Source organism: Malurus melanocephalus, unplaced genomic scaffold (assembly GCF_030028575.1).
Source record: "Malurus melanocephalus ecotype Western Australia unplaced genomic scaffold, MMel_1.1 scaffold_24, whole genome shotgun sequence".
NCBI lineage: Eukaryota > Metazoa > Chordata > Aves > Passeriformes > Maluridae > Malurus > Malurus melanocephalus.
Window position 1 is genome coordinate 3,892 of NW_026623256.1, and position 68,235 is coordinate 72,126.

General features: G+C 49.1%; 3 protein-coding genes across 6 annotated transcripts in view; all 3 read left to right on the forward strand.

The window, feature by feature from the left end:
- Positions 1 to 10,855, forward strand: part of LOC130589076 (monoacylglycerol lipase ABHD6-like) — a 12,714-nt gene extending 1,859 nt beyond the window's left edge. For both annotated transcript variants that reach the window (XM_057390220.1, XM_057390221.1), the window contains exons 3-10: positions 1,162 to 1,309; positions 4,619 to 4,775; positions 5,183 to 5,296; positions 5,532 to 5,664; positions 6,913 to 7,070; positions 7,856 to 7,910; positions 8,328 to 8,428; positions 9,044 to 10,855. In XM_057390220.1, the coding sequence (XP_057246203.1) occupies positions 1,191 to 1,309; positions 4,619 to 4,775; positions 5,183 to 5,296; positions 5,532 to 5,664; positions 6,913 to 7,070; positions 7,856 to 7,910; positions 8,328 to 8,428; positions 9,044 to 9,220 (1,014 nt within the window). In that variant the 5' untranslated portion in view covers positions 1,162 to 1,190 and the 3' untranslated portion in view covers positions 9,221 to 10,855. The remainder of the gene's footprint in view (positions 1 to 1,161; positions 1,310 to 4,618; positions 4,776 to 5,182; positions 5,297 to 5,531; positions 5,665 to 6,912; positions 7,071 to 7,855; positions 7,911 to 8,327; positions 8,429 to 9,043) is intronic.
- A 27,465-nt stretch (positions 10,856 to 38,320) lies between these two features.
- IP6K2 (inositol hexakisphosphate kinase 2) lies at positions 38,321 to 60,065 on the forward strand. Of its 3 annotated transcripts, XM_057390223.1 has the most exons (7): positions 38,321 to 38,401; positions 43,360 to 43,483; positions 52,817 to 53,113; positions 55,237 to 55,459; positions 56,284 to 56,459; positions 57,695 to 57,870; positions 59,281 to 60,065. In XM_057390223.1, the coding sequence occupies exons 3-7, from the start codon at positions 52,912 to 52,914 to the stop codon at positions 59,776 to 59,778; spliced, it is 1,275 nt and encodes a 424-aa protein (XP_057246206.1). In that variant the 5' UTR covers positions 38,321 to 38,401; positions 43,360 to 43,483; positions 52,817 to 52,911; the 3' UTR covers positions 59,779 to 60,065. The 3 variants fall into 3 exon arrangements, with proteins under 3 accessions (XP_057246206.1, XP_057246205.1, XP_057246207.1); XM_057390222.1 differs by lacking the exon at positions 43,360 to 43,483; XM_057390224.1 differs by lacking the exons at positions 38,321 to 38,401; positions 43,360 to 43,483 and adding an exon at positions 38,444 to 38,491.
- Positions 60,066 to 65,503: 5,438 nt separating this feature from the next.
- NCKIPSD (NCK interacting protein with SH3 domain) overlaps positions 65,504 to 68,235 on the forward strand; it is a 54,850-nt gene continuing 52,118 nt past the window's right edge. The window contains exon 1 of the mRNA XM_057390226.1: positions 65,504 to 65,665. Within this exon, the coding sequence (XP_057246209.1) occupies positions 65,519 to 65,665 (147 nt within the window). The 5' untranslated portion in view covers positions 65,504 to 65,518. The remainder of the gene's footprint in view (positions 65,666 to 68,235) is intronic.

The window sequence follows — 68,235 nt, forward strand, 5'->3', positions numbered from 1 at the left end:
TCTCGTGTTTGTGTGTAAGGTGGGGGTCCAGTGTGACAATGTGTTGTGTGTCTGGGGGCGGGAGGCTGTGATTGTGGTGATTGTATTCCTGTTTCATGGCATCACATATCACACACACACACACCACAGGAAGCTGAAAAAAACTGACTGTCCTGGCACAGCGAAATGTGGAGGTGGTGATCGGGGGTGAGTGGCTGGTGGGAGAGCAGGCATTGAGGATGTTTCGTTTTACAAATGTGGGACAAAAAGTGCTAGCGCTGAGGAAAGGGGAGTCATGAGTTCGTTAGCAGGGGTAATTAGAGGAGATGTGTGTGTGGCAGCGTTTAATCTCTTAATGAGAAAAATATATCCCAGCTGCCTGCGGTGGGGAGAGTTCAGGGACAAACACAACATTGTGTGAGAGCCTGTCCTTGCCTCCATGTCCTCCACCTGCTGCCCATGACATTTGTCCAAAGGGTGCTGGGGAGCAGGGACGGGAACCTGTGATCCACAGCAAGTGCAAAATGTGGGGCAGAAGCGAGGATGTGGGGGTGGGGATAAATTTGTCTCAGATAAGGGCTGGACACCAAAGAGTGCCCTGCCAAGTTGTTTCCTTCTGCTCCCGAGCTCATTAATAAGCTCTGCTTCCTTGATTAGTTGGTGCCTGTGCAGAGCGGTAATGAGAGCTGGGCTCAACCCATCAATTCTAGGTCAGTTGTTGTGTGCTGGGGATTTGGGATCAGGCAGGGGGAGGGAAAGGAGACAGAGCTGGACGCCTGCCTCCGAAAAGAAACGTGGAGCCTGCCTGAAGCCAGCCCTGCCTGCACCCATCGAAGGGAAAGGCTGCCTGCAGCCCTCAGGGGCTGTGCTCCCTGTGTCTGCAGTGTCCCAAGGGCCATGGTGTGCCCGGTCACCCCAGACATGTTCCGTGCCTGTTAGCAGCTCATTGCCCGTTTGAGATGTGCTCTCCTGAGAGCATAACATTGCAATAATTAGATCCATTAAGGAACCAGAAGAAATAATTGGGTTTTGAAACTGAAGGAGAGTTTGCTGTGCTCCTGAGTGGTATCCTTTGCCTCTTGCAGAGCTGCTTTCCTCCCCACCTCTGGCAGCAGAGTCTTCATTTAGCAATGACTTGCTGTAATTTCTGATGGTTAACCTCAGAACCTTCCCTAACCGCAGGCAGGTGAGGCTGAGTAGTGAAGAGCAGCATGGACCTGGACGTGCTGAACATGTTTGTCATCGCCGGTGGCACCCTGGCTATCCCCATCCTGGCCTTCGTGGCCTCCTTCCTGCTCTGGCCCTCGGCGCTGATCCGCATCTACTACTGGTGAGTTCAGAGCCCGCTGCTCTCAGCGTGGCACGGGGTGAACCTGTGCCCAGCAGGACCCTACACACACACAGGTCACTGTGGTGTGACCAGAGCTGGCTGTTCCTGCCTGGGATGGTGACAGCAGCAGGTGACCGAGACCCTCCAGGGCTGTGCCGGGTGTGTGCAGCTTTGAGCATGTCTGGGAGAAGAAAATGGCATTTTCTTACTGCATTTTTGCTGCTGAGGCTTATGTCTGTCAGGCTCCTTGCTGTCCCAGGGGTTTGGCTGTGCCAAGGGGCTGTTGGCCAGGCTGCCACTGCAGTGCCAACTTGCAAGGTCTCTCCAAATCTTTCTGGGTTGCTTCCCCCAAGGACAGGACTGTGACTGGGAAAAGCACTGCCATTGCAGCCTGTCCACCAGCCTGGCCACCCTGGCATTCTGGTGACCTCCCACCTCATCAATGTGGCTGTGGCGTGGGTGTCCCTGGGCTCACATGCTCCCTCCCAGCTGGCAGCCTGCTGAGCAGGCAGGGACTTTTCCCTCACTAGTAGTCATGGATGAAGCTTTTGTTATCCTTTCTTTTTCTTCTGGAATGGAGCATCAAGAGGAGATGGAGCAACACTTTTTTTTTTTTTAAATCCCCTTGAATCTTGTCCTTTCTGGGGGCAGGAGGCAAGCACTACATCTTGCATTCCTCCTTTGTCTCTGGAAATCAGTGATAAGCCCGCTGGCAGTTTTCCTCTCTGGGTTTGTGCAAGGAAAGGCTGTATTAATTCCCTTCAGAAGTCGGGGCAGAGTCTCATTTCCCAGCATGGGGCAGGCAGCAGCAGGCAGTGTGGGCAGAGCAGACACACAGCATGGGCAGAGCAGACAGCGTGTCAGGCTGCCCTCACATGCTGCTGGCAGATGGTGGCTCCTGCAGTTCAGCTCATGGGGTGTTTCCAAATCCAAGGGACCTCCTGTGAGAGGAAGATGTTTGCCCACAGCAGCACTTGGGTGCAGCAATGAGTTGAAGCCAGTTTCTGAAGGCACTTTAATTAGCAGCCTTTTATTCACAGCATGTGAGAGAGGAGGGGGCATGGGATGAAAGTGCCAGTGATGGGATCATCACTCTGCAAAGGAGAGCAGCAGTGTCACAGCCTTCTGCTGCCCCAAGGATGTCTGGATGGTACTGGGTTTGGCAGTTAAAGTGCTTTTTCTTCTTTGGATGGATAAGCAGCTGGTGGAAGCCAGGGAGGGCCCTGATGGGCTGAGGCTCTGAGGAGGATCACTGGAACACCCTGCTGAGGGAGTGTGGCCAGGGTGAAGCCTTCAGCAGCCACAGGCAGGGGCGGCAGGACAGGGCAGTGGAGGTGCAGGGTGTGATGCTGGGGGGTCAGAGAGCCAGGCTGAGGGGAAGGTAGAGAATGCCCTGCTGCCTTTGTCTTTTGGGATTGCAGATRCAGGGCTGAGTGAAAATGCACTGTRGGCAGGCTGGTCTGTGTTTGGGTGAAGAAGGGAGCATGTGAGCAGGGGTCAGAAGGATTGTCTTCTTTTGAAGGGTGTGTTCCTCCCATTTTTCTCTCTTCCAGCACTTCTGGCAGTGTGGGCTTCTTGCAGGAGCAATTGTGATGCCCTGGGTGTCATGGGCACCTCCTTTGTTAGGGACAGTGGATGAGAAGGGTGGCTTTGCCCTTACTCTTCTATTGGTTTCTTTCTAAGTTGGAGTTTTTTGGGGGCTGAAATTGTTGTGTTTGCCCATCAGCAGAGGCAGAGGAGGTGCAGGCAGCATGCCGTGCTGCCCTTTGCTTTCAGCCCTGCACAACTCCAGCTTTGCAGCACTGCTCCTGGGAGGTCCCAGGGGAAGCTTCTCTCATCTTCCACACCTCTCTGCCCCCTCCTTCTCCTCGCTGCCAGTCTGTGTGTCCTCAGCTGGCGCAGTCAGGGGTCATTCTGGGCCCCCTCACCCATGGCTTCGCTGCTTTCCCTGCCGCTAATGCGCCTCCCTGCCCGGCAGGATATCCAGGGCTGCCCCGCTGACCCTGGCCCTGCAACCGCTCTGCCTGTGCTGCCACAGGGGTTAATCAGTTTAGCTGCTGCCATTAAGTGAGTTAACACCTTGTGAGGGATCAGTTCAGCTTTGCACAGATTATTTTGCCTTCTACTGAATTGATCCATTAGGATCAGTTGCTAAAAATGTTATCATCTTGCCCATCGGCAGTTCACACCAGTGCCTTTGAGGCAAGGACTCTTAAGACACTTATTAGGGAGAAATTCACCTCTCCTTGTAGGACCAGCACAGAGCTGCTGCTTAAGTCCCACTAACTCCCACCGACAAAGAGATTATGCTAAAAGAGGATTTCACTGTGCATAAGCTTTGAGTGGGCAGAGAGGTAGGACAGTCCAGAAGTGTTGGTGACCTTGCTCTTATGTCTTAAATTCCAATACGGCATACAAAAATATTTGCCAGTGTCTTGGCCGCCAAGAGTAGCCCAGTAGTTGTCCTGACAAGGGTTATGTCTGAGCGCAGGGGAAACGCAGAGAAGGCRAKCCTGCTCTCTGCCTTKGGMYRCAYGWWSWSWWCRTGYRKCCMAAGTGTCACCGATAATCTCTGTCCAGGTCCTTCTGGCCAGCAGTTTCACTGTGTCCTCTGAGCAGGCTGCAAGCATATGCTGGCAGGAGCTGTTTGCCTCTGCTTTCCAAGGAACAGCCTTGGGATTAGCTTGGTGTCTTCTGGGGTGCTAAACCCTGTGTAAAGATGGTCCCCTCTGGTCCTTAATGTGTGTACAAATTTTTAAAGGCTTTCTAGTTGGTCCTTGGGAGTTGGGTATCTGTGGTGCCCTGGTTGTTTTGGCTGGGAACTGATGTGCTTGTCCATGGGGTGATGTTCTCCCATTGACACAGGACTGTGTCCAAATAACCCTGTGACAGATCCACCTTACCCACCTGCAAGAACTGTCTCCCTTGGCCTGCCCATTTTGCATGCTGCCCCTCTCCCTTGAGTCTCTGTCCTCGTACCAACCTTTGGGCATTTTCTGTTTTACAATTGTTATTTTGGCCCATTTGCATAGCTAAATGAGTTATTTAGGGTCTTTTTTTAAAAAAAAAAAAAGTTTTTAACAAAGTATCTCCACAAACCAGTGCAGCCAGCCACAGTGCTACACCTGTAAGGGATCACATGTAAGCACAGGGACCAGATGCACAGGGTTAATTCCAGTATTCCCATTATGGCCCCAGTGAGACCCCAACCTGAGTGGCCTCAGTAAGCCTTTGGACTTGTCACCTGGCTCATGTCGTGGCTGGGCCCTGGTGTTGTTTTGCTCACTGGTGTTTTCTCCTTGTTTGCAGGTACTGGCGCCGAGCCTTGGGCATGCAGGTTAGATATGCCAACTACGATGATTATCAGTTTTGTTATTCCTATAGAGGAAGACCTGGCTACCGACCGTCCATTCTGATGTTACATGGCTTCTCAGCCCACAAAGACATGTGGCTCTCCATAGTAAAGGTGGGATTCCGTTTCTGTCACATTGCTCCCTACTGAGAATTGATGGCCTGGGCTTGGGGGCAGTGTGAGGGTGCAATGGTTGCATTCTTGGGATGGGAGGACTGCTGTAATGTGCTAGGAACACTCTCCTTGGTTTTGTTGTCTGTTGGATCACTTCACCCCTGTGACATGCAGGGCTGCAGGGGAAGAGCAGCACATCCCTTCCACTTCCATGGGAGCAGGTCTTGGCTGTGCTTTCCCATCATGTCATCCTTGGTACAGGAGCTGATTACTCTGGTGCATGAGCAACCAGGGCTGTCTGGAGGAGAGTGACCCCCCCCCCGCTCCCACCCGGGCTCCCCACTCAACATTCCTGGGCATCTCAGCCTTTTCCCTGCTCTGTAACCACCCCTGTTTTGTGTCTGCAGTTCCTGCCAAAGAACCTGCACTTGGTGTGCGTGGACATGCCCGGGCACGAGGGCACGACCCGCTCGGACTTGGATGATTACTCCATTACTGGGCAAGCTAAGAGAATACACCAGGTAAGGCCCCAGCACCACATGGTCAGCAGAGGGACGTGAGGGACGTGGGGACGTGAAGGACGTGGGGATGGCGGGGATGCTAAGCCCCGTGAGTCTGCCTTGTGCAGCCTCGCTCCCTCCCTTCCCAGGCAGCCAGAGCCACCAGCCTCAAGCTTCTGAGTTGAATTTCTCTAATGACCTGACCCCATGCTGTTGTTTCCTCTCCCCTAACAACGCTCCTTCTGCTCCCTGCCAGTTCGTGGAGTGCATCAAGCTGAACAGAAGGCCCTTTCATTTAGTTGGCACGTCCATGGGGGGAAATGTTGCTGGCGTCTATGCTGCTCAGTACCCAGAAGATATCTGCAGCCTGACCCTCATCTGTCCTGCAGGTGGGCAAAGCAGGGGGGGAAAGACAGAAGGGAGGACAAGCAGGGGCCACTGCAAAATCCAGGGCAGTGCTGGAGACAGCACAGTAGTGTAGTGCAAAGCATTTAGAAATAATTTGTATTTCCAGTCTGGGAATCTCTGGCAAGACACAGAAGAAAATCACAGCCTTGTGCTGGCCGCTCTTCTCCAGGGCTTTAGCATTTGCCTCACTGTGCTGTGGTTAAGAGTTGGGACTAGGGCAAATGGGACAAGTTCTGCTCTGGAGGAAAATGCCTTTTCTCTTGGGATGGCAGGCATTTTACATGACATGTTTGCAGCCTCTCAATTAACAGGAGGAAACCCAGACTACAACAGGAATAGTCTTCCCATCCTGGCCTCCTGAAAGCCCTGGTGTGCTGAAGGGTTGGGGCTTTGGGAGTCGGAGAGCTCTGACCTCCCACCTTTGGGTACTCTGAGTGGGAGGAGCACTTGAGGGCTGGGCAGAGGTCAGTAGGGTGTCCCTCCGTCCCCTCCATCCCCTCTGTCCCCTCAGTCCCCTCCATCCCCTGGACAGGGCTCGAGGAAGCCTGGCCATGACACGCTGCAGGAGCCATGGCGGGCAGGGAGCTTCTCTGCCAGGGAAGCTTTGCTGCATCCCCGTTGTCATAGCAGCTCCTTCCCCCTCCCACGCAAGGAAAGCGGCTTCCAAATAAGAGCTAAGGAACGAAGCAAAGCGAATGTTACCTAGCTACCAGGCTCTGGGGGCGTCAAGGTTCCCACCCGCTCTGGGAGAGGTGTTGGCCGCCTCTCTTTTCTGGATGTGAAACCTCTGTGTGGGGGCTGCAGAAACATTTGGGATTCAATTGCTGGGGAATTTTTTCTCAGTGCTGCATGCAGATGGGGTTGCTGAAATTTTCTGTCCAACCTTGTGCAGTGGTAGCCTGGGCATTAGTGTTTGCATCTGCTGACCACATAAAAATAAGCACTATAGCTTTTGCTGATGCATGTCTACACCTTGTGCTGTGCCAGCCTGCGGGGTTGGTGGTGCCAAACCCTGAAGCAGGAGGGGACTGGGTATCTCTGGATGCATATTGAAGTGGCTGTATGTAAAGATGTTTTTTTCCCCTCTTTTTAATTTTTTTTTAAAGAGTTAGCAGGCAGGAAGCCAGAGCAGGGATGAGGGAGGTCGGTACAGGGATGTTTTGTTGTTTGGACTGTTGAGGGTATCTCATCTGGGTTTTAGCTTCTCCACCCCGTCTCGTTTCACTCAGGCCTGCCAAGTACCACTGACAGCAAGTTCATTAAGCAGCTCCGGGAGCTGCAGGAGTCCAAACGCATTGACAGGATCCCTTTAATCCCCTCAACGCCCGAGGAGATGGCAGATATGCTGAAGCTTTGTTCCTACGTTCGCTTCAAGGTGCCACAGCAGGTGAGAAACCAGCCCGGGTTGTGGCAGCCAGGAAAGGGGGTCTGGAGGTGGTGAGTGGGTTTGCTTCTCCCTGAGCCCACATGGTGGCAGCTGAGGAAATAGTTGGAGTGGAACTGCAGCTGCCAGCCCTGCCATCACCCAGGCAAGACACACCCAGCCCCACTCCCAGCACCTTTCCAGAACTTTCCCTTCAAACCCTCTTTTTCCAAGTTCCCTCTGTCAGTGCCTGCTGGAATTCCTCTTCCCATGAAATTTTTGGCAGCGGGCTGGGATGTAGAAGGGTTTTTTAGTAAATATGGCTGGCAGGAAGCATTAAATGACTAAGGCAGCTGTTGTCTGATGTGGAGGGGGATTGTTTGCTGCTTTTTAAGTAAAAGTGATAGAATTGTTAATTGCGTCATTGTCAAGTGAGAGGAACTTGGCGAGGGGCTGGCTATTAAACTAGTTTTCCTTAGGAAGTCTGGAGTGAGTAGATTGGAGAGTGAAAAAAAAAAGTAAGGTAATGCCAAGACCTTTTGGGTTTTTGGCAAAAGAGTACAAGAAGGATGAAAAGTCATGACTGAGGTGGCTGCTGGCCTGGGGCAGAAATCGGGTCTGCATCATAAAAGACAATATTACTTCTTGCTGAAATACATGTTGCTTAAGCCCCACATACTTAGGAAGAAACTCATGCTGGGGCCAGACTTGCTGGGGTGGCAAAGGCTGCTCTTGAGAGCTCTTGGGCATGCTCAGCCCTGTGCAGGGCATGAGTCCCCTCCAGCAGCTCTCCTCTGCTCTCCCTGCAGATTCTCCAGGGCCTTGTTGATGTTCGCATCCCACACAATGAATTTTACCGGAAACGTAAGTGCATGGTGGCAGCCTCCTCGCCAGGCTTTCCAGCAGGACTCCCAGGGGTGGGGACCAGCTGTCCCCAACCCCCATGTCCCTTGCTGGGGTGGGAGGGGACAATGTCATTAACAGATTTGGGGACACACCTTGCTCACTGGTAGCAATGCAGAGCCACCCCCACTGCCACCCCCACTGGTGACAGGGTTGCTGCTTCATCCTCACCCCCGTCTGGGTTAATAAGTACTTGTGAAGAGATGGTTTGGCAGAATGTCCCTCTGCAGCTGGGCTTGGTGACAGGGCAAGGACAGCCCATCATCTCTGTTTGGGTTTCCCAGTGACAGGTTACTGGCAGGACCAGCCCACCCGGCCCCATTTGAGAAGGGAAGACAAAACGTCTCCCTGTAGGACTGATTCTCCTCTTGCCCACAGTGTTTTTAGAAATCGTGGATGAAAAGTCCAGGCACTCTCTCCATGAGAACATGAGCAAGATCAAAGCACCGACGCAGGTCATCTGGGGAAAGCAGGACCAGGTAGGCAGCCCCCTGTGCATCTCCTACAGACCTGTCTCCATCTCTGCCTGTGCCCAGCCAGGGGGCACCGAGGGGTTGTGCTGCCCAGCTGTGCACTGCTCTGCGGGGAGCTGGCACCGTGTCCCTGTCCCCAAGGACACAGGGGCTCAGCAGGGTGATGGGCAGGATGCTGACAGACAGCTTTCCAGAGGGAGGAGAGGGCAGTGCCAGGACTGGGGCGAGTGAAGGGGCAGGTGGGGGGTGGGTGCCAGCACCGAAGCAGGCAAGGGCTGGGAAGAAGGAGAATAAAGTCAGCAAAAAGAGTTGTCCTGGCAACTGGGAAGAGACGTGCTGTTTGTGGGCAGGCTTCAAGGCAAAGTATTAGGGTTTGTTTCAGAGACAGGAGTGGGAGGGAAGAAGTGGGAGGAAGCAAGCTGCAGGCATGCAGAGCGCTCTGTCAATGCAAAGATGCAAGCGTTTGCTGAGACTGGCGCCATCAGCCTCCCTGCCCTGTCCCCATCATGAGGACTGCCCCATCCCTGCTCCTCATCTCAGTGAGACCCCGACAGGGTTCCTATGGTGTGCAGTAAACCCCATCCCTGACTGCAGCAGTGACTGTTTTTTCCCTGCCTCCAGGTCCTGGATGTTTCTGGTGCCAGTATTTTAGCAAGTGCTATTCCCAACTGCCACGTGTACATCCTGGAGAACTGTGGGCACTCGGTGGTGGTGGAGCGGCCCCGCAAGACAGCCAACCTCATCCTGGAGTTCCTGGCGCTGCTGCACAGCATAGACAACAACAAGAAGCAGGCGTGAGCGTGGCAGGGAGCCACGTGCCCATGCCGGGTTAAATTGTAAAGTACTGCAGCTTTGATAAGTTCTCAGGGATCTTGTACGAATCGGGGTCAATGTGCCAAAGTCCCTGAGGAAGGCAGAATCACTGATACCTAAACCTATAGCACCACTGGCACAGCGACCTAGGGGTCATTGAGCAACCTCCATAGATACAGGAACAGAAGCAGAGTATCTCCCTTTTCTACTTAGAGGTAAGGTAGAAACAAGCTGAAATCACCCAGTGCTCCTCACACAGCCGCCCATCTTACCTGGGTTACCAGCACGTAGTTGTTCATGACATTTACCTAAACTATATATGAAATGTAGGAAGGAGAAAGCATCCTGGACTGAGACTTACAATATTTCTACTACTTAGAGTCCATCGTGTTGCATGCTGCCGTGCTGTAAGAGAACCCCCAAGTGCTCCAGGCGTCTGCTCGAGTGCTCTTTGTGTAGCTCCTTAACTCATGATTTATGCAGAAAACAACAGAAAACGTCACGTGTGGAAGTCCAATGACTGTAATGTGCAAAAATGTTTACACTCTGAGTGGGTTTTTCTAAATCCCTGAATAGCTCCTGTGTATTTGTAATGCCTTAACATTGCCCAGGGTGCGGTGTCTGTGCACAGCCCACCTTGCCCAGGGTTGGTTCTCCCTGCGGGTGAACACAGCCAGTGACAGCGGGGTGCAGGCAGCAGCTTTGGCACCGCTGTGGGGCCGGAGCAGTGGGAGCCCCCCTGAGCCCGAGTCAGCAATAAGCCCATGGCCAGGGCGTGACTCAGCCACCTCGGGCGAGCTCTCGTCTCAGCTCCTCTATCACATCGTGCTGCTGAACACCTGGATGTAAATAATGATTTTCTTAATGAATTCTGTGAATTCTGCAAAAGCCAATGCCACCGGAACAGGCCTGAGGGGTGGGAGCTGGCTGTGTGTGTGACCAGCAGGGGACAGAGGAGGGGTCAGCTTGCCCACAAGGTGCTGGGCAGCGCTGGGTAAAGGTACAGTGTGCTTCTGCATCCTCGCCATGATTGCAACTCCTGACCAAGCAAAACTATGGGTAGAAACAGGCAACAGAGACAAGCGACACGGTACAGCCTGCAAGGTGATGTCCAGGGATGGACCCTGCACCTCTCAGGGGTGGTCCCAGGGACAGAGCACTGGTCCCGGGCACAGATGGGACCAGTGGGTGCTGGAGGGCTGTGTGGTGCCCTCACAGGCAAAGCAGCAGGTGGCTGTCACCCCTCGGTCACCCCAGCCCTCCTGAGGGGTGACAGTGGGTGCTGCTGGAGTCCCCCCCAGGCTGGGAACACAGGCTTGTGGTGCTGACAGCCATCTGCTCGACGGCTTCCTGAGGTACCCCAATCTGTACATACATCTGAAACTCCCCGTCAGCTTCTCGGCTCTTTTTAAGAGAAGAAACATTGTTCTTTTAGAAAATTAGACATTTGCTGTTAATTGCTTGGTTATTGTTTCTACTACAGGAGTTGGTTTAAAAAACAAAATTGCTGATAGTTTTATGTGGTAAAAGCCAGAAAAACTTGTTGGGTATCTATATGGTTTCTCATGCCACAGATTGCTGTATGGAAAAGATTTATATGGCTATTAAAATCTAGTGATTTAAGGCGTCCATGGTGCAATGGTTTTTTTTTTTCCTTTGAGGAAGAAGGGGGCTGTGGTATGGGATGGTACAGGGGTSTTGCTCTGCTGCTTCTTTCCTCCCCACATTTCTGGGGGGAGATGCAGGTTTTGGTTCGAGGAACATTGGGTAATGGAAAGAGAGATGTCGAAGACCAGGAAGGCTCAAGTCYCATCTCTTCAAGGACAGCAAAAATTTTCTTTTTTTCATTTTATTAAGAGGAGCTGGCACTAAACACTCAAGRAGGAAAATAAAACCTCAAGGGGCAAGGGAATTAGGTTTTAAGCACCAAGATTTTTCTTAAAACTCTTGCAAATGTGTTAAATACCAATTTCATTGATTATTGTAAGTCTTACTGAATTCATACACTGTGCTAGGAATGGCATTATGTTAATTTACAGGCAAAAGTGTTTGCATTTCTCCTTTCCCCAGGAGGCTCTCGAGGCCCAGCAGCTGCACAGTTTGCCAGAGGAGCTGCAGGGAGGGCTGAGCAGCATCTTCTGGCACCTGATCCCCCTGCTTGTGCCCTGCCACTGCTTCACTGCTGCAGCGATGAATGCGTCAAGGTGCCCCTATTAATAACCACAGTAGAGTGGGAGGGGGCTTCTCCCCCACAGGCAGGGGCTGAGGTTGGGGTGGTTCAGGGCATCTGCATCATGTCTTGCAGCCTCTTGTAGCTGAGCAGTCAGAGCCCTCAGGTCGATAGTGGAGGGGGCCCACAGAGGCAGGGATGGAAGCTGCCTGTCCCTGCAAACACTCCTGGCTGTTACCCCTCATTCCCTGCTGCGAGTCAGAAAAGCCCCACACCAAACAAGGCTTGCTCCCTTGGTTTTGGCTGCTGCCCCTTTGGCACTGAGCCTGCASTGAGCCCTGGCTACCCTCCAGATAAGGGTGTGTCTCTGGGCTGTTTATGGGGCACAGGAGGGGATGGACATTTCTGCTCCCCTGGTGGGTTTGTGTGTCTGGAGGGCAGAACTGATGGAAACATAAGGAAACCATTGGATCCCAGTTGTGTGGCAAGCCTGGGAACCTGCACARTCTGAGCATACTGGCACGTCAGGAGGGAGGACGTGTCCTTTCGGTTTGTTGCCACATGTACAAGTATTGCTTTCTCTGTAGCCATGTGGCTAAACGTGGTCTGTGCTGGGGCTGGGCTGGGTCCTGAGGGTCATGGAGGTGAAGGTTCACACAAMAACTGAGTGAGGAGCAGACCCTTGGGTCAGCTAAGGCTGTTTCACTGTTTCACTGTATCCTGAAAAGAGGCTGCAAAACACAATAGGGCCGACTTGAAATAAATCTAATCCTGTGTCTGAGCAAGGTGATTTGCTGCTGAGCATCCAGGCCTGTGGTGGTAGCTGCTCCTGGAGTGTCAGAGGGAACAGGAAGGACAGAGCTGGTGGCAGCCAAGTACCTGGGTACTTGGTGTGTGCCCAGCTGGTGCTGAAAGGGAAAATGGGATGTCCTTGGAACATGGAGCTTCAGGGAAATCTGAGCTGGGGCCTGTTCCACACAGCTGCAGACAGATGCTTGTCTACAGTAGAAGAGCATCTTTCTGCCTTTTTTCCCCAGCAAAGGAGATTAATTTACATTTGCTGGCTCATGGGAGTGTTTCACCAGCACAGGTCTGCACAGAGCATCCTCTGACAGGCAGTGATTCTCAGGGGGACTGGCACTATGGTTTGGGTGCTGTCGTGGCTGCTCCCACCCTGGCAGGCCACCATCTGCCTRAACCTGCCCCTGACACAATGTGTGTCACAATCCTCTTAAACACATTATTTTTTCCATGGAAATCTGGATGAGAGCACCCTGGAACACTGCGGAGGGGGCACTGCAGCCCTCAGCCCGTGTCCCTGCAGTGACAGAGGTTTGTGCTCCCTATGATGCTGTGGCTGCCTTGTGACAGGACGAGTGTTCCCTGCCAGGACCCTCCAGCTGAGACTTGCAGCAAATGAAAGAAAAAACATGCAGGATCTGGCAAGGGGTTAGGGTTTGGTTGTTTTTCCTTCTGGGAGGCCGTTTTCTGAACAGGAGCCTGTTGGGGGCGGTTTGGGATTGTTCATCACTCTGTGATCCGCTGGTACTCAGGGATTTGTCCGTGCCATTCCCTGCCCGACAGCGCTGCCTGTCTGCTGCCTCTGCCCGCAGTTCCAACATGGAAAGCAAACCTGGATCYTCCCTTCTTATGGAGAAACATGGACTTCAGCCGACAGGCTCCTYGGCTATTAGCCTTGCTAAGGGTATTTCACTATATCCTGAAAAGAGGCCACAAAACACAACAGGGCAGGCTTGAGAAAAAAATCTAATAATGCCTCTGAGCAAGCTGTTTCTCTGCAGAGCATCCAGGTCTGTGCTGGGACAGAGCTGGTGACAGCTACTCTTGAGCACTTGGTGTGTGCCTGTTGGCTGAAATAACATTTCACTTGGTGCAAAATTTTATTTTAGCCAACAAGCTGAAGTGGCATCTCAACAGGGTCACTGCCTTTCTTCTTTTTTTCACTTTTTTTGGTGCTCAGTGAATAGTTGTGAGCAGGGTGCTCCCACAAGGGCTCTGGCTGTCACCAGGAGTCAGGCACACAGCAGGTAGTGCCATCTCACCCTTCTCAGAACCTCACTCTTTCCCAGAAAGCTCCGTTTTGCTCTGGAGAGCAGGACCCACACACAGCCCTGGTGCTCTGCTCTATTGATTTTATTTGTTTTCTTGTGTTCTGGGAAAGCTGCACAGGAGCACTGGGTGAGTGGGCAGGTTTCCAGTAACAGCCCTGGGATTTGTGCTTCCCCAGGGGTTTRCAGAGCGTTCCCTTGGCCTCGGCTCTGGATCAGCTCTGTGCAGGTGACCTGCATTTCTGGGTGGGTAAAGCAAAGTCCTCTCAAGGCACAGGCACATTCAGCTGCAGGGGAGGCTTCACTCAGGTCTGCCAAGGCCTCTGCTTTTGCCACCCAAGCTTTGGGAATGCCCAGGAGAGCTCAAGCACCAGCACAGAGTCTGTCTGTGCACTGAAGGAGCAGCCCACACTGCTCCACAGCCATTTCATGGGATAGTAGTAATGTAGGGCCGGGAGGAACCTTGAGAGATCATCCAGACCATCCCTAAATCAATTCCTGCATCAGCCCTGGATGTTCCCATTGGTCTTGGAYACCCCACCAGAGCTCTCCAGGAGCTGACAAGATCAGAAGGCAGCCTAATGAATAGCCTGAAACTGTGCTGAAATTTAAGCTTATTACTTCTCCTACCCCATTAAATGCTGGCAGAGTGTTCATAGCTCCCTGCAGCTCCCTCTTGCATGTTCACAGACTTCCTGTGTTCAGARTAAAATCCGGCAGGCTTTGCCAGCTGCTCTAGTACCTGGAGGGATAGTGCAGGCAGCTGGGCACCAGATCTGGGCTCGTCCTTTGCTGGCTTCACACAGCGGGTATCTTGYGACAGTGTTTTAAGAGCAAATATCCCAGCCAGTTTGGTTTAAAACAAATAAATAGGAACAATAACAACCCCTCCACCACCCCCTGCCCCAAATGAGGCAGCTCAGCCCATGAGTCACTCTTTCCCGCAACCTTGATCCCCAGCCTGCTTTTCCACACTGGTTATTTATACCTGCAAACAGAACTGTGCATAAGTCTTTCCAGAACTACATCCTCCTTTGCCCACCYTTTTTTTTGTCCATTTGCCAAGATCATCTGTATCCTAGCCCAGCCCTCCAGCCCGTCCCCTTGGGGCATTCTCAGCTGTGTATTCATTAGGTACCCTCGTCTCCAGCTCAATTACTGAGCCACTGATGGAACTGCAGCAAATCTCCCACTGCTTCCTTCCACGGGGAACCTTTGGTAACTAATGAGAAGAATTTTGCTGCATGTTTTGCAGCCATTGCTTAGAAAAAAACCCTACCAAAGAAATAAAGTCTTTGCTGCTCTCTCTGCTTCAGGGGCCTGTTGCCCTATTGCAAAAGAAAATTGATTTGAAGTACCATGAATAATTCTTGTTATTGACCACCCTGACCATTTCTAGGTGCTTTGCACTTCCGTTCCCAAGCTGTTCTGGCATGCCACRGGGACCAGATCCAATGCCTGGAACATATTTGCCTTAGCGTAAATAACTCTCCGTGCTGTCCATGAGGTTGGGAAATATTTGGAGTCCTGCCTTTGACCCCGTAGGCAGGTGAGAGGTCACTGCTTTGTTTGCAGATCCAGGTGAAGGCTGGAGGACGTGGGACTGCTTGGGATCACGGRTGTTCAGAATGGGGACCTCACAGGCGTTTTTGTGCCCATGGGGTCCCCATCCTCCACACCTGTGGCATCCCAAATTTCCACAGGTCCCCAGCACTTGTGGCGAGGTGGCACCAGGTGGCAGCAAGGGACCAGCATGGGGAGCTGCTGCAGCACTCTGAGGGAGCAGAGAGAGCCTTCATATTGCACCCCCGCTCCAAACCGCATCCCGATGGGGCTCCGCTCCTTGCTTGGGGCTGATGTCCAGGCAGGGTCTGGTCTCTCTCTGTGGGAGCTGGGTCCTGAATAATTCCCAAACCATGTGTCACCCATCCAAGGGCAAAGCCCAGCATTCCTGTCTCATGCTTGGAGCTGGGCACTTTCAGGGTCAAATTCTCTCCTTCCATAAGATGTCCAGACTTTGAAGTTTARGGGCAAGTCACCCCTGAAAGGAGTTAAATAATTAACCTGTTTTGCAAGATCTTCAGTTTCACCTGCAAGCAAACCCTTYTGTGCTCCCAGGAATGCTGCCACCAGCTCACAAAGGCTGGTTTTGAGTTCTGGCTCACAGAGGAATGATGTGAGGGATGTGAAAGGAGAAAAATAGGTGGTGCTGGGCCAGATCAGCACTGCTGGGAGTARTGTCAGTTCATGCACCCCATTATAGGGTGGCTGGAGGACGTGGGGGTGATATATCCCCCTTTATCCCTGCAGAAATGATAGCAGGCCTCCCATCCTACACAGCTCAGGAGAGCCTGTGAAGCATTTTCCTCTCTGCATCTCCTTTCAGAAYCTGCTCCCCTGCCAGCTGTTCCCATCTGAGCAACCAGAGCACYGTGGCCAGGAGGGCTCCTGCTCCCTGCAGTGCTCCTGCTCTCTGCAGAGCTGGATTGAGTTAGTGGGAGACACAGCTGGCCACAGGCTACCTGGCAGTGTTCTCTGTCAGTGCCCAACTTTGTAGCTGTGTTTGAAGCCGGAGCACGCAGCTCTGGGTGGAGGCCAGTGTGGTGCCGGCACACAGAAATGGGATCAACAGCTTCTTCCTGTTGTGCAACTGCTGCRCAGCCCACGTAGAGAATATTTGGGAGATTTGTCAGGGCTTTTGTGTTTTCAGTTAATATTTATTTGCTTGTTTTGGGTCTTGCTTTCACAAACAAGGAGTTTAAATAGCACAGGCTGAGACGGGGCATGAACCTTGCCTAGCCTGCCCTGAAGTGCTGTGTTTTGATCCAGGAGCACCCTGTGCCCACCCCAGCAGCCCTCACCTTCCAGCTCTGGCTTCCCCTGAGCATGACTCCCCAGTCCCACTGTCTCTGGAGCCGGGAYTGTGGTACCAGCGTTATTTACAGCTTTGCCTGGCAGCCTGCACGTGTTTCTGCTCTTATGTAATAGTTCAGCCCAGGGTATGAGCCCACTCATCCATCCCCTACACRCACGGGGCCCTGGGCTTTGGGTACCAACACCCGTGCTCCAGACCTTGTTCTGGGGGCAAGGGACAGCTGAGCTCATCCCGCTTGTGCAGAGCCCCACATGAGCCATGCCCATGGAGTTATGGGCTCCTGGCCAGGCAGGACTGAGATGTGAGCTCCTTTCTGCTCTGAAACCTGTCAAATGCCACTTCCCTACTCCCCACTTCTGGTTTGGTCCTCTCCTCATCGCTCCTGGGGTGCAGCTGGGGACAGGAGTAAGGCACATCACTATGTACTCTAACCAGCATCTTTCTGTAGACCCATATTTGCTAGATTTCAGGCATTTTGTCTGTGTGTACCCCTGATCTCRCTGCATTTCTGCTTGTAAGCAGGCACAGGCATGCAGGGTGTGAGCACTGAGCTTCCCAAGGTGAAGCTGTTTGTGATGTGTGGRGGGAAAGGCAGGGAAAAGTTGCAAAACCCAGGGGCCAGAGCAAGAGGTGTGTGACTGACATGCTGTCTGTGGTTCAGAGGGCATCAGGACACGGGCAGCGTTTGGAAAAACAACCCCTGGAGAGGCTGCTAATGCTGGCTGGAGCCTGGTGCCCTGGGCATTCAGGGATGAAGCCCACATGCTCATGGTGCTGTTGGCACGTGTGCTGTCCCTGGTTTGGGGTGCTCTGTCACCAGTGGGGTGCAGGGGAGCCCTCTCCCCCTCTCCACGTGCCAGGCACCGAGAGCTGGGGGCATCACCAGCTGCAGAGTGACCCGTGTGTGTCTGGCACTGAGGGGCTGTCAGATGGGGCAGCTGCTCCCCTCTCCTCTCGCTCTTGGTGAGTGCCATGGGGAAGGAGCACTCTCCTCCCACTGCCTCCAGCCCTTCCCACCATGCCAGRGGCCCACCAGTGAAAGGCAGCCGGCTCCTGAGAGGTGTGTGGGGTTGGGTTGGGAATGGTGGACCAGATGAGTGAGTAGCTACCTGCAAAAAGTCCCTCAGCTCTTTYAGGCTGTTATTTAGGTCATCCCCATGATCCCCTGGAGCCAGGTGACCGTGCCCTCGTGCTGGGCATGCCACAAACCAAACACTTGTCACTTGACTTCACCGCAGCCCTGGGACACTGCTCCCTCTGGGTTTGCCTTTAATTGAGTGAGCGAGGTGCCTGCCAAAGATCAGCTCGGGGTCAGTTCCAGATCTCCCGAGTGCAATCCCATGCCGGGCAGGGAAGKGGGGAGCCTGAGATCTTGCCCTGCTGACCGAGGGAGGCTGGCGTGCAAAAGGCCATGAGGGCTGGCAGGCACCACCCTCCTGCCTGCTCAGGGCTGCACAGGCAGGACCGTGTATTTAAAACTGTGTGTGTCAGCATCGGGGCTCTGAGTCGCTCCGACACCTGGGAAGGCTGTTGACAGTGCTGGTGGGTTCAGGTGGAGGTTGCTTCAAGAAATTCAGGGAGCAGTTTCTTGAAAAGGGAAATGGAGCAAACTACTCCCATCAGCCAGCTCTAGGAGGGGAACATCACACTGCTGTGGGGAGCACAAACCCTCAGGGAGATGAGTGTGAGAGGAGCCCTGGCAAGTGCCAGCCTCTCAATGGTGGTGCTGGGAGGGACCCAAAGAGTGGCAGAAACCTTTGCACAGTCCTATCTGTGTTTTCCCCATTACAAAGAGCAGAGCAAGCTTTCTTGATAAGAGCTGCCATAAATGAAAAGCTGAACCACAAGAGGATCTCTCCTGGGATGTGCCCTTGAGTCCTGTACTGCAGGGATGTGACACTGGCGTTCCTCTGCAGCACGTTTGTGGTCAAAGCTTGTTCCCACCATACTCACAGCTCTCCCTGTGCTGAGGACAGCTGGTGTCCTGTTCCCTTCTCTTYGTGGAGGGACAAAGGTTGGTGTGTGGTGAGAGTGGGGCCTCTCTGTTCCCCCCTGTAATATCAGCAGCAGTGAGGTTCTCAGAGTTCTTTTGGAGCAGGAGCAGTTTGTGCAAGATTTAGTCATCGGGGGTGGGGATCRGTCTCCTGGGACCGTTACTGCAGCTGCAGTGACTCCTCCTGCTTTGTCACCAGCAGCAACTGGTTCCCCATTTCCAGGCTCTGCGCCACCTCCTGCCCTTAATGATCCCCATGCTCTTCAGAAGTCTGCCCCTAAGTAATTCCAGGTCCCATRCCAGAGCTGAGGACACCCATGACCTGGTGCCAGACACCCATCCCTCTGCAGCCCTGCCAGCATGCCCTTCAGCATGACCAAATTTTGACCATTAAACCCTCTCCAAGCACTTGCAAAGCAATCCTGATGTCATAGGCTGGGCTGACTGGCACCATGTGATGTTACAATTGACCAGAAAGTGCCTTTTTGAAACTTTATTTGCAATTGTCTGYTGCTTTACCCTGTCTCAGCTGTGGGCCTATGAGACAAGTCACCGCCTGAGGCAGTTGTTGCTGAAATCACTCTAGGTGTGGCCAAACCCAGTCACATCATCACCTCTGCATAATCAGAAAGGAAATATAAAATCTAAAGCAAATATAAGATATTATGGCATCACAGGCACTGGCACCCTGTGGAACGAGTCTGGCCTGACCTGGGGCATCCTCTTGCTTCTCCCAGACCTTGTCCTGCTGGGACCCTGTGCCCCCAGGGTTGGTGCAGGGGGCTGAAACAAAGGGAATATGCAGCCATGGAGAAGCTGTCGGTCTGCCCCCCACCAAAGCTGTGGTTTCACTCGAGCATTTTAGAGGAGAATATGATGGCTCCATGAGTTTTCCCAATAGGAAAAGCCTCCCATGCTGCTCCTTTGGCTTCTGTGGTGGCTGTCTGTTCTAAATGCCACCTTTACAGGGTGAGTTAGCATTTTTTGATATTTTTAGATGCCTCTGAGCCCAGTGTCAGGACTTTGTAATTAAAGGAACTGTTTTGGCAGTTGGATGTTGCCAAGCTGGAGCTCTCGGTTGGAAACCGCCTTCCCACAGAAGAATGTGCGGCACCATTGTCCCATCCCAGTGAGGGCATGGCCATGCTGGGAGGGACAGGATTCCTGTGGGCAATTTCCCAGCCTGTTGAGAGGGATGGAGGGGCTGGAGTAGCACAGACATGGTGGGCTCTGTTTTTTTTAAGATCTAAGATTCTGGAGCCCTGGTGTCCGTGTGTTGCTGTTCCCTCCAGATGGAGGTGGCAGGCAGAGTGGCATGATGGACATCAGTGGGTCAAGGCCTCTCCTACAGCATCTTCTGTGCCCTCAGTGCGTCCAGAGTGTGTCCCTTCTCCAACCCCACCATCAGGGTCACTTGTCCAGCACCCGGCTGTGCCTCGACAGGTTGGGCAGCGCCTGTCTGAGCCTGCAAAGCCTATTTCCCTTCACAAGCTGAGAGATAAACCTAAAAATAACCTTGTTATCTTCCACTTGAACCAAATCAGTGTCAGCCGCAGCAATAAACAGCCATGGTATGTGGAGGTGGGTTGCAGGGGTAGGGCGTGGTGGGGTCACTGTCCCCTGTTGGGGGCTGACCCCGCTATGGGGGGGGGTCACTGCTGGCTGCAAAGCTGCTGCTTTGGCCCCACCGTGCTGGCCATGCTGGGAGGGGCTGTGCCCCCAAGGCAGCTGCATGCCACTTGGGACAGAGGCTCTGTCCCATTGAAAACAGGTCCCAGAAATAGCTGGATAAACACTACCCCACGTGCCCTCTGTGGCATGGGGCTTTGTCCAWCGTGTTACCCCAAATCCCCCGGGACTGTTACAGCTGCAGGGCCTGTCCCCRAGGAGCTGCTGTCCTACCCAGCCTCATCCTGCCTGTGGTCTCACCCACACYGATGTGCTGTGCCATGCTGTGCCACCCATGGCTTGCTGCAGCCCCCGTGGTGCTCCATGGTCACCAAGGGCAGGTTCCAGCACCCTATAATTTAATTCCTACACTCCAGATTTTGCTGCTCCCCTGTGCCAACCTTCCCCATATCCAGGGAGTTGTTCCTTTTCCCAGCTGCAAATGCAGAAGATCTTTGGGATGAAGGCAGCAAAAGGAACTGAGGGGAGCAGGGTAGGGTTGGGTGCATCAGTGAAGAGGGTGACCAACTAACCGGGGATTTGGAATAGGAACCTGTGCTGTTCCCTCCAGGTTAGGAAGAAATTGTTACACAAGTTAATCTCTCGGTTAAGCCAACTGGAACAGCCAAAGTGGGATTTGTCAGCCAAAGTGGGACAAATCCCTGCTTTTGCGACTGCATGCACCCACTGGGAATGGGTGCTGTCCCCTGACAGCATGGCCACCTGTCCTCATACCCGTCACCAGGCAGTGATGTCAAACTGGCACATCTCACACCAGCTCCAAARTGTGGTTTCCTCAGGCCTGGCTGGGTGATGCCTGGTGGCAGTGRCAGCCACATGTCTGCCCACCTGTYTCTCTCCCCAGCTGCTCCAGACTGGGAAAYGCCTGTGGAGGCATGCTGGGGGAGGGAAATGCTGCTGTGATCTGCAGCGTGCCAGAGGGGAGCCTGGCCCTTGTCCTGGCACCAGCAGGCACATGCAGCAGCAGGGCAGGAGGGACAGAGCAGGCTGGGACTGCACCAGCTGCTGTGCCATGGCCAGCAGCTTTGGAAACTGGAGCTGCAGGTGTTGCTGTTGGGGTGAGGCTGCAGCTTGGGGCTGTTTTGGAGCTCGGGGGCACAAATGGCCCTTTGCAACGGGGCTGGACCTTTGCTGGCTTTGCAGAAATGGCAGGGCAGGGAGCCCACGGTGTCCCCGGTGCTGGGCCCCAGCCAGTGCCCTTGCACTGGCTTCTCTGGGCACTGAAATTAGCCACCAACATCAAAGAGGAATGGGGTAAAAAAAGAGAGGAGAGATTTTGTTTACTTGAATCAAAAATAATTTGTGGCAATGCATCTTCTTCCAAGGCAAACAGTGCAGGAGCCTGTCCGTGCTAATTTGGGAAGCTGAAAGGGAGTTAAATAAAAACATGAACGTCTGACAGGGAAACAACTGGTCTCATGCGTTAAAATAGAGCCGGGGACGCCAGCGAGCTGGAGCTGGAGGAGCTGGGGCAGGCCTGGGAGGGAGGGGTGAACTGCAGGGCGGCAGGAGGGAGGAAACCCGCTGTGCTCCAACATTGTGCAATAAAGGATAACCTCACTCCGTGCTGAGCCCTGCGCCAGCAGCCAGGTCCAGCCTGCATCCTGGGTGGGCAGAGCCGGGTGTTTGCGGGGAGGGGATCTGCTTGCGTTCTAGCCAGGGGGTTTATACGTTTGTGTGTGCCCACCGTGCTCAGGACTGAAGCTGGTGACCCAAATGGGCCGTGAGGAGACACACACAGACCCCCCAAAACTGATGTGTGTGGCCAGAACTGCAGGAAGCGAAGGGTCACCTCCCACCCCTCCGTCTCTCATAATACCCTAAATGGCTGTTGTTGTCCCCAGCACGGATGCTGGCACTGGTAAGGTGTCACCACCCKCAGCAGTGGTAATTTGTGGGTTGCACACCCTGGAGACCCCCTTGCAAAGGCTGCAGGAGGATGTGGGGTGGTGGCACCCCTGGCCTGGCAGCAGACATGCTGTGGGGAGGGGTCYGGGTGCTGCAGCTGCAGGACATCCCCTCCAATGTGTGACAATCCTCTCCAACTGTGTTTCTGTGCCCCAGGCAGGCAGGGCAGCCCTGAGCTGGGCATTGCTGCTGCGTGCTGCAGAGCTGGCAGCTGAACTGCAGCAGAGGTGGCTCCAGCTGCCGTGCTGCCAGCTGAGGTGGCAGAAAGTGCCACCTTTGATTGATGCCGAGCGTCACCACAGGCTCCTGAAAGGCCTCCGGTGTGTCACCGTGCCGCTGGCACCCACCCACGGAGGTGTGACCGCAGGGAGCCGGATATGAAAGCCAGCTGCTTTAATGAGCAGGGCGATGTGTTTGTTTGGGCAGCGGGGAGGAGTGTGTGACATCCGTACCTGCGGTGGGAACAGCACGGGCTGTCCCGAGCTGCAGACTGTTCCGGCAGCTTTCCATATGCTCTGAGGGGGCCTGGGAAATGCCCCCAGTGCCAGCTCCACCAGGAGCTGAGGGACTCCCCGGAGCTGCAAACACCGGCACAAACCCTGGCAGTGTGTTGAAGAGGGTGGGACCCCATCGAGTCTGCTGGGGCAGGACAGGGATTGGGGACCAGTCAGCAGGAGTTCTGGGGCTGCTTCTGTGAGCAGCAGGGACATTTCCCATTAGGGAAGGTGCTTGATCTTGTTCAGCTCCAGACCCATTGCGGCTTTCCTGTGGCCAAAARCAACTAAAAAGTTGCCTCTGGGGTCAGCACTTAATAATAGGACTGCCAGCAGGACGAAATRACTTTCCAAGGTGGGACACCAGGGTACCAGCACCAAGGGCCAGAGAAGCCCCATGTCATCAAGCCCTAGAAATTGCTGTTTCTGAATTAATGTGGAGCTTAGCCTTGGCTGTGCAGGGACAGGGGTCCAGGTGGTGAAAGGGTTTTGAGCTACAGACGACGTGTCTCAGGAAGGGATGAACTTCAGCCCTGTGTTTACCAGCAGAAATGTGCTGCCTTGACAGTCGTTACTTGCTCAGGATTTTGTACATTGGTGTGGTTTGGCTTCACGCCCTCACTGTTTTCTGCAGAGGGGGAAATGTCCCACCTTGCAGAAAGGGATTAATTGCTCTTCTATATTTTTAGCCAGTGTAGTCTGCAATCATCTGAAAGTGGAGCAAAGGGGAATGTGGCTCTGGGGAGGTCAGAACCTCAGGCGTAGCTGGTTGAGCTGTTCCCCAGTAAGCGTCCAGCCTGGAGCTACAGGAGCACACACCAAGGAATACAGGAACACACACAACAYCCAGAGCAAACAGAGTTACCCACAGCCCCCAGATCTGCACCTCTGCCAGTGACAGGGCTGACAGCTCTGGGGGCAGCTGGCACAGGTCAGCACTCCAAAGAAAGCAATGTACATCTGGCCATGCCAACTTCTTAAAATAACCTGATAGGGAGTCTGTTTAGTGCAAGGAGAGTAAAACCYAGGCAATTTCTCAGTTTCTTTTTGGCACAGTCCCGAAGCAGAGGGCTCCAGGAGAGCTGTGCAGACGTGCCAGCCAAGCTGTAGCAGTATCTCATCGTAGACAGACATTTTTCAAGGCTGAACCAGATATGCCACTCCGAAGGCTGCTCGTGCCCGTGTCACCCCAGCTTACTCCACTGAGGGGATTTAGGCTGGTGTCAGTGTCAGTAATGCGACACAGGAGCATTTTTCCCCTAAAGGCATTTCTTTGAAAAATTGGTCTGAGGAATGACCTTCCACCAAGTACAGTTAATTGCTAACAGGAGCAGCGAGTTGAGGGGTGCCAGCCCTGATGCATAGAGGAAGGAAGTGAAGGAGGGAGGGTAATTCAATATTCCTTTCTCATCCAGGTAAATTTGCAACTCTTTCCAAAAATAATGACTCAGCCCTGCCTGGCTGCCCAGGACAGCGGACCCTGGAGCAGTGAGCTCGTTTGGGAAGCCATTGGCTGGCTCCAGTGTCAGATGGAGAGGAAACAGTGCAGGGCTTTTTCCTGGAAAATCATTACGTGTTTGGATCAAGTTGCCCTGAGAGAAGCAAGCACAGCCTGGTTCCTGCTGAGCTGCACAGTGGGGAGGTGATGTCACATCTGCTGGGATCACGAGCCTGTGTGGGACACCATTGCCTCCCACTGCACCAGCACAGTGGGATGTCTCATAAAGCACAATTAAATGGTCCCTGCAGCTGCTTAGCTCGGGGCGTGTAGGACCCCACGTCAGGAGGAGTCGTGAATGTGCTGGGACAGAGGGTTTGGGCTTTGCTTTCTGCGTCACCAGCCCAGGGGGGTGATTTCTCTGTGTTTTCTCCATAGAACATTGGCAGCTGACAGCCAATTTCATGTGTCCCCTCTCCCTGCTATGCCCTGGGTGCTGTGAGGGTGGTGGTAGATGTTCTGGGGGCCCAGGCAGTGGGCCTTGCTCCTCTAGGAATTTCTTCCCCTGCAGTTTCTGTGGTGCTGAAGGCTTTGAATKGCTGAAACCAGCACAGCTGAACCCAGAACTTGCTCCTTCCCAGTTGTGTGCACAAGAGAATACTGGTGTGGGGGCATGGGCAGCTGTCTCCTCTTCCCTACAAGAGCCCTCGCCACTGGGCTGGGAAAGGTTTATTTGCTCAGGCATATTATAACCATTAATTAGGTAATGGACACTGTGGGTTGAGGTTTGGGTTTCACCCACTGTGGTGTCAAATGGAGGTCAGGCTCTTGGCTCTTCCCTTGCCCTCATTTAAGGGCTGTGCTGCCCATGGCTCTTGCGAGGGTAGAAGGGCATCTCTGTTGCCTGCCCTGTGCTTGGCACAGGCAGAAACTGGGGACTGGGACTGGCATGGCTGTTTGTGGTGCAGCAGCTGCTCCTTGGCGTCTCATGGATAGGGAAAGAACACAGAGGGTCTCCAGGACATCCCCCAGCATTCCAGTTCAAGGCATGGGGGACTGTACAGAGGTTGGAGTGTCCCCAACATCACCCCATGCCTGGGGTTCTCCCATTTTTCCAGGTGAGGGAGGTGGCACATGCTGTTGGCTGGCACGGCAGCAGGATGGCAGCACTGGCTGCAGCCCCTTCCTGATCCCAGCATGTCCACAGCTATTTTTACAGCCCAGAAACATTGCATTGCAATGTGATGGGTTAGCAAAGGTACTGGCATTAACTAGAGCAGCTTCCTCGTGGAAAGGTGCAAAGAGCCACAGGCTGGTGCTTTTTAGCTCTTGGGGACCCAGAGCAGGGGTGATGTGYAGCCAGACTTTACCCTGGGATGCAACCTGGTGAAATGCTTGTGTAGCACCCCAGCCTGGATGAAGGAGATTCATCTGCCCCGTGAGGGCTCATTGCATTGCTGTCGGTGTATCCCCTCTCCCTGCAGCTCTCCTCTCTCATTTTAATGTGCTTTTCTCATTTGCTGCACTGTTATTTTGTTCTGAAAAAACTTTAGGAGACTGCTTTGAGTCCATCCTGCTGGGAAGAAGCAGAGCCACCCCTCTGCTCTCCTTGCTCCCTGGTGTAAGGAGGCCTTTCTTTTCCCCTGCTATTTTAGCACTTTGATGTCCTCATTATTTATTTTTGCAGCAGAGTTGTTTTCATGATAAAATGGAAATGTTTCTCATGGGTGGCTTTAGAATTAAAGGCTGAGTGAGGAGGCTAAAAATAGTATGGTGTAAGCCTCTGGCTGCATGAGTGACTGGGCTGGGTAGGGGCTGCTTGCTGAGCTGGGGAGGGGACCTGGTGGTCCCCAGGGCTGTGTCCAAGGAGACCCTTGCTGATGTTAGTTCTTGCTTCACTGAAGCACATGGCTGGTTCATGAGCCATGGTTTTCTCTGGAGTTGACCTTGGTTATGCTGCATTTGGGGCAGACATCCCTTCTYCTGGGGTGTGGTCCTCCTGAGATGTCCCCTATCCTGGTGTGACCTCGTGATGGCTGGGTGGGGATGCAGGGAATGAAATGGCATCGGTGCACAGGCAGGCTGAAGCCCCCCAGTTTCTTCCCATCTCCAGCAAGGAGAAAGTCAGGAGCTGATGAGCAGGATGAAATGAAAGGATCATAACTCAATAGCTGGGTCAATCCAGCCCCTGCCTATCTCCCCAGGGTGCATCGAGGATTGCCTCTGTGGGTGTTGGATGTGTCCTGARCAGGAAGCAGCTGTCAGCCTTTATGCACTGGAAGCTGTAATGCTGCTGGGAGAGCTCTCCCAGTAATGTCTCTCATTACATGAACTGACTGCCCCGCTAGGAGGAAAGTTCATTCCTGTTTACCCTGTTGACTCATCTTCCCTTTCATCTTCTCTCTCAGATGTAGCTTATTATATGGTGCTATAAATAGGGTTTGCTCCTGATTACTGTGCCCAGCTCTCACCGTTTCTTGCCCAGCATGACGTCAGCAGAGAGCCTTCTGGCATGGTTGTGTAACATTTCGTTATGGCTCTGCAGTGGGTGGGTGGGCTTGTCTGGGGCTGTCTCCTCCTTTTATTTTTGATGGCAATAGCTCTGAGGGTTCCTCTGACCAAATCTCATCACAGCATCCTTTTCTGCTGCTCACCCACATCTCTTCTGTCCTCCAAGTGCTGACCCCAAAATCCCGCTGCTGTGTTGAACAGCAGAGCCTGCGACCTTGCTCCACAGTAGYTGTGAGCAGCTAGGCAGYRYGGCAGGTCCCTGTCCCTGTGGACAGAGACAATGCCATCACTTGGTGTCTCATGCTTCAGTTCAATGTTAGCAGAATCCAACATATTTCTTGAATGTGGCTTCAGAGCCCTGTGTGTCATGGATGGCAGGAAGACCATCATCATAGGAGCTTTTTTTTGCTGTGTAGGTGCAGCGAGTCACCCTGCATCCCTCTCTGACAGGGAGGTGCCAGGCTGGCTGGCCTGGCACAGCAACACTCCCGGGAAGCGTCAGCACATTGCTCAAAGGCGTTTGTTATAAATWGATGGGCGGCTCAAACTGAAAGCTGTAATCGTGTACGTGCCAGCACGAGATGGGAATGGGTAAACACAGGTGGCTGCTGTGTCCGCCAAATGCAGCTCAATGACACCACCAGGATCTCACAARTGTGGCCCAGTGACATAAATATCCTCAGCATGGCTGCGAGGTGGGGAGCAGCATGAGCAGAGCCCGCAGCTCTGACAGGATGGCAGTCAGCAGAGCTTATGGGGCCTTTGGCCTCCTTGTCCTCCATACAAATCCACACCTGGGAAGTTTAGGACTTTGAAAATCATGGCAGGGATTGAGCTGAGCCTAACAGTGAGTACTGTGGTGCCAAGAATGTCTGCTGGGTAGCAGTCTGTACAGAGTTWGGGGGTTGGTGGTGCAGCTCTCAGCCCAAGGCGCAGTGAAGTCAGCTATTTACTGCGAAATTATTCTCAGCTGCAGGCAGGCGAGGTTAAATTGCAGATGAAAGTCAAATATTTACAGCATTCAAATTAGTGCTGTGATCTTCCGGGTTGGGAAACCTTGAGCACCGATTCCTATGCCGAACAGAGATGTTGGCAAGCTCTGGTGGCTTTGCCCTGCTCTGATTGAGATTTGGGTTGGAGAGCATGGACCCAGGTGGCCTCATTTCCCAGTGCTGCCCTTGAGGGATACCAGTTCCCTGAGGCTTTTTGATGCCATTCACAGTGGGTGAAGGTTCTGGGGTGTGCTGCCAGGTTTTTAAAGCCAGGAAGAACAATGATCTCCATTTAGTRGATTTGTTCTCTAATAGGGACTATTGTGACTCTTGCATTCCTCGGTCATCATTTGGGTGGTTAATTACCCTTGCTCTTAAGTAAACAGATAATTGTTTCTTATTGAAGGGAGGATGTTGAAGAGACAAAAGATGGGATATGGACCCTGCTTATCTCAACTGCAGCAGCTCCTCATGGACCTGTCCCATGGGATGAGGGCAGATAACTGATAAACCAAGCATGGGGCTGCATCTCCAGGCCATGGGCCACCACTGCACCTCTGCCTTGAAACTCTTCCGACATTTGGAGGAGCCTGTCTCTATGGATCTGGGATGATTTTTGATGAATTTGCATGACTCAGTGAATAGGGAATTGACCACTCGCCAGCAGGGCTGGCATCACCAGCTAGCGTGAGAGAAATTTGATGGGAACAACCAGTATTTGTTAAGGAGCTGGCACTGGAAGGGAAATACCCTGGTGAGAGCCCTGGGGAAGCAGCTGGGACCGGAGAGCCTGGGTTTGCTGGCAGATTTAGGCAGCAGGATCTGGGCAGCCTCAAGCTGGTAGAAGCAGAAAACCTTATTGTCCTTATGACTGCATGGTTCCTAATTTTTCTTTGCATCGATCTTCACAGATTTACTGGTTTTAACTGAGGTGCTGGAAAATTCCCCAGTGATAAGGAGTCTGTCAGGGCAGAGATGTGTGATGTCCCCACTTTGCCATTTCCAAAGCCTTCAGTGATAAGAAAGACATGAAAATCAAGARCCACAAATTCACACTTTGAAGAACTTCTCTGTTCACCTAAAATAAGGGTKGAAAGAGCCTGACCATGTTTTCCCGTCCTCCCCAGGGCAGTCCACAGAAGTGAGGTGGCCTTGAAGCTGCCCAAGTAGAGATGCAGGATTTGGGACTGTGCAGGGGGGTAAGAAAACATCTCCTGAATGGGTACCTGCACATGACTCTGTCTGATCCTGGCTGGCTGTGGATTGTTTCTGTAGCACCCACCATGGCAGGGTGGCACAAACTCTACTCCAACCTCTAGGGATAGGACAAGCAGGACTGGGCTGCTCCAAGAGAGCTGCAGTCCTGGCTGAGCCACACGAAGTGTGTCCCTGTGGGGCCATACCRGGTGACAATAATCCCTGCCAGTTGTCAGCAGAGGTGTGCCATGGGCTTCACAAGCATGAAGTGAGCCTCTTGTTAACTTCCCAAGGATGGGAAAGGCAGTGCTGGCCCCTTGGGCTTCCTTTGGTTCCCGGCACGTGTGCACACCATCGGCCTCGTGCCTCTCCACCGGCACAGAGCCAAGCTGCTTGCGATGAGGGAACCAAAACACAGCAGCCAGGAGGATTTTGCAGACTCTTTCATTAACCTTGGCCCAGATACATTTTGGTTTAATAATCCCTACCCAGATTGCCTGGATCAGGGCAGCAYCTGCTTCATCTCTGAGGTGAAAGACAGAGAAAATCATCAGGAACAATTTTTTCRGAAAACTTCATCATCTCCATGGCCCGGCTGACAGATTGGCCTAGGAAGTGGGGGCAGCTGCCCTGCTCTGTGCCAGGCACAGCTCACGTTCCTCCCAGCTCCAGCACGGCTGCTGTGCTCACTCAGCTTACRAAGCCTGCCCTACTTTGGATCAGCCCACAACATCTTTGATTTTGAGGTCAGTGACAGCTGCTGGCAAGCCTGCACGCCCTTACGCCGTGTTTACTTTTTAAGCAGCTCAATGTAAATACAGAAATAACAGCTTCCTTGGGCTGCTTTAACTGTTTCTGTATTCCTGCTGAGGAATTGGTAYGAATTCGGATGGAGATCACAGCCTTCATAAGATGTAGCTTCAGTATTCTGCTTATTTCTGGATCTGATAATTGTGCCCTCACTAATAATTGAAGAGGAGACCGGGGGACTTCATCGCAGTCCACAACTTCTCAAGGAGAAGAAGAGRGGCAGGCACTGATCTCTTTTCTATGATGATCAGTGACAGAACCCAAGGGAATGTTAACTGTGTYAGGGGAGGTTTAGGTTGGATACTAGGAAAAGGTTCTTTACCCAGAGGGTGGCTGGGCACTGTAACAGCCTCCCAAGGGAATTGTAATGGCACCAAAGCTGACAGAAATCACAAAGTGTTAGGACAATGGTCCTGGGCACATGGTGTCACTTTCTGGAGTTGTCCTRTGCAGGGTCAGGAGCTGGACTCAATGATCCTTGTGGRTCTCTTTCTTGGGGACATTCTATTATTCTATGAATTTGTGATAATTGCTTTATGCTGGGCTCACACATAATCTGCAATCTCCTGTTACTCCTTTTCCCGTGGGAGATGGAGATAATCTTTGAAGTTCTCTGATGACCTTCTATATCCTCTCCCCTTTGGGGGATCCTGAGCTTTTCTGGTGAGCTGTTTGCCCCATGCCACTGACAATGAACCCTCTGCCAGCCCTTCCCTGGCCAGAGTCACCATGGTACACCCTCCAGTCCTCCCCATCGGCCAACCCCTCCTGCTGCCTCGCTGGGAGAGCCTTAGCCCGTGGTGACAGGCAGCTGGAGAGCAACAGGAGGCCAGCAAGACGTCATCTCTGTGCTGGGAGAACATGCTGTTCCCTTCTGCAAATGACTCGGGAGGAAGGAATTTAACTCAGAATTTCCTCCTTAAGAGCTCCAGCCCTTGTTCTGGCCAGATTCTTCAGGGAGAGGGATTTTGGCCAGYTGGAGTGCAGGAGGAGGGCAGAGGGTGGCTTTAGGGACAGGATGCCCCTGGATAGGGGTGCTGAGAGCTCRAATCCCCTGATTTCCTAATTTCTGCTAATGACTCTGGCACAGGTTTCTGCAGCTGGCTACCAGAGARGTTCTGAAATGGAGAGATGGGGAGGAAAGAACTTAAAACCCGTTGTGGCTCAGGCAGCCCCTGCTGGGCCTCAGAGGTGCTGGTACACACGGTGACAGTGTCAGCATGCCTGGGAAGGCATGCCAAGCATTTGCAGCCTCTCTGGCATGCAAGGGCTCACTGGAGATCCCCTCCCTCTCCTTGCAGCCCCAGGGCTGTAYTGCTTGCCCTGGGCTAGCTGCCCACAGTTGTCCACCCAGGGGCTGCAGGGACCCCCATGTGTTTGCAAAGAGGTGCCAGGTGAAGCTTCCTCTTTGCCACATGGCTGCTTGTGCCACCTCACAAGCTGAGCCACCCTTGCACGTGGCCAGTCAGCACGTGAATTGCTCTTGCCCAAAAGCACGAGCCAGTTGCCAGGCAGGAAATCATGTCTTCCCTGCAGTAGCAGCTCTCTCTTTTACTTGCTCCAGAGCCATGATGTTCTTGTTTGGGCTCGGCAGTGGTCTGGGCTCTGGGAACAGCCGGCATAATTAGCTCTTTTGGTGCCACTTGCTCATCATGTGCATTGAAACCCTTTGCAAATTTCTCTATAAGAAGTAGGTCAGCATCAACTCTGTCTTTGGAAGGAGGAGAAGCACAGAGGATTAATTAACTTGCTTGGCATTACACAGCTAGGCAATGGCAGTGCTGTCAGAAAGCATCCCCCGGTCCCGAGGGAAGTGGGGGCTCTCACGGCAGGGTGTTCCTCCTCTCCGTTGTACACGACTGAGATGTTTGCTCTCCCAAACCAGGCTGGTGAGTGCAGCCTGGCCTGCTGGCTGAGTGATAAATCTCCCATCTTTACAGCCTTACAGCTCACAGGCTGCTGATGCCTGGATGTTTGCAGCCGCTGCTTTCTTCAAAGCAGCAGAAGATGGCAATGATGTAATCAGGTACTAAAAATAGCCTGAGGAAGAGTTCCTGAAGCAGCATGAGAAACTGCAGGGAAGGGATAGATGGGAGGACTRAATTAATGAGAAATTACACTCCCAATCAGTGCTGATTCAGTCTATCCACTTGGCAATGCCTGGAGTGCTGCTGCTGCTGCAGGRGTGATGGGCCAGGAGCACTTGCTGCTGCCGGTTCCCTGAGTCCTGAAAACCCCATGGAGCATGTTCATCCCAGCTGGGAGACAGCTCTGCTCATACTCATCCTTCYCAGCTCTCATGTGGGTCTTCTGGTTTGCATTCTTATCCATGGAGAGCTGGTGAGGAAAGCTGGTGGAGAAAACTACGGCTAGGTGGTAGGGAGGGACTGAGAGCCTGCAGCAAGGAGGGTGCCAGTCACAGCCATGGACATGCATGTTACAGCGGGTTTTYGGGACTGGTCTGCTAGTGAGTGAAGCTTGGGAAGCCCCCATGAACTAACTGGAATCTGCAGTAGTTCAGCCCACTCCTCCATGGTGCCCATCATATAAAGCTGAGTTTCCCTGTGTGGCCATGGCCCCAAGGGGGCTCGTAGCCCTGGAGCTCACAGCCATTGCCAACCTGCCCTGCAGTACTGTGGGCTCTGCCCTGGGCACCGTCAACTCCTCGGGGGAGAGCAAATCCATTGAACGAAGGGGTTTTGCTCTTCCATGACTGAAGAGATTTAGATTTATTTTAAGATGAGCTGGACCTCATTGTTTCAGACATCCTGTCAGAATTTTTCCCTTCAAGGTGGGATGAAAATGCTTATCTGCAAAACTAAAAGGTGCGTGGGATTATGTGCTGACTTCTGCAGCATCATCTCCTCTTTGATGGCTGCAGTAAGGTGCATGRCTGCTCAGGGGAAACCAACAGGAGGAGGAGGCAAGGGGAAGGAACAGGAGGAAACCCACATCCAAGCTCTTCCATAGGAGATAAAATGAGAGAACAATGCAGGGACTGCCTCAGGGGACACACTGAAGGGTGGAAGGGAAAAGGAGGGAGGCTTTGCTTCCTGCAGGGGAGCATTATKCTGGAGCATCTGCAGCCTGAGCCTGTTACTCGGTTGCTGCAGGCTTGGTGKGCAGGGGACAGAGCTGCTGGTGAGYCTGTGCTGTCACAACATGGATCCACACTTGATTTCTGTGAGGAAGGAGGTATCACAGACAGCACCTGCCCCATCAGCAGTGAGATGGATTGTGGTGAGTGAGGCATCACAAGCCMTTTCCTTCCTGCACAAAAGGTGCCCTGTGATGTGTGAAATACAGACAGTCCCCTCTCAATCGCTATTTTTGCCAGCATTCATTGCTCTCATTTGACTTACTGGTGTAAAATCTTGCAAGCATTAAGTCTGTTGAATGGGGATGAGAAGTTTTAACCAGTTCTTTACCTGAGGGACTTGATGAGGGATGTCTGCAGCTGCTGAAAAAAAGCTTCTGACCTTCTCTTGCCTGCAGACACCTTCCAAAAGGTCTGCTGAGATTGGCCCTGATACCACAAAGGTGGGAGCAGCTATTTGTGGTGTGTCTCTGGGCAAAACCAGGCAGTGCAAATTGGCCACAGAAGTGAAAATGGCATTCAAAGGCTGAGGGTGGCAGGTTTAAAGCAGCTGAAGGACAAGATGACTTAYTTTGATTGATATTTATATCTGAACTGGCTTTTCCCTGCCCTAAATARTCTGCACTGCTGTGCTGCACTGAGTAGTGCTTGGTGACATTTTGGCAGTACCAGGTGGGTAGGTGTGGTGGGGTGTGCGTCTGTGGGACACCTGCCAAAGCCCAGTATCACCCAGCTTGGGAAGTTCCCAAAATGTTCACTGGAGGAGTTTCAGCTCTTAGTCATGCTACCGTGCATGCTGGAGAGTTGGGCCTGTTTTGCTGAAAGCAAAATCATGAAATTGTGACCATATAGAGGGCAGAGATCTGTGCTGCAAGGTAAGTTCTGGGTGCTCCAACCAAGACTGAAGTCTCTGGCCAAAGCCTGGAGGGGAAAGCACAATCTCAGACACAGGGGTCTGGCCCTAAGCATCCCCATGGTAAACATCATTATTTCACAAATAATAACATGAATTGAGATAATTAGTCCAGCCTGCTGGAATAGCCCTTGTACCACTGCCTGGCCTTGGGGGATGGAGAAAGGAGCAGGGGGATTTATTCACCCAGGAGTGCCTAAGGAAGGTTCAGAAGAAGGAGAATCAGCCAGTGAACCTGCAGGAGATCAGGCTTTGGGGGATGGGGCTGTCTCAGCCTACGAGTACAAGAGGAAACCGAAAGTGCCGGCTCTTTCCGGCTTCAGCTGCGGCTGACACAGTCACCCACAAGCAACACTGACACAGGAGACAGGAGCAAGGGGCTGACCCAAACCCGTGTATTTAGGTTATCACTCTGGCTGCAGTCTGCTGCCCCAAACACAGCCTACCATCCTGACAGATTCCCAGCACACCCTCCCAATAGTGCTGGAAGACCATGTGTGGGTGATATCACCGTGCCAGTGTGGCCATGGCTGTGTAACTCCAGTGTTACCAGTGCCCACCAGGAGCTGGGGTCCTGTGCATTTAAAGGCTTTGCACTGCCCAGCAGGAAAACACAGAAAAGATTGTATGGAAAAAACCTTCTGGCCTCTCTTAAACTTTGGGAGCCTGTTATCTCTGTATTGTTCTTTTCGTGTGTTTTTTGGCAAGTTGTTTCATCCTACAATAGCACATGAATTCTGCCGTGGCAGCAGATCACTAGGTAAGAGTCCCACTGGAGATTTACAGCCTGGGCAGACAGGACTGGTGAAGGGAGGGCAGGGAGGGGGCACAGCTGTAACTGGCACTGTTGTCAGGAGACCAAGMCGGATCTCCGGATCTCCGTTAGCAGCCCATGAATGCTGTTTCCAGAGTGCTGTATTGCAGAATGGGCAAGGCAAGATTTCTGAGGCTGGGGATCTCATCCGAAACCAGGAGTGGGTTTGGGAGTGGGTCTGGCAAGGATCTTTGTTCTCTGAAGAGGCTGAAGGTCTCCTGTGTTGGGCCAGGGAGTGGTTTGCTTGTGCTGCTGGCTCAGAGGCAGCCCTTTGTTGCTGCCCTCTTTTCTGATTGCTCTCTTCCTCTTCCCCAGGCAGCAGAGCAGGCTGCAGCAGGACATGGGCACACACAGCCAGTCCAGGCTCCTGCAGAAACCCAAAAAGCACAGGCAGCTGGGCCATGACACTCAGCCCCTTCCCAACAGGAARGCAGCTGGGCACTGCTGCTGGCCCCATTGCCAGCACTTCATGGCTCACATGTGCTCCCTGTTCGCCTGAAGTAGAGCCAACAAATAAAACCTTAAACCATAAATTATAGATGTTTTTGCCTGTGGTTCCTGAGTTCGGTCAGATCAGCTGAAAGGAACTTGGGGTGGAGAAAACCCTTTCCATTAATCAGCCTTTTTCAGGAAAGATCCTTCACCTGCAATCCCTCATACCTTGGCTTGCAGAGCAGCAACTGTCAGCTCTCCATCCCTGCAGCTCTTGAGAAATTGCAGAGCTGTGCTTCCATCCAGTAAATGAAGACCGGTTGTGTTTTTCTTCTATGACCYGTCCATCAATATGTAATTGCTCAGGAGTGACAGAAAGTGCCTGGCAAGGGACAGGGCTGCCCAGAGGGTGACTGAACTGCTTTTGGCCTCTGCCAAAAAACCCAACCCATTGCTATCCTCCTTCTCCTAGCTCCATTCTCATAATTACTATTTTTGACCTTGGGAGGACTGAGGATAGAGCATGGAATCTATTTCCGTGCAAGACACCTTTAAAGCATGATGTTTTCCTGCTACCTCATTAAGCACTGTCCTCCTTTAGTGGCCTGGCTTTTTCAATCCTGAATCAGGCACATCCTCTGATGAAATGTTTTGCACAAGTAAATAATAACGAGAACAATGTGCATTAATTGGARCTACCACAGGCACGTAAAAATGACACAGACCACACCACGTAGACAGAGCATGGGATTAAGATTGTGGGTGAGGARTATGCGGTTAGAACATTGTGTTGGGTTGAAACTGGATTGGTAAGAAGTGGTTGARTTTTGGGAGGTTAATATTTTTTTGATTCAGGTTTCRGTTACCGTATAAATGAAATTTTGTAACCCTCGTATGGTAAGAATAATACTGAATTAGGGAATTTCATAACAGTTCACTGCTCCCTGTAAAAGRTTCAATTCTTAKGTCTTTAGCAAGAGAGATGAAAAAATAAAAATGCATAAACTTTATCGTCAAGGGTATGTCCTCTGGATTGTGAATTTGACAGCCCAAGAGGCAGAAGCTTGCTCTGCTGCTTCCTATATTGTACCAGTTTGGTAAATAACAGGAAGTGCTTGTTCTTTTAAACTGTCAGTCTAGCACTTTTCACCAGCTCTTAAAAATTGTATATATGTGTGTGTATACATATATAAATATACACAGTGTACACAAGGGAGAGGAAGGTGTTTGTGGAATCAGAAYGTTTGTTGCCTGTTTGTTTTGTGAATGCTTTTGGCAGTGGGAGAAACTGCCTGCATGAGCAGATCCTCACCGGCTTAAATGCTGCATCTCCTTTGTCATGGTGAGGAGGAGGAGGAGGGTTGAGTCGCGTTGCTATTGCAGTGGCTCCTGCAGCTAAAGCTCCTTACGTTGGCCTCATGCCATTGCTCAGGGCAGAGTGCTCTTAGGGGTCACCTGGACTGCCATGCAGCCAAAGGATCAGCCTGACTCGTGTGTCCAGGAGCACAGCTAGCCGGAGGTTCATCCTGGACCCAATAGGATGTGGGGCTGGGAGTTTAGGAAATGCCACTAGGAGGTGTGCAGGCAAGAGCAGTGCGGGAATGAAAGGCTTGCCAAGCTGAACTTGATGCTGACATCTTATTACAGGCATGAACTGTATCAGGGAAGCTGATCGTGGAGGAGGTAGGAGATGCCAAGTGACTCGAATAGCCTGGAATTACTCCCCCGCTAATTAAGAGGAACGCAAAGGAGTGCAGCAAGGAGTGAGGCTTGAGGAAACCTAATGCTGCTGTGAGCATACTGTGGGAGTATTCTCAGCTTCTGGAGGGATCCTGCAGCCACCCACTGGGGAAGGGTCCCATGGTCACCTCAGTTGCCCCCTCCCTGTGGCAAGGAACAGAGATCAGATGGGAGCCCTGGGCTAGCTCTGGACTTGCAAACACAGGTTAAAACCAGTAGCATGTGTCAATAACCTCTAGTCATAACTGCCAGTCAGTTTTTTTCAGTAAATTGCAGATCTGCCCTCTCACAACCAGCTTCAGCCCAAAGAGACATAGATTTGAAACAAAATTTTTACATATCCAAGGGAAGTMATCAGTTTTATATGGTGAGAGATGCATACAAAACCAGACTTTTATACTAAGATAATCAGGATGGAACCAGCCGGACAAATGAGAAYRCTTTCAGCAAGCAGCCCTGCTCAGGTTCAACTCAGCCTGATGAACAAGAAGCRTATTTTATGCAGTGAGAACCAAGGAGTACAATTGTTTCTTACACAAGACTCTAGTCATGCTTTTACTTTAGAACAATTAGAAATCAGAGATCTCTTGCCCTCTAAATCGCTTTGGTGAACCAGTGCTCSCCTCTCCAAACCAAGGAGCCATTCTCAAGCCGGAGAAGCCCGAGGCTCACACACAGGCTGGCAGTTGAGAAGCAGAAGCAGGAGGTTTAGCAAGAGGGCTTGTGCAGCCCTGCCTTGGCAGCTCATGGCCAGAAAGGCTGGGTCCCTTCTACAAAAAAAAAAAAAAAAAAAAAAAAAAAAGGATGCCTGTTGCTGAGTGTGTTGTACAGCTGAAATGTGGTGGCTTGTGTGGCTTCTGGCTCTCTGACCTCTGTTTAAATTAAGTGCAGAGTAATTTGTATCTAAGCGGAGTTGTTCTGTCTCATTAGTGTGATTAAATRGATGGCAGAGCGTTACTAAGTTCATTGTCAGAGAGACTGTTGCTTAGTAATTTAAACTGCAATAATCTCATTATTCTGTCTTCTTTTCCTTTCAATGATGGTGGATCTGTTGTTACCCACAGTTCATGGCCTTCCATTCAAACCTTTTCGACTGCAATTGCATTTTGAACATCAGGCTCGAAAAAGTCATCCACGGTAAAGCTGAGTGCGGGGAGCCTCCAGGACTTTCAGCTGTGCCTGCCCCAGTGAGATTTTTGGTGTATAGACACAGAAGCACAGAATGTGCACTGAGCTCAGGCACACAGCCCTACGAGCCKACTCTGCTCCAAGGGCTCTGTAGATACTCTGCCTCTTCAGCGGGCGAGTTGGAAAGGAGCCCTGCTCTGGGCCGGTCAGAACTGACGGCATGTGTCGCGCACCAAGGGACAACTGGTTTTCAAGCAGGCACTAAGGGGAAGTTATGGAGAGCCGTGTCCAAGGCTGCTGCGGCCTGCGGAGGTGTAATCCACGAGTCAGGGCGGTGAATGGGCCAGGCACCAGCCTGTGGGTGCCCTGGTGTATTGCCCAGTTTGGGGCCAAGGCCGGGTGCCCAGCGCGCCCCGCTGAGGCGGAGGCCATGCCCGGGGTTTGCCGGGGCCGCGGAGCGGAGGCAGGGACCCCTGGGAGACCCGGAGGGGTCGGTGRTCTCCGCGGTTCCGCTCGCCAGCCGGYCCTGCCCGTGTCCCCCGTGGAAGGGGTACGAGGCCGGGGCAGCCCAGCTCCCCGGCCCCGTCTCCCCTGCCCCGCTCCCCCGGCTCCCCTTGCCCCGTCTCCCCTGCCGCGCTCCCCCTGCCCCGCTTCCCCTTGCCCCGGCTTCCCTGCCCCACTCCCCTTGCCCCGTCTCCCCTTGCCCCGGCTCCCCTGGCAACAGCGGCGCCGGCGGCGCCCAATCAGCGCGCGGCGGGGCGCGCCCAGCCAATGGGGAGGCGGGCGGGAGGGCGGGGCGCGCCGGAGCGGGGAGGGCCGGCCACGCGCCGCGCCGCCATCTTGACGTCTGAGGAACAAAAGCGCTGAGGCCGCCGCCGGCGCCGGCCCCGCACCAGGTAACGGGCGCGCCCCGCTCCCCGCGCCGCTGCTCCTGCCCTCGGGGCGGCCGCCTCTACGGGGGCAGCCGTAGTTCCGCCCGCCCGCAGGTCGGTGCCCGGCCCGGCGAGGCTGGSATGGGCGGCTGCCCGGCGGGGATGCTCGGTGGTGCCTCGGGGCATTGCCGGACTCAGCGGGCAGGGAGGGGGGCCCTGGCCTGGCGTCACCCCGGGGATGTGGGTCCGACCGGGGTGGGGGCAGCGATGACGGCGTTTGCGGAGCATCCCSGTCCGCACAGCGCTTCCTGCGCTCCCCGCGGGGGTTGCGGGGCGGGGGCTGCCGGCTGCGCTGGCCCGGGCTCGGCGCGGGGGGGCCGCACTTTKATCTTCCGTGGCTGCTGACCCCGGATCTGGTGGTCGCATCACGCTGTTACTCAGGAGTTCTGTGAATCGTCACACGTTGTCTGTCCGTTTTGCACGGGTGATGGCTGTGCTGCTGCTCTGACGGGTGCTTAATACGCTCCGTAGTAGTTCAAAATGAAAAACRGGTGCTGCGGGATGAGTTGCATAAGTGAATGTGATGCTCAAGAATACTCTTTTTCTGTGTAAAATGGGAGTGCTGGGTGATGCCTTGTTAGCAACTGGTTTGAGCATCACGGTTTTATAATACCTTTTTAACGTGGCTTGGGAGCTGCAGACGTTTAAACAAAAACACTTACGGTTGAGGCTTTGGAAGAAAGCATCCAGCTTAAGAAAATAAGTGTTATCGTTGTTGATACAATAACAACCTCTTGGTAGTTACACCCTGATATGCCCTTGGCCTTAATTCCACTGTGAAAAGTACGCGTGTTTAACATTGATATCTTTCCTGATATATGCTGGAATTTAATCGCCCTCTGCTTCTAGGCTGCCTTTTTTTTTTTCCTTTTTTTTTTTTTTTTTTTTTTTTTTTTTTTTTTTTTTTTTTTTTTTTTTTTTTTTGACACAGTGCTTTATGTGTTCCGTATACTTAGATGTTTTAGAAATGCATTCAGCACCCCTCTGTTTTTCGTGAACATCTAAGGGGACAGTTCTGTGTCACACACTGTAATTAGAATTTTGCTTTAATATTTGGTTCTGAACGTTTGGTTTAAATTTTTTGTCAAGTAATGTATTACTGGTCATTACTCAATATGTAACACTGAAATGGTAGTAGAACAGTTCAGATTTGACACTTGAGAATAACAAGGTGAGGGTTATTTTAGCCATGAATTGGCATTTTTGCTCCTAATTTTCTTCATAAGTAAGCCAAAACGGGCTTGTAAAATTTTCTTTATGTTGAATTAATTTGCATGTTTCCAGGACTTAGTAGTAATGTTAATTTATGTCTACATGCATCCACACATAAATGTGTGTGTTTTAAAAATTGACTGATTAATTTGTTTACATCTGGCTGATTTAAGATCTTCCAGATGATGTTATAGTTTTTTGTTTAGTAAAAGTATATTACTAAGTGAGGAAGAACCCCATGATTTAACTACCAGAATTCAGGAAAATTTATTTAAAAAGGAATAATCTTAAGYGTTCAGAAGTGTCTTCTGGTTAAGSRTCATGGGAAGGATTACAGCTATTCCCRTATATTTGGAAGCAACTGGAAAACTGGATAGTGATCAGTTGTAAGGATTCTGGGCTTTGTCCTGTCAAAAATTCTTTCCCTACCAGTTACTTGCAAGGAAGATTGAACATTTGTCAGGCATGAGGTTGTGGAAAACCAGGATGAGAAAAGATGTTAAAGAAAGAACCTCTTTGCCGGCTGTCAGTGGATGGGCCTCCATCCAGGTCMCTGGTATTGGTGGTGCTTTAGTTGTTCTCCCGTCAGCTGGGGAGTGTGAGGCTGTTTTGGGGATGCTTTTTTTTTGAAGGGTAGGGGAAGGGTGCAAACCTCAAGGTACTGAGGCTGTCTCAGTCTGTCAGCAGCGGTGACACACAAATTTCTACCCTTTTGGTTTAGCTGGAGGCAGGGAAATGTGTGTTGTCAGGTTGGCTGAGAAAGACCTACTTCACTAGTGACGTACAATATCCTTGTGGAATTTACCTACAGGGATAAATTAAATAGAAGCCATTCCTTAGAAAATCTCTAATTCTTTACTGTCTGAGYATTTTCAGTGAATTGAATTAGATAAAGTCTAGGGAAATTCTGGAGTAACTGGTATTAAATGCCAGTTCTTTTCAACAATTTGTATTTGATGTTTAGAAATTGAGGATAGCTGAGGTGGTTTTTTGAGAGGTCAGGAGTACTGTTCCTGCAGCCGAGTTGATGCCTGTAGAGGAGGTCCAGWTCCAGAACAGTCAAAACAAGTGTCTCCTCTTTAGCATACGTGATGCTGGCTTTCCTGGGGAGCTGTGTTTCAAGTGGGAAAGGCTGGGGACAGAGGTTGKTTTTTGAAGTGAAACAAGATTTGATGTGGTTTTAAATGCTAAGCCAAGGTGTAGCCTCTTCCTTTTTGATGTAATTCTTTGGTTTCCTTAATATTTCTAYACCCATGCTTAAACACAGAACTTGTTTAGTGGGTTTAATGGGTAGGAATGTATTCCAAAAGTTCGTGTACTRCATTCAAAGCCTGAAAGGGCAGAAACTGAGGTGCAGCTAAAATTTTTATCTTGAGTGTGGTATTTACTGCTCCAGTTATACCCAAAGTGTGGGGGTAAGAGCCAAATATAGAGGAGTTGGAAGCTTTCTTAAGCTGACATTTTACATTCATAATAATTCTTGTTTATCTAGTGAGCATGGGCTAGAACCATTATCTGAAAGCTGTCAGGTTTTTACACTGATGTGTGGAAAAACCTTGCCGCCTCTCATTCAGTTCATCCACTTATCAGCTGTTGAATTTGCTGATGCTTAGCTCGTCCCTGTTGGCAAGAAGCTGCGGTTGGTCTCCAGGCAACGCAGGTCCGGCTGAGCATCTCTGCCTTGCTTGAAGAGATGAAAATTTTCCATTGCAGGGAAAGGATTTTTCCTCTTGCTAATTCTTTTATCTGGCTTCCWGTCTTGCCCAAGGTTACTGCATCTTTGAAACAATACAGGGATAGYTTACAAATATCAAGAGGTTACATTTTAAGACTTTTAAGGTATAACTGCAGGTACATGTTTATACAACTTTTGTTAGAAATGTCTCATTAAAATGTTAATTTTGGGCCTTCCGTAGTAACTTACTGTAAAAAAGTAGTTCTTTCTTTCTCCCTTTTGCAAAAAAGCTGTATGACATTGTATCATGTGCTGYAGTTAGCTAGAAATTTCCCCTTTTGCAAAATACTGGAAGGCTTATTGGAAGCAAAATTGTTTGTTCAAATGAAGGTCTGTCATTGGTTGTGTTTAACCAGATGTTCAAAGCTTGAAATCTGAAATCTTTCATAAATTCTTGACTTGTGTGGCCAAAGTCTTTGAAGCCTTGACTGTGTCTCTGAAAGATTGGTTGTGTTAGAATAAGGGAATGATAATCTTCATAGTAGGTACAGAATGTACCACTTTGCTGTTATCAGCTATTCAACCTGCAGCCTTTGACCCTGTGACTGGATTCCTCCTGCATGGGGAGGATTCTCTCTTGAAGACAGCTGGAACCAGTTACTGCCCAGTTTTGCATTGTTTTATGGGAAAAAGAAAGGCTTACTCATATAATGGGTTTGATCACTGAGAGTCTGGCTTTGTGTGTGTGCCATGATGGATGGTAGGGCAAGAGGTGGCACAGGCCGTGCCTGGTTTGGAGCTGTGCACATGCTCATCAGCCAGCTAAGAGCCCAGTGAGAACAGGAAAGTACTGAATTCACACAGTAGCCCTTCAGCTGCCTCTCTTGGTTTCTCTCTTCTGTCCTGRTGTGCTGGCATCCAAAAGGTCAGAAGGAACTGAAAAAAAAAATCCATTTGGATGACTTGCTGATACTGGTTAGTAGTGCCCCAGGTTGTTGAGACTTAAAATGAACAGGCTCAAGGACAGAAGATACCATTACTGAGKCTATTTTTCATCAGAAAATCATAGTTAGAAAAAGCAAGGGTTTGGGGGGTTATGCCAAAGTCTGTATTAGAATGAGCACAGCAAAAATGGTTTTATTTTCTTGAAGCGCAGCTGGCTTTAAGCATACCCAAATAGCTGTGTAGTGCTCTGATGCAGAAATTTTCTACACTGCCTGAAACCTTATCAGGAATTTTGGGTGCTGCTTAATTTCATGCTTATTGAAGATGACCTCTTTTCTTTTAACATTTGCTCTTTTTCATATCTTCTTCCAGAAAAAAAGTGATTTATTTGCCTTGTGCTTTGGATATACAGAGACAGTATGATGGCAGTTGAATTTTTTTTTGTTATGACATCATTTAGTTTAATGAGGCTACAGAAATGAGAAGTGAAACTGCCCGACATGATAGGCGTCATCTTGATCTCTGAGGTGTTAACACTTTCAGAAGGTTGATTCAATTTAGCAGGACATATGGGGCTAAACTGATGGGTAGGTGTGTTCATACTAATATAATTATTGCAACTGGGAATCTGTTCAAGATGCCTTAGGAAAATTGGTTCTAGCTTAATAGAACCACCCAGCTTTCTGAAGTATTCTGTGAGTATTAAAGTTGAGGGTATAGTTCTAGATACCCCTGACTAAAGTTACATTAAAAAATTCTTGGAAGTTGTATCATTTCCAACAGGGAGGGAACAAAATTGTTAGTGGAGTCATTTGGAATTTGTGGAGATAAGTAGTCTCTCGAGATTGAAGCTAAATGAAGTAAATGCTGATGGTGCTGCAGTGAAATGCATGGTGAGAGGATGACTGTCTTCAAGTTGTTCCATTTAAACAAAGCCTTTGACGTATTTAAACCTAAAATCTGCTGAATCGTGACTATGTTTTAAAGTGCAAATAATGATTTAACATCACTATATGCAAAGTTTGCTTAAAAAAATATAATGYTCTTTTCTTAAGCTTGACTTCTTGAAATATTTTTTTTCCCCTCATAGTGTGCTGTTTTTTGGAAATGCAGAATTGGAACATCAGCACACTGTGGATGATGATACTATGTTGCGGAATTTTGAAGAGAAAGTAGGTTTTTGGCAATCATCCTGTCTTACTCTTCCCTTTTTGGTGAGTGATGRTTTCTCTTTGAAGACAGTTGTGCAGTGCACACTTGCTGACTGCTATAAAAATTCTCTGTAAAGTAACAGATATTTTTAAGGGMATAAGRCATACTCCAGCTGTGTCCCATTGCCTGGGCTATTAGAACTGGCTAGCTCTTGTGCATCATTAAATGTATTTCAGCTTGCTGCAGGGGTAAGAGCAATAGAGCCAAGCTCCCACTGGAGCTTCCTTTTCTAGATTACTGAAATTGATAAGATTTTTTCAAGTGGTTTTGTATTACTGTTTGAATATGTAAACTGTATGGGATTAAAATGGATTAATTCTTTGGCAGTGATTATTATGTTGAGCCTGTAATTGGCCCCAGATGGTGTACTAGGACATCACCGAACAATGAAACATGAAATACATAAATAATTTTTAAAGYATTTTTAAGTGCTGTGCAGATGTACCTACAGGAAAGGTCCTTTTCCTAGRAAGAAACTTCTTGCAATGAGTTGCATTTACCAGGAGAAACGGTCACGATTATTTCCCTTGGTTTTGTTTTGCCACATGAGAGTCTGTCTTGTAAGATTCCTCTCCTGTCCTTACTTGCTCTAGTCTGATGTGCTGCTGATAAACAGTAAGCACATTGAAATTATTCTATTCTAGCTTTTGCATTTGAACTTTTATAATTGCTCTGGCAAYCCTGCAGGGAGCTATGTGTTCAAGGTCTTAGAAGCCAGTTATTTACAACTCTTAAGGGAAAAGAGCATGTAGAGATCACTGAAACATACAAACTCTTCCCTTTAAGATGCGAATCTGGGTTGTGCTCTCTGACTTGAGACATGTTTGCAGTACTTTGAGATGTTTTGAAACATAAAAACAGTTTTAAAAGATTTATTAAATGTTTCTCATTAATGTGAGCTGTTCTGGAGCAAGAACGCTTTTTATTGTAGTAATCAGAAGTAGTTTTGGAACCTACACTTGTAGAATTACAGTTAAAAATGAGGATGGGCATTCCAAAAAAGATGATTTTTTTTTCTCCTGGGCTACTTTTCAAACATTTTTTCTGCATAAAGGGTCTAAACTTCTTTTGAGGTATATTGATGGTGAATATATACATAAATTGGATGMATGAAAGAGATAACTGTGTGTTTTGCGGACCATTCTTCCTATAATAATTTATTTATGAATGATCTTTGCTATTCATTCCTTTGGAAGTTTTTGCTCAAAGAGTTAGTTTGGATTGTAGAATTTAGGCATCAAAGCTTTAATTTAACAAGACTGTTAAATTGGGCCCCTAGTACTTATGGTATTAAAATCATTAGAGGTTGGGATTTCTAAAGGAATTGCACCGAGATAAAAATCTTTGTGTCGGTAAATGAAGGTCAGCTTTGAAAGGAATTTGACACTTATCCTATATGAACTTCATTTTTCTTAACATATATGGTGAATTGGTCACAAATGAAGTGCTGGTCACAAAGATTCCATGTTCTTTCATKAAGTGGCTCAAAATACAGTTCCCAGACTGTATTCATGGTAATGAGAAAGGCATAGCCTTGGATTTATTTTAATCTTAATGCTGGAATTTCTTGAGGGTGTTGGTGTCTTGAATAATACTTTCATGTGTGTAATCCACACAATTTAGCTCTTGCTGTCATATTTTCAGAAGATTAAAGGCTGAGTGCTATTTTGGTTTCTCCACGACAAAGGGCGGTATTGTCTTTTTGTAGCAACTGGTGGTTTTGGCCAGTGATGCCAGAATGCTGTTTTAAGATGGATCAGTTGCTAAATAGGAAGTTTAAGTAGCTTAGTTTTGGTGGTTCAGGTTTCTTAGTTTCCATGGCATTTTTATTTGGAAAAGAGGCTGGTTCTTAAATTACACAATCCCTGAAAAAACTGTATTGGTCAAAATTGCTCTTTTCTTTCTGAATATGCTTAGTAACTTGTAACTTAGCTTTATTTTAGTTACAGGGAGATAAAATAGCTTTACAYGAGAGGTAAAACTGGCATTTTTCCAGAACTTTGTGTATGTAGGTGTTAAGATTATAGGTTACAAACAGTGTAGAGAAAGCTGAAAGCTTTTGCTTTTTGAGATGGTGAAATATCAATTGCACTGAGCACATAACCTCCTTGGCTGAATTTTAAGGAATTGCAGCTGAGGGGCTGCTATGCATGCTTAAGTAAAAAAGCATGGAGATAGCCTTGGTGACTTGACTTGCTTTCCTGGACAAAAGGATTGGGGAGCTGGGTTTCTCCTAATAACATAGACCTTGTTTAAGTAAGATAAGGATAATAACTGTGCACGAGGAATAATAATCATAGAATATTATGCAGCTTYAGATTGCTTTGTGTATAGTTTACTCCCTTAAGATGTTATTTCTAATGTTTCATAATTCTTAGTYTTGTCTGCTAAGGCTGTATTTAAAGGTCTTTTTGGTATAGGAGGTGACTCTACAGCTATGGTGTTAAATTTACAGGTATAAAWACATGTCTTAACCTGTGTGGCAGTATTTACATCTGTGTTTGGGTTATATTTAAAGAAGACAAAACTAAAACTCCATGTTTAGGGACTAAAAGGAGATAGGATAAACATGTCGCTAGTTTAAAAAAATGTTTTGTGTTGAAAGAGTTCATCTTTATACATTTTTCAGCATCTCAGTGTATGGTCTTTCATTTCTGTATTACAGACAAAATTCTTCGTAGATAGAAAAGGCTTGATGCACCAGTTACAAAAAAAGCATCTCTCAGGGTGCTGTCTTACACTCCTGAGAAACTGCAGAACAGGACTTGAGTATAGCACTTGAGAATCATTTGCCATTGTAGCCAGTGTTGGACGGCCCCTCTCCTTTCAGAGGGGAACAGACATCTAAAGTAGTACCTTTAGGTGTGATATACCTGACATCCTCAGAAGTTAGGACATTTCCAGATATTTTTTGGTAGTTTGAAAGCTGAAAAATGCATTCTTCCTTGGTGGGAAGCTTCTGTTGGCAGCTAATGTTAAAAGAAGGATTAGCTTTCTACCTTGGCAGGCCAAGACTGCTGTGGAATCAACTCAGTCATGCTTCCAAAGGATTTTGCAAATGAGTTTTGCAGGAATTTTGTGCATGAGTTCATGTGTAATTCTGGGTTTCCAGATTCAGTCTGTTTTGCATGATTAAGTAAATTRTKATRGGACCTTRTGGGTCCCTTCCAACTCAGAATTTTCTGTGGACARCCAGTATGCCTCTCCAGTACATGGCCTTTAATGTGTGAAATTAATCCAAGGCATTTGTTTCCTTATTTATCTGGGGAAATTACTTTTTTTTTTTAAACTGCAGTAATGCGGTGCTGCAATTACTAGCCATTTAGTAAAGATAAGAGACAGTTACATCATATCAGTATTTTTAAGAAGCAGGTTAAGCTGGCTCCTTTTATTGGTCTAACCAAAGCATCCTACATGCTACAAGAAGAGTTTGTTCTTTTTTGGCTTTTTATGTCTGTAGGTGGCTGTGGTAGACRTACCACTACACAGTGTCTGTTTCCCAGCATCCTCCTGATTTACCACTAAAGGCTATAACCAAAATGTTTCTGTTTCAAAGGGAATGCACACACAGACCCAATAAGTAGGTCTGAAGGAGTTGGTATCTTACTCKTAAGTTTGCAAGTGTTCTGCTGAGTGTTTTTACAAAACGTCATGCTTACTCATCCTTGAGTACAAGTCATGTAACTTAATGATTATTATATTGATTGATTTGCTGCAAAAGAGCTTGAATAACCTTGGCTTGCATAGAAAGTTACAGCTCAGCATCATTTTGTCATCACARCCACCTGTTTCAAATTATACTTAATGAAAAGGGAGTTTCCCCCCAGTCTTTCTTTTAAAGAATTACTCTAGTATTTCTTCCCCCTTCATGCTGTAACACTGTCCCTCCTCCCTTCATGGTGTTGAAGACTATTGTGTCCTGTATTAAATTTGAATTATTTGCTGTTTATAGAACTTTTTTTTGTTTGTCAGTTCTCAGACTTTTTTTTTACTTATAATGTCAGTGCATTCTTCTACTGAAGATAAGCTTTTTCTTCCAAATTAGTTACCAGAATAAATGTTTGCTTTCTGTAATCATGCAGAATTTAGGGCTGCTCTTAAGACTTTTCCCMAAACCATAGGATTCACACAAGCACATTACTAATGCGCTCTGTATGTCTGTCTTAATGAGTTAAAAAGTTAGAAACTATAGCTTTTACTACTTAGTTATATTATTGCTATTTTAGATACAAAAGGCTTCAGAAAGTATCCTTGTGTTGGATTTGCATTATATTTCCATATATAATGCATCCCCAAAATCAGGAATTGATTGAAACGGTTGTGACGGTCATTTTTCTGTTAAGAATGAAAACCATTTAGTTAAAAAGGTTTGTTCCTTAATCTGCTACAGTAACTTTTTAAAATGTATTTCTGATACTGTTCTAAGGTAGTTGACTGGACACTAGAGGATAGAGTATCTCCTTTCTAATCTTAAACACTTCTGAAACAGAATGCACCAGAGTAATTTCAGTTCCTGAGCCAAGCAGTAGCTAGAGTGAATATTAGAAGCAAATTTACTCGTGTTAGTCTGGGCATATCTGCTAATAAAAGGGTGTTTTGTATTGAGGAATGGCATTGGTTTTCATCAAAATGAATCACAAGCTGTGCAAGACCTTTGAACCTGAGTGTATTTAACATACCGAATGCTTTTAATATTCTGGAATTGCATCCTCTGCTTTCTTTGATTCAAGGAATGTACCTTGCTGTTTGTAAAGTACCACATTATTAGTAACGGAACAAGTAGTTTGGTCATATGAGGACTTGTAAAATTCCTGTAACTGGTCGTGGTTGATAGGTGTATTGTAGGCTCTTGTAATGTGTTTATCCTACTTCAGTTATGAAGGGTTATTCTCTTTGAGCAKTGTAATGACTTATCAATTTACACCTCAGGTGCCCTTCCAATTTTGTGCATGAAACATGCAATGRGTGGGCTCTCAAAAACATACCATGTGCTTTCCCCTTGTTATTCACATCTTCCTGTGTCCATTCTCAGCTATTACTGTTCCTTCCTGAATGTTCTTTGGGCTGGAGCAGCTTTCTCTTTGGCTGATCTAATGGGTCACTGATATTCTTTCTCTCCTGTTGGCTGACTGTGCCATTCCTCTGTTTCCTTGGAACCTCGGGAAGAGGCTTTGTATTGTCTGGTTCAGCAGTTTACAGCACCCTACAGCAGCTCTGCTCTGCAGATCTCTACCCTGTCAGCTTCCTCTGCACTGCCCAATGAACTGAGAAACAAGGACAGGCAGAAAGCTTTGCTATTTCTGTCGCTGTAAAGCTGATTTATGGCTATGTGGAGTTGAATATACTGGCCATCCAAAGTAAAAGGCCTGCTCTAGTGAGAACCCAGATTTAACTGAAGGGCAGCTCTGCATCAGTAGCTGTGCTATTACAAAGTTTTGGCAAGAAGTGTGTTATTTTGAGATTGCTATGATGGAAGAAGCTACTGCTTAATTGAGAGCTGTACTCTCCAGAGGATGCGTTCATTAATGCAATTACGTGTGGGACTAAGTAGAGAATCTGTAATGACATGAAGTACCTTCCAAAGAATGCTGTCACCTGAAATTAATATTAAAAGCCTGGAAACATGAATTCATTGCGGTATTCTTTTGATGGTCATTGTTACACATGACGGGGATAAAATGTCTATGAATGTCATTTCTGGTTTGCAGGTTTGGGTTTTAAACATCTTTTGCTGCTTACTGTAAGAATGACATACTGCTCAATCTAATACTACTGTCTCTAGGCACATTTTTGTTTGCTCCTTCAAGTTGTGTCAGATTTTTGTCTTAAAATGCTTGACATGTGAAGCATTGGTAAATCTGTGTTTTTGGCTGATGTGTCCCTTGAACAAAAGCTCTTAGCCAAAGGCACTTAAAAGCATGTAGGAAGAAAAGGGCAGGGTACAGTGAGTCTGCATTTGGCATCTGGGAAGATTGCCTAAAACCAGCTGTTCTGGGCTCTTTCTTCCCCAAAGAGCATTGAGAACAAACTGGGTGTAGAATCAGAGGAAAGGCAGTGAAGAATTGCATTGTGCTTGTGCTGGTCAACAACAATGCCACTTGATACTGCTGGTCTTCGATCAAWGCTTTTATTTATAAGGAGCTGCAACCAGTTTGGCATATTGTGAGACTGTTTATGGAATTAAGGTATTTATAAACAAAACAGTGCAAAGCATTTCTGATAGGCATTACAGTTGTTCTCCAAGCCCTGCTGTTAATCTAAATGGCAAGATTCCAAATATTGAAAGCTCGGTTAAAGGCTTTATAGCAAGGAACTCATTGCTGATGCTCTGTTCARCAGTCCTTGCACACAGAGCTGTGTGTTTCTACTGCAGAGCTGTGTTAATAGAGGTTTTTCAGCAGGAATGTGTACTACAAAAATTCCATAGTACATGGAACATGTGAGAGTTGCACTGTGTTTTTTGGTAGATAAAAAGAGAAGGAGAGCTTACTAATACAGGCACAATAAACTCATCTTCATTTGTGTGAGCCTCCCCTTTTATTTCTGGTAGAATCMCATTTGTCTAATGGTAGTGCCGATGGGGTGTACTGTGTATGACTATCTACAGATGTTTCTAACATTTCTCTCAAAAAACCCTACCCCTGTCTAAATATTGTGTAACTGATACATTTATAATATCAGAGCAATAAAAAAAAAACTTGCTTTGTTTTTTCTCGAATGGAAGTTACACTGTGTGATGTGCTGCCAGATCATACTTGTTCAGGAAAGGGTGAGGTAGAATGAATAGTCCTGTCCAATTCTGTGCTTGGTAATCCCATTGCTGAGTACATGTGGTGATCTGCGTACAAGTATTGTCCAGATCATTTGGGCATACGTGAAAGCAAGCAAGTTGAGCTGCTATTAATGAGCTCCCTGAAGATGTGTTGGGTAAGCAAGGTGAGCATTATCTGWGTTGAAGGTGATTTTTGCTATAGTCATTTCTATGGCATAGAAACCTTCAAGATTTAACTCCTCATGAAACTCTAATGCAGAACTGGGACAAACTTAAATATTTGAGATTAAARAATGTTGCAAGGTACTTTCTCAGTCAGAATCACTGCTGCTGGCAATCAGGGTCTCTTTATCAGGGGTAATTAGCCAGCCACAGAACAGTGATGCCATCTTGGAAAGAGCAAATCTAGCACTGCTGCTGTTTGCAAGGCTGTTAAAAGTGGTTGTGCCGGTGTAAAGATCTGACACTTCAAGATCTGTAGGTGTTACTGCAACTCCAGTGAAACCTGGCACACTTCTGGCTTTCCCTCAGGAATTCCAGAAGACTGGAGGCCTTATTGGTCCTAGAAAAGCCTAATGAATACTCAAGAGTTGTAAAATTACTGGTGCATTATACAGATTGGTGCTTATAATTTCTGTAATCGAAAATGGAAGCAATTCTCAGAGTTTACTCAGGAGCTGATGTGGCTTATTAAATGTGTGTTTGCTGATAACTCCAAGTGTGTTACACATGTGCTGGTAAGTCACCTTGCAGGTGAGGCTTAGGGAAGAGCAGTGTGGTGGCTCTGCATGGAGTGGGTGCTCCTGTCGGGAGCCATGGGAAATAAATCTGTGACTCTGGAGCAGTAACAGTGCTYMGTTCTSACTGTGGCAGCTRAAGRGATTTATTGGACTGCCCAGGATTTGGGTACAGACCGTGGATACATGGCTTTTCTGTGCTGTCTGGGCACTTCAGCATTGCTCAGCTTGGTGTAGTTGGGTAAGTTTTTTTKAAGTGGMTCATGTTTGGGGTGTAACTGWKAGGTTTTTGTGTGTGTCTCTGAGTTGTCAAATTGTTGATGCTGAGGTARGTGAGAAAATTCTCTGGCAATGCAATAGGTGCACTATTAAAAAATACTAGGAAATTAAAAGTAGTACAAAGAGAAAGGAAACATTACTGCTAATGCTYTAATCTTTAATATAGGTTGTCAGAAGACAGTATTGTTTCTGGGAAATACTGTTCAAGATTAAAGGGGAAAAAAAAGGAAAGAACAACAACCTGACCTGATAATGCTTTGTCAGATAAGGTGCTTGGAAGAAAGGAGAAAAAAAAACTACCAAAAAGCCCCACCAACAAAAACGCATTTAACTCTCATTGACCTGTTATCCTTAGGTGCAGGTAAACATTCCGGGAGCTGGAGTTCATTCAGTTGATCGATCTGTTGTTCCTTTAAGCAGTTTAGTTGTTTAATTCRATTAATGCTCTTATGTCCAGGGCATGCTGTAGGCGTCTATAGTTGTGGTAGTGCTGTTGCTGTAAGCCTGCAGGTCTCTGCTTTTCCAGTTAATGTAAAGCTGTTAAATATCTAAGGAGGACAAATAAAAATAGACCTGTGACCTAGAACACTTTGTAGTCTCTTTGAATTAAGTGCATTATTGTTCGTGTAACGATCTTCAGGCAAAATAAGTATGAGGTTGTTTTTAGCCACAAAAGGTTAATCATTAAAGCTTTGGTCTAAAATTAGAGTAACTCGACTTAAAAATTTACTGGAAGGCAGAGAACAAGACAGTCATGCTTTGTTTTTCAGCTTCGCTCCTTTAATTGCTTTTTGAAGTGCAGGTTGCATGAAAGTGGAGGCTGGCCAAAACCGAGCAGTGTGCGGTCACTGGGTACAGAAGCAGATCCTTTGGATGCTGCTGGGACGGGGCATTGCCTTCTGCTGGATGTAGCAAAAAAAAGAGTTCTTGGCACACTAGTATTATGACTGGGAAGAGCTTGTATCTGTGTAACATTTTCGGTATCTGACATGTTGATGCGAATGAAGCGGTGAAATAAAACGTCCTACCCTGGACGTCGGTTWGTTGCTGTCCCTGCCTGGAAAGGGGGAATTGTAAGCTCGGTGTCAATTCCCGGTTTCTCGGGCTGGCCTGAACAGAGTAAGGGGGGTGTCGTTGGGAGCGCTGGCGCGCCTGTCTCCGCGATCGGACGCTGGAGGGCGACAGGCATGGCTGGCGGTGGGACTCGCCAGGGTGGCTCCGGCTGGGTTTCCTTTTAGGAAAGGGCGAGCGGCGCTAGCCGCAGCTCACCCTCTGCCCCGCCCCGCCGCGCGTGCGCCTCGCGCGCTCTCCGCCCCGCCCCGCCCCGCGGAGCCGCCCATTGGCTGCGGCGCGAAGGGGGCGTGTCTTACCAGAGCCTCTCTGGCTGTGCCCCGCGCCCGTCCGCAGTCGGCCGCGTTCGGACCGACAGCGGCGCGCGCTCGGCTGTGCTCGGCTGCCCTCGGCCCCGCTCGGCGCYCGTCGTGCTGTACAGGCCCCAGCGTGCGCGGACACTGACGGCCGCCGCTCTCTTGTGTTTGCCTTAACAGACTGATATCAGAGGAAACACCTGCGGGTGTCGGAGGCTTCAGGCTCTGAACTGCCTTCACTACTGTCGCCTTCTTCTGTCTAATGTGCTACAAGGATGAGCCCAGCATTTGGAGCCATGGAAGTGGAGCACTATTCCAAGGGAGTCCTGCTCGAGCCTTTTGTCCACCAAGTTGGAGGACACTCGTGTGTCCTCCGGTTTAATGACAAGACCATCTGTAAACCCCTTATTCAGAGAGAACACCAGTTCTATGAGACTCTCCCAACAGAAATGCGTAAATTCACTCCACAATATGAGGGTAAGTTGCCACACCTTTGAATGGGGTTGGGCTTTTTTTCCTCTAAATGCAAGTGTGCTGTGCTCTCTGTTCTCTCTGAAATCTCTTCTGTGTGGAAGAGATTTTAGGGGTTTCTTTTCATGTATTTTGATGTTGTCTGAGGCAGGCTGTGGAGATGCAGGGTGGAAATGCTTGCCAAGTTGGTGTTTGGGCTGACTAACAGCATTAGAGTAAAGCAACTCTGCTGATGATAGCCCATGTATCTCCCTTAGGCACAGGTAAGTAGCTATCAGTTTGAGAATGTTTTCAGTAATTATCTGCTGCTTTTTTTGTGGATTTCAATTTTTTTTGCCATTTGTTTAATGTTTGTTTACAAGGGATTTGGTAGGATTGGATAATAGTGTTTTGTGTAAGCTTAGTTGTGGTCTCTTTTGTGCTTTGATTTCTCCTCTGACTTTCATTTTGATCGCAGTAAGTACATGCCAGTAAGGTGTCTTGCTGAATACTTGCCGTGTTATTTCTGCCATTAAGGAAATGAAAATTCATGGCATTTAGGTAGGCAAGGATCAAGTAGCCRTGATGAGGCTGAGTCAGAAGTTATGTAGGAGTGGAAATTCCAGTTCTCCTAAGAATTGCACTAGTTAACAGGAATACATCTTTTTCTCTCTCCTATTCCATCAACTGTTGCCTGATGATTAATAAATAATATGTCTCAAGGACTTTTTTTAAATGGAGTTGCTTTTTAAAGCAAGCATTGATTTTAACAATCATAATGGTGATGGMATTTTGTGTTCTGTTTGTAAAAGTGGTGGAAGACTTCAGAGATGTTTCAGTGTTAATATTCCCTGCTCATTTACAGAGACTTTTTGACATGTCTAATTACAAGTTGTCTTGGACTAGAAGAAAATCTGATCTTTGAGTGATACTTTTCAAAATGTAATAGAACAATTGTACTAGTGTATGTGGCTTTCTGGGAAGTCTGGGGAGGGATTTAGGGGGAAGGGGCCTTACTTGGTCCACCTCTGTTATTTTTTTCCAGATTTAAGGCAAAGAAGCCATTTGCTAGTTGGCTCCCCCAGCCCCTTTTCCCCATTGTCCTTCCTTTTGTGACAGCGGGACTGTCAGAGTTTCTGCACTCCCTGCCCCAGCCACTGCAGGTCTGGGAGCTGCCTGCCCAGCTTGGAAGTTCCAGTCTCTCACCAAGACCTCTCCCCTAGCTAGTGATGAGCTGCAAGAACTGTGCAGACTGATTGATCTGAAGTAAAGAGGGGACTGGAAAACAAAATAAAAAACAATTCAGACAATTGTTACAGCTTCTCCATTAAMCTCTGAGATTTGTAGCACTGGATGCATCTTTCAGTGTTCCACAAGACTTAAAATGCAATGCAATGCTCTAGAGACTCTTGAGGGAAGGATGAGGAGAAAAAATGTTTTTGAGGTTCACCGTGTTTCTGTACCATAAACAAATTTGTTTTGTATTGCATTTTTTTACTTCTTCCACAAGATTGCTATATAACCAGTATCAATAAAATATATTCTAAAAAATAGARTAAAATGTATAATTAAATATGGTGATTCTAAGTGGAAGCTGTTGGACCAGTTTCTKTTGTGATGTGACATTTCCCTTGTTTTGCTCTACTTGCACATCTTTCCCTTGGGGATCTATTAACCAAATATTGTTTGGATAAGTGCTTTTTGCTTTGCTGTCATGCAAAATTTAAAAAGTTTTTGGTGTGAGTTTTTTTGTGCAGGTCACTTTTCACTGAAAGATGTTAACTAATGTTTTACATCTCACTTAGAACCAGACCAGTCAGTTTTTTTAATTAATAAAAAATTTTATTAATTAAAATTGTGTCCTGTTATTATTTGATTGTTACTTGACTGCCTCAGAGAGAGAAAATCACCTTTTATATCATTGTTTTGTCAATATGATAAATTGTCTTTTGTGAGGTGTCATTTTTGTCGAGCTCTTTTGATATTTGTTAGGTTGGCAGATGAGGTTTGGCCTGTGGCAAGATAGAAACTAAGGACTGGGGTAAGAGAAAAAATAAAGTTGCTGTATTCTTAGTGTAAAATAATGCATTCTAAAAGGTTTGCTCGTCACTTGAGCARTTCATAACTGTCTGGGTCCTTTTTSTCTTCAGGTGTGGTGTCAGTGAGCTTTGAAGAGGATGAAGATGGAAACTTATGTCTAATAGCATATCCATTAAATGGGGACCATGATAACTTAGAAAAYTTAGATAACTCTGACTGTGAACCCAAAAGTAAGCTATTACGATGGACTAACAAAAAGACAATGTTGTTAGAAAATGAGAAGMTATCTAAGGAATGGGTCCGGCAGCACAGGAAAGAGGAAAAAATGAAAAGGTAAGTTTGATTTTTCACYGACAAATTCTGGTCTCCAGAATTCCAGAGAAGTCTCCAGGGCTCTTGCTTTCATTTTCTTTTCTTCTRATGTTTCTTTTGTTTTTCATGACCCTCTTCAGTGCAGACAGGTTCACTAGTGAAACTAGTATGTCCTTAGCCYTTAGTAGCRTGTTGAGTCTTTCCATTTTTTTCTRCTGTGGTTAGTTGAAAYGGGTTTCCCAATGTTATATTTGAAGTTTCAGAAAGAAAAAAATACAAAAACCAACCGAAAAACCCAACCACAAAAAATCACCCCTACAAACAAACAGAAAACATCCACCCACCTGCAGAAGAACAACAGTTAAAAAAATAAACCAAAACAAAAACCAACTACAAAAATCAAAAACACCTCAAACATTTGARTGCTACTATATATGGCATAGTTTGGAGGAACCCTGCTTTGTCTCTGTTAGTGACATTTTCCCACTTGTTCATTTCTATTAATTGTGCCCACCATAAACTGTGAGCTGTGATGTGTTGTGCTAAAAACAGTGACCTTAGCAAAAGATGAACCTTCATGTGTATCACTACCTCTTGCATTACTATTGCATTGTAACATTTGGGTATGTACTAATTTTTGTTAGTATGGGAGTAGCTTTATAATGGTTGAAGTACTTCTCATGGGCATCTTGTCCACTTGTACAGAGAGGAAAAATAAAACTTTGGCTTGCTCTTAATGAAGGTGAGCAAAATAGCTTGTAAAGTTAAATCTACTGACAGCTCCTCTTAAAGAGCTTTATTTTTCCACTTGACCTGTAATTTGCTACTTTGTTCTGTTTTTCTAGTCACAAACTGGAGGAAGAATTTGAGTGGCTGAAGAAATCTGAAGTATTGTATTATACTGTAGARAAAAAAGGAAATGTCAGTTCTCAGTTTAAACACCATAATCCTTGGAGCATGAAATGTCACCAGCAACAGTTACAGCGGATGAAGGAAAATGCAAAGCACCGAAATCAATATAGTATCCTTTCCTGAAAGTACCTCAAAACAATGAAATGAGTAGGGCTCTGCCTTTTATTTCTTGAACATGCCAGATAAGAGYGCAGAGCAGGCTTAACTGCAGTCCCGAGAGACTCTCTGAAGCTGTGATTTATTTGGCATCTCTGAAGGATTTTACAGCGCTTTCTAGAAATAGACTTTTCCAGCACATAACAAACTACCTAAGAGAGGAAATTCAGATAACTGAATTAAAATCTTCACATTATGCGTTAGTTAGTGGATAGGTTTTACAGCATACTGGTCTTCCACAAGAGCAGTTTCTAGTGAGAGCTTTCAAAGGAGAAGAGTTCTGTTGCTTTTTATTACTGTTTTGATATTGGTAGTCTTAAAAACCAGTGTTCTCTTCCCCATTTCGTCAGTTTCTGATATATAGAGGATGTTTCAGTGCCTGCAGTTTTCTGCTTCTAGTAGGCTCTTCTTAATGAGCTTTAAGAAAGGTTGAATATAAACAGTCATGTAAGATTAAGGCATGAGAAACAAAAAACTGACTGAATCCATGAAAGCTAAAGCACATCGGTTTTGTGCTGTGGAACTATAGGCAAACCTCTCYACCCTGAGCACTCTATCGAAAAAAGATCTTGCTGTGGGCTTGGATGCAACTGATGCATCCTGCAAAAGCAGTAATATCTCAGTACTGAGGTAAACAAACTTCTCATGTCTGAGGAGTTTTGGTGATGGACTACTAAAACATTTATGATGTTCAAATYGATATAAAGGATTTTTTGGCTGATACCTTCACTATTTCACTGTAGGTGACTATTCAGTAACCTAAGAAGTACGTGATATCTTTGGAACCGTATTAATACAGATGTTTAAAAGTTGTGAAGATGGTATGAAAATGCTTCACTGGTTTTGAGTGGTAACACAAACAGACAAAAACTTCATTTCTCACAGAAAAAAAGTGTCTTGATAGACAGGAAGTACTTTATAATTCAAAGTCAGCTTCCACATTATATTTCTGTATAAYGCTTCTGGTTTTCACTTAATGTGGAAAGTCCCTTGTCTCTAGAGGCCACTGAAACTGGAACCAGCATAAAGCAGAGTAGACATCTTAAGTTTATGAAACTGTAATTTTTGATAGATTACTTTATASTAGGCATGTTTTGGGTATGCTTAAGAGTGAGGCACTGTAAAATCCATGGTCATGATTTTATAATCTGTATTCCTCATTGTAAGGGTTGTTCCTTAACTGATCAGAATTCATTTTGCTGGAAAACCTGACATCTCGCTATGAAGTTCCGTGTGTACTGGACCTGAAGATGGGGACACGGCAGCACGGTGACGATGCATCTGAGGAGAAGAAGGCGAATCAGATCCGCAAGTGTCAGCAGAGCACGTCAGCCGTGATCGGAGTGCGAGTCTGTGGCATGCAGGTGAGAGGAGAATGGATTGTGTGTGGCCAATAGACTTGCAGCCATTTCTGTTAGTGGGGTTTGGGGTTTATGTAGTCATCSCACAAGTTGTTACCCTTGGGATGCTGTGCTTTGTTTCCTTCAGGGAGGGGAGTGAAGCTTTTGAGTATCACTGATCAGTTGGAGTGGCAGCATCTGCAGGAGCAGCCTGCAGCCAATGCTCTGCATCAGTGAGTTCAGGCTCTGAACACACAGCCTCCTGCACAATATCAGGAGTTCAAAACTGTTAAAACTACTGATTCAATTAATTTAGGGATAGCATAGGGAACAATTGCAAGGAGGGTCTGCCAGTTATATGCATTTTGAATGAAATTAAATRTCAAAACATTAAGAGGCAGTCTGTTTCATAACTTTGAAAAGCCATTGATCTTTCACTGCTTGAAGTAGACTTGTTGCAAAGTGCAGGCAAGAAGTGCTTGGTAAATATGATAAGAATTGTTGCCAGATGAGGAGACGTTGTGTGGACTTTCACCAGAATTTTTTGTTTACTTGTTTCTTTCTGTATTCCTAGAGTGACAAATGGGAAACAACATGTTTGTGGTTTTTTTTTTCTGAAGCCTCTCTCCCATCCAGTAGATTCCAGGAATGCTAGCAGTGTTTGCTAGGACTTGTTCCACAGCACRACTGTTGGCATGTGTAGTGTTCAGCTCACTGTTTAACTTCAGAGAAAAACATGAGGCAGAAATGAAAGTGTGGGAGCTGCATTTCTAACCACAGTGTGCTGGGATTTGAGTGGGGCATGGCTATTGTTCACTTTCCAGTATTTACCTGTGCTGGGAAACAAAGAGGAACTTTGGAAGTGCCTGCAATCCTTATTTGACCCCGATGTTTAGGCATTATCGAACTATGGGTTGTATAGACCACTGTCCTATAGGAGGGCATCTTCCTGCAGGAGCATCTCTGACTTCTTTAAATATAGGTGATTATGGGGTATACCTTAGTTTTGTATAGGAGTGTTTGCTGTCACTCAGATCTCAGCATGCTGGAAATCAACTGGTACATCATAGAGCAGAAGCACATAATGAGCTGAATGAGTGGCTGTGRTACAAGTTGTAGCTTGACTTTGGAGCTCTTGGCTGCAGCTTTCCTAATCTCATTTSAAGTCCTCATTCTTACATTCCTGGTGGAAAATCTCAAATYTAAACTGAAGGAATTTTCCACTTCCTCTAAGTTGTACAGGCACTGCTGGATCTGTTAATAGCAGTTTCTGTAGTTATGCAAGAGCAATTTTATTGAGTAGTATGTCATCTTGTAAAAGCTTTGTGTAGTGTACTTTTTCAGTTAATTTTTTTTATGTTCCCTTAAAGCTTTGGTGTCTGTACGAACAATTTTAACAATTCCTTTTTTCTTGGCTTGTGTTTGTATATGCAGGTCTACCAGGCAGGCACTGGCCAGCTGATGTTCATGAATAAATACCATGGACGAAAACTCTCAGTCCAGGGATTCAAAGAAGCACTTTACCAGTTCTTTCATAACGGCAAATACCTGCGCAGGGAACTCTTTGAGTCCGTTATTAAAAAACTTACTGAACTCAAGTCTGTCCTGGAGAAACAGGAGTCTTACCGTTTCTATTCAAGCTCCTTGCTGATCATTTATGATGGRAAGGAAAGGCAGGAAGTTGCTGTAGACTCGGACCCAGAGGACCTAGAGGACCTTTCAGAGGAATCTTCAGATGAGTCAGCAGGAGCATATGCCTACAAACCGACTGCCAGTACTGTYGATGTCCGAATGATAGACTTTGCCCACACAACCTGCAAGTACTATGGAGAAGATAGTGTGGTGCATGAGGGCCAAGACACGGGTTATGTTTTTGGACTCCAGAATTTAATAGATATTATTAAAGAAATAAGAGACGAAAGTAGTGAATAAACAGTGTCAATGCACAGCAGTAGAAAGCACTATTGTGACTCTTTGTATTCCAAAATTATTGGCCACTTTCTGGTGGTAGGAATCTTTACAGGCTCTGCAGGGATGGTCCTGTCAGAGTCAGAATTGTTCAGAGGGCATTTACTTACATTGGTGCTGGACCTAGCACTGGCAAAACTTGGTATCCTTATTTATTTTAACTTTCTTAAACATTCCATATTTGATTACTCAGATACCTCTGTTATCCCTGTGTGTATATGTTCCAATAAAATTCTTTTTGTTCATTGTAAGTGATGCTTCTGTTGTTGCTGGTGCCTGACAAGGCGAAGCTYGGATCTCTCGTGTAATGCAGAAGCAGTGTATGAACAGCAAGGCTTACCTGGCTCATGGGACCACGTGTGGGATAACACAACTGTTCTGGGCCTCCTATCAAGAGTGATGGGCAAGCTCAGCAGAGCCACTGAGCTGGCAAAATCGAGCACCTACCCTTTGAGGAGAGGCTGAGGCCTGCATAGACGGGGAAAAGAAGGCTTGAGAGGCCTCCAGAGGTCACTTCCAGCCAGAATGAGGACTGATCAGTGAGAATTTACACTTGAAACCAGCAACCTATTTCTTGTTCCAGGTCTTGTAACTAGATCTTACACTGTGTAAGTAGCCTATTTCAAGAGAGCTATAGATGTTATTTAACCTAAGCTGAGGCAAAACGTGTAAAATTTGTACAGGATTAGCTGCAACCAGGGCAGAGCTGCCAAGCCTGAAAAGTACTTTAAGCAGCTTAAAATCTTACTTGGGACAGGAAGGAAGCATCAGAAAGTGAGAGGGCATTGAGTAAATGAAATAACAGTAACTAAACCAGCGGTTCTTATAAGAGGAATGTGTATTTATCTAACCTGTTTTTAGATAAATGACTCCTCCCCTTGTGAAGCTTTTACGTCATCATGATAGTGCAAGAGAAAAACGGGTGTGGAAGTGCTGAGGTAAGTGTGGGGATATTCTGGTTACAGATAATCAGGAGTCAGTTTATGCAGAAGTGTCAGGTGAATCATCTCCCTGCCCCATACTTTGCCTTCAGACTTGCTTAGGAGAGAAGTGGGATGTGAYAGGAAGGCTACAGATCTGCTGGTGGAAGGTCACCCTCTTCAGCTGGCTGTAGCTCTGCAGCTTCAGTTTCATATTCCCCAGCAGCTGCTATCAAGTTCTTCTGATCAAAGTCTCTCCAATAGCTCTCCTGTGCTCCTTTGTACTTTTATTAAAAGTTTTTTACTTTTGCTTATTCAGGAGTTTGGGGTGGCGTTTTTGTTGTTTTTTTTTGTCATTATTCCACAATGTTCAGGCACATACTGATGCTGTTATCAAGCAGGTGTTTTTACATCTTGCAGTCACCTCTAATTCATGCCAGCACATGGGCTATTTTCTCTGGAGATGGGCTTGTCCAGCCTGAACAGGTCATGTGTTGCTGCTGGGTGAGTCTGCAGAGCTGGGTGCAGCTGACAGGGCCCTGTTAGCAGCCCCCGAGCYGTTCCTGTTGCTGGCTGCAAAAAGCCTTGGGCAAGGGGGGAGGATGGGGCGACTTATTCTTGGTATCTGCACTGCAAAATGCCTTCAGCACTGCTGAGCAGYGCTCCTGCCTGCTGTTCCCAGGATGTGCCCAGCACAAGGAGAGAGACCATGGCTGCAAGGTGATGTTTCCTTTTCAGTTCTCCTGTCTAGGATGTGATGTCCTCTGCTAATGAGCTAATGATGAGTTTCTTGGCAGGCACTGTGCTCGCCTATCACTGCTGCTACTTATGAATAAGCCTCACTGTGCAGATTCATCTGATACATGGTTTGACTTTGTAGTCTGAAATTAGCAGGGATAAAGTCCCCTAATGTACTTGTGTTACGTAGGAACTCTGGAGGGAATTCATAAAATCCGATGAGAACAATCGCATTTGCTCTGATGCAAGCTGCCTCCAGAACAAGCTCTCTTTGTTTTGTTGCCTGCAGACACAGCCCTGGGTACAGGCAGGGAGCTGCAGAAACACTGCCAGCGGGGTAAGCTCGGTCTAGACGTGGTCTCAGGGCAGTATGGTGTCAGTAGCCAGACCTAGAGCATCTGGGGGTCCGTAGAGAATAATAGCAAACCCCCAAGCGCAATTGGTACTGCTGAGGAAGGCGGAGGGAGGGACCTGACCCTGTGGGCTCAGGCCAGCACTGCTAAAATCCTTTTGCCAATATTGTCTGAGGATTAAGAGATGCTGTGCCAGTGCTGCAAAGCAACAAGGTGGTTAAGAGCTTCCTGGACTGCAGCAGCTGGGCATGAGGGGGCAGGGACAGAGAATACATTTTTCATTAGTTTCTTAGAGGTATGTGAGTGTGAAATGTCAGGAAGAAAAATCGTTCGCTTGTGCCACATCCTCGAAGGTTAAAAAAGGGACAACCCATGTGCAAATACCTCCAAATGGCTTACTACCTTGCAAAGTTCAAGAGCAGGTTTTGTTTTCCTTCCGTGCTGTTCTGCACAGATCCCTCTGAGCAATTCCTTGTTTGTGGAAAGGCAATTGCATAACTGCCAACATGCTGGGGTGGAGATGGGGTTCCCACAGTCCCTGTAAATGGTCATGCTACCCCCCTCAGCCCTGTGCCTGGGCTTCTTGGGGGACAGGAGTGGCATGAGCAGGTTTTGGGGTTGSGGAGTGTGTTTGTGATCACCTGCTTGTTGGGACTGTGACAAAGGACACAGTGATGGAATAATGGGAGAGCAGCAGCTGGAGAGTAGATTCAAGGGMWTGTTTTGTTCCTGTTTTTCTTCTGTTGCTGTGGCACTGGGCTGACCKTGGAGGCAGAAGCTCTGGAGATGTCCCTCCAGGCCAGGATTGGCAGTGGAGCGGTGGTGAAGCAGCCTGATCTACATGCYCTTGTGAGAGAGAACTTCCAGCAGATTGGAGCATCTATGCCATGGAAACTGGTGCTTCTGCCTCTGTAGAAAGCATTTTAAAGCAGTTTACCTCCCGCTGTGAATCCTTGCTGTGCATGCTCTGGTCCTCCCTGGACAGTGAACTTCCAGCTGTGCTGGTTGTGGCAGCAGGAGCACTGGGAAGGGGCAGCTGGAYTGTGTCCCTGATGTGTCCTGGGGAGCCCCGAGCCTTATGAGGCACCTGCACCGAGCAGCCCTGCAGCTGGAGGGGGAACAGGAGCTGGGACAGCCYGTGCCCTGGCAGGGACCCCCAATGCTGCACTTGCTGCAGTCTCTGCTCCATGGAGGACGATGCTGAGCGCACGTCYCTGTTCCTCAAGGCTCCCCTGTGTCTGGTCCCCTCCCTGTCTGCTTCCTGATGCCTGGAGAAGACCCACCTTTCCTGCCAGCCCTGCCCTAGCAGGACCATCGCCAAGGGTGGCTACAGTGTGCTGGGCCTGACCCTGCACCGGTGGCTTTGTAGGGGCTGGGTGAGAGACAGCACGTGCTGCAGCCTGGCTGGGTCCTGGCCCCCAGGCCACCTGCTCCTGCTTTCCCATGGCTGCCCCTGCAGGATGCTGTACCAGCCCCAGGCTTGTGGGGAGCTTGCCTTACATAAATWGGTCACTTCTAGCCCAAAACTGGGGTGGCTGATGGAAATTGCCGCGCATCAGCTGGCTAGAGATGAAACACATTCCTGCAGCTGGCACTGATTTCTCCAGWGAAGTGAGCTCTGCTTTGCTGGCAGGGCACTGGGGAGTGAGATGGGGGCTGACTGGCACTCTGTGGACATGCCAGGACCTTTTGGTGGGTGGTCCCCTGGCACTGGGGCTGGGCAGGGCAGAAGCAAGAAGAGGCAGGGGWCAGCCCCCGGCCTTGCTGGAGGAGAGGGCACCTTTGTCCCTGCACTTTTCCCATCCCGTGCTGCTGCTTCTTAAGTAGCTGCTGGACTTCTTCCCCTGAGCTGTCTCTGTGCCAGTGGGGAGGGACACACAAATGCCTTTTATGGAGCAAGAACAAAACATTTCCTTGTGGCCGAGCAGTGACATCTCACAGGGCAGCAGCCTGAAGTTGCTGTGCTCCCTGCTGAGGCGAGAGTGGTTCACCCTRGGCCTGCAAAGGGCTTGGACCCCAGCCCTGGGGATATGGTGGGGGTATATACAGGGGTAGAGGGACCCTGTGCCCTGATGTCTCTGTGGCACTTGCTGTGGGACAGTGGGTGCTGTGTGTGGCCCAGCAGCTGTGCCTTCCCTGTTTCTAATGGTGGAGGGCTTAAGTTTGTGTAACTGGATGCTAACAAAAGTGTTGATGCTGTAGTGGGGCTGGGGGCCACTGTCTGTCCATCCTGCACATGGATCCATCCTCGGCACAGGGTGTGGGTCCTGCACTGCCCTGTGGCCAGCTCCAATGGTGCCCAAGCCTTGGAGCCACATAGGGCAGCATAGAGGGGGTAGGGAATAAATGGCTTTTGTCCCTGGCTGGGAGCAAAGCAACCTTCCTTCAATTGTATGGAAATGAAGGCTGGCTAAGGGGCCTCCCCCAGCCCTCTGTTGCCTGGTCTTTGTTCACAGTCTGTTACTCAGACACCTGAATGAGAGCAGAGCAAACCCCAGAGACAGCCTCCACCAGGCTGAGCACCCTGTTCTGTCAGTGCAAACACCCCTCACCTGCTGCACCTACCCACCAGCCCAGGGCTCCCCCTCATGCAAGGGATGCAACAGGGACATGGTCCCCTTCCCTCCTGGCCCACAAACCATATGGACAGTAAAGGGTGACACTGGCAGCAGCTTCACACGGTGGAGGCTGGTGCCTCATGCCGGGCTGCCAGCTCCAGAAGAGGATATGGGCTCTGTCTTCTCTTTCCTGGGTTTGCACCATAGCAATGTCCCCACCAGCTGAGTGGTGACAGGCTGCGTTGGCCCCATGGAGTCTTTAAATTTGAAAGGGAAGCAGAGGAGCTCCTGCAGCCAGGACCCACTGCTGCACCCCAGCCAACCCCTTGCTTTGCAGCTCTTCCCACAGGCAAYGAGTAAAGGACGTGAGCAGGATGGTGTCGGGCAAGGCTTGCTCSGAGATGTGAAGCCAGGAGTCTCCTTCACCCGGCGGCCCTGCGGCTGGAAGGATGGCGTGGGGAGCCCAGGGCGTGATGCTCTCCCTGCCAAGCAMCTTACCCCTGCCCCCCACTTCCCTCACCCTCCAAATGCTTCTGCCGGGCTGCCGGGTCGGTGGCAGAGAAAGCGGCATTGTCCTGACCCGCTTGTTCCCGCAGAATGGCAGTGGAGCCTGCAGAGCTGCCCCGGMGGCAAAGGGAAGGGGCCGTGCCGGCTCAGAGTGTGTGGGGCAAGGGGCTCATCAGCTCTGGACGCGAGCAGAGTTTAACAAAGAGCAGGGCTGTTTGAAGGCTGTGTGAAGCCAAAGAGCTTGTTTTCCTGGAGAGGAGCTGCAGGGCGGGCTGGGCTGTGTGCTGCTCGCCTTGTAACCTGCGGCGTCTCAATCCTTCCCGCAGCATCCCCCGKCCCCCCCTCCACCATCCCTCAACTCTCCCGACCTTCTGTCTTCTTCRTTTCTAGGAAGTGCAGCTGTTGGCAGGCACTGGCTGCTCCTTCCTCCGGCCGCAGGAGGGGTCTGGGCCCCAGCCAGCCCCGGCTTTGTGCAGGATGGGTTGCGCAAGGAGCTCTGCGGCCACCTCGTCCCCGCAGGCAGGCGGAGCAGAGCGGTCCCAGAGCCACCCACTGTCCCCACAGCTTCGGCTTCTCCACGTGTCGTGCTTCACGGGGAAGCGGCCGCCTAAAGAGCAGCCCTTCGCTGATGTTTTCGGGCTCAGCACGGATCACTGTGCTCCTTGCAAGAGGCAAGAGCAGGATTTGCTCCTGCTGGGCGGAGCACCCTTCTCAGCAGCTGGCAGGCAGCATTGGTTTGGGGGCTTCTTCTGTAAGAGCTGATGCAGTTGGAGAGGTGAGATCTTCTAGAAGCCATGCTGGTGTTTGCAACTGGGGGGTCATATCTACAACCCTTTAATGAGGCTTTCCAGGAGGTAGGGCCATCAGCCCATTGGGAAAGAGGGACATGCCCAAGAGATGTCTCAATACCTGGCCATCCTGCCCATGGATATCCCCAGTCCCTGCAGGAYATGCTGAAGACACTGTCCCGGGGAGCTGTGGGCCCAGGGTCCTCACACCACCTCACATCCCTGTGACTTTTCACCCAGAGAGGGCTGGTGGGAAGTGCAATAATATTTGTATACCTAAAAGTAGAGCGATTGATCCCACTGCTGTTTTGCAACGTGTTGACGAGCAGACGGTGCAGAATTATATAAGTGTATGTGGAGCTGGCAAGTTTGTGCTCCAATCATATGAGCGCTGTTGTGCAACGCTTCCCCTCYGCAGCCCTGGAGGAAAACAGGAGTGTGGGGGCTGCCATGCATGTGCTGAGCCCTTCACGGCTCACAGTGATCCCAGTCCCCAGGATTCTGAGGGCAAGGGATGTGAGTGTTACTTTCTGAGGTCTCACGTTCAGCTTTAAAAGTCACCTGCGAGTCTAGCAGCACGATCCTTGCTCATTGCCCCTCCCTGTCCAGTATAAAACACCCCGCAATTGCAATTCAAAGATGATTCCTCAGCAACAGGAGCTTACCCTGAGCTCTGCATTCTACCCAGATGCAGAAGGGTTTGCAGGAGCCCTTAAGAGGGGCAATCCTTCCCAGCCGCTGTCTGGCAGAGCTGGGACGCTGTGCTGAGCACAGGGAGAGGCTGACTCTGGTGCTGCTGCTGCTGCTCTGCACGTGGGAGGTGGGTGGTGGGTGTCTGCATCCCCCTCAGCTGCCTTTGCCTGCCAGCACAGCCTGTGCTGCCGACTTCGTGGAAACAAAGCGCCGTTATTCCAGCACAAACAGCTGGGATAGTGCCAGGGAGTGGCCAGGGCTCACCTGGAGTGGGGACACAGCTACAAGTGGACCCTGAGGCAAGGTAAACACTGCAGCCAAACCGGGCAGGGTGTAGGTAGGCAGGGAATTATGTCCCTGTGGAATATGGGTAGTACCAAGAATAATGACTCCATAAGCGGGAAGGTTTTCCCTCCCTCTGTGCTGATCTCTGGCTGCCCAGCCCTTGCCCACCATCATGCCCTGCCCTGCYGGGCATCTGGAAGGGACCATAACCMGGCAGGAAGTCCAGACCTGAAAAGCTCCTCCTGAGGGATTCAGCCCTGGTGGCATCTCACAGTTCCCAATCAAAGCACCCCGCCGCCTTTCCAGCCTGGGTGTGCCCAACTTGAGCTCACCGCAGTGATTCCTGGTACCCGCCGCAGTGGGGGAGCCTTGGCAACCACTCCCACTCCATCCTCCATCCCTGCGTAACCAGGATCAGCCAGAATTACCTCACTGCCAGTGCTGGGAAAAGCGGGGGCCTGGGTGGGCTGTGCTGGAAGCAGGCAGGGGGTTGTGGCTGCTGCAAGCCTGGTTTTTATTGTGTTACCACTGGCTGGATTGGGTTGTGGATGKTTTCTGGGTGAATTAAACTCCCCTGTCACTGTGAGCAGGGATCTGTGGACAGTTCCATCTGTGCATCTCCGCATCCTGGCAGGATGGCAGGGACAGGCAGGATGGGTGAGGGGTGTGGTGGGTTTGGCTGCAGAGTATGTGCCAGCTCCACTGGGGTGCTGTAACCAGATCCTCACCAACTTGGCTTCTGGGCTCTCTGTGCTGACTGCCAGGTGGAAAAGTTGTCTTGTTCCTAGGGCAGCATGGAGACAGGCCTGGTTGGGGACAAGAGAGGCAGGATGATGCCTTACAGGGCTGCCACCACTTCTCCAGGATAGTGAGAAGGGCTCAGACCCCTGGCAAGGGCAGCAGGGACCAAGGGAAGCTGGCAGATGTCTGGGGTCGGGGGGCTTGCAGAGGTCTTGGGCTGCTTGGGGTAGTGTCCCAAAGGGTTCTCCTGGAATGGAGCAAAGAGATGAATGGGGCTGGGGGCTGCTGTGTCTYCTTGGAGAGCTCCAGGCCTGACAGGCCGTGTCCCACATCCCCATGGCCATGTGCCAGGTCACTGTGTCCAAAGCCAGCCATGGTTGTGCCCTGATCCYATGCTGGGGGAGTAGTGGGGAACAGGACCGGCCCAGGGGAGCTCGCTGGACATAGCCACTCGTGGCACTCTGGGTGGGGCTGGTGTGCACACAGGAACTTTGGGGACTAAATGGTGCCGGGTGCTCCAATACGGGATTGTGCTCGGGGCACTCGCTGGGACGGGCTGGTTTAGTGGGGCAGCGATGTGCCCGCGGCCAGCTGGGCCAGGGCGGGGGTAGAGGGGCCAGGCGTGGGTGAGCGATGGGCAGGAGGCGGGAGCAGTGACCCCAGGAGCCGGCAGCGACCCGGGCAACGGTGTGATGGAAGAAGGACACACACGGGCCGGCCCAGGGGAAGCGTCCGTGTTTAATGGAGCCTGCCACCGGTGCCGGGGGTCAGTCCGGTGGGCCAGTTCCAGGGGTCTGTGCCGGGGGTCAGTCCCAGGGTCAGTTCCGTGGGTCAGTCC